General features: G+C 46.6%; 1 protein-coding gene across 15 annotated transcripts; it reads left to right on the top strand.

The window, feature by feature from the left end:
* Positions 1-1233: 1233 nt before the first annotated feature.
* KPNA7 (karyopherin subunit alpha 7) lies at positions 1234-50529 on the top strand. 15 transcript variants are annotated; one of them, XR_013415052.1, is made up of 12 exons: positions 1234-1344; positions 12644-12732; positions 17177-17302; positions 24172-24254; positions 25034-25290; positions 27640-27722; positions 32688-32951; positions 36364-36597; positions 39336-39518; positions 42760-42906; positions 43080-43192; positions 47370-47603. XR_013415052.1 is itself a non-coding variant. In XM_077996231.1 (12 exons), exons 2-12 carry the CDS (start codon positions 12667-12669, stop codon positions 50192-50194), a joined length of 1596 nt encoding a protein of 531 aa, XP_077852357.1. In that variant the 5' UTR covers positions 1234-1344; positions 12644-12666; the 3' UTR covers positions 50195-50529. The 15 variants fall into 15 exon arrangements, 12 of the variants coding, with proteins under 12 accessions (XP_077852357.1, XP_077852356.1, XP_077852359.1 ...); XR_013415051.1 differs by having other exon boundaries at positions 17177-17308; XM_077996231.1 differs by lacking the exons at positions 43080-43192; positions 47370-47603 and adding exons at positions 49457-49575; positions 50173-50529 and having other exon boundaries at positions 25034-25302.
* Positions 50530-60948: the final 10419 nt, after the last annotated feature.

Genomic DNA, 60948 nt, shown 5'->3' with positions numbered 1-60948 from the left:
CTCTAGCAATACTGAATTGCTTCTTCATTCGCAGAGAACCCCTGCCCATTTTTCTTGCCTCAGTAACTCCTCCTGTGCTGTGTCCTCTGCCTGGAGCATCTTTCTCGGTTTTCCACCTGCTAACTCTTTTTCCTGAGGACTTGGCTTGGGCATCCCCTCCTCCAGGAAGCCCGCCCTGACCTCCCTTGCTATGTTGTCCCAATTGCCGTCTTTTAAAAGAAAGTTTATTATTTATCTCAGAGACAGAGTCTTGGTCTGTCACCCAGGCTGGAGTGCAGTGGCACAATCACAGCTCACAGCAGCCTCGACTCCTAGGTTTAAGTGATCCTCCCGCCTTAGCTTTCCAAACAGCTGGGACTGCAGGTGTGCACCACCCCTTGCAGCTAATGTGTGTGTGTGTGTGTGTGTGTGTGTGTGTGTGATGGAGTCTTGCTTTGTCATCCAGGATGGAGTGCAATGGCGTGATCTCGGCTCACTGCAACCTCTGCCTCCCAGGTTCAAGTGATTCTCCTGTATCAGCCTCCTGAGTAGCTGGGATTACAGGTGTGTGCCACCACAGGAATTTTTTTTTTAAGAGATGGGGTCTCGCTATGTTGCCCAGGCTGGTCTCAAACTCCTGGGCTCAAGTAATCTTCCTGCCTTGGTTTCCCAAAGTGTTGGGATTACAGGCGTGAGCCACTGCACCAGACTACAATTGCCATCTGGTTTCCACTTTGCTGGGAGGAAAGGGACCAGGTCGTTCATTCGCTGTTGCTTTGACAGGGTGTGGCACACGAGTAGGCACTCTAAATATTTGCGGAATCAATACCTGAAATGTTGTTCTTATTTTCGTTTCAATATGAAGCAGATCTATTCTCACCTGCAGCAGATCTTATTGCCTGCCTTGGGAGTAAACGCCAATTCATTCAACAGCAGCTTTTAAGCCTGTTATGCATGTTTAGGAAGAGGCCACTCAACCTAGCTAGATCCTAGGAGCCTTAAACGTCCAGAATGCAAACCCTTCCCTAGAAGGAGTCCCCCCAACCCTCACCCCACTTCACCTTGTGATGGTTTACCCAAGGGCCTCAAAAGGCTACAGCTGCAGAGGCTGAAGGTTCTGGACATGAGACTCACCTGGGAGACCTGGGCCTCGCCCCTCAGCCTCCCCAACCAATTCAATCAGCCTCTTGCCCTGGGCGTGCTCAGAACTCCTCAGGTGATTCCAATCTGTGTTCACTCATAAGAACCATCAGTGTGGGGTTAGAATCAGCCCTGTGAGGTGGGGCCAAGGGCTCGGAAACACCTGCCATCAGCTGAGAGCATTTAAGGCTGACCAAGGGGCTGGAGGCCGAGGCTCCTGGCCAGGTGAGTGGTTGGTGGCTCGTCCCTGTGTGAGAGGGTGTGTATGTGTGCGCGTGCCCCAGCTCCAGATGTGGCTGAGTCCTTCTGTCTGGGTATTGGCTGATCACATATCTTGCTCTCGTTCGGGTAATGAGCCAGGCAGCTGTTTGGGGGCCCTGGGGAGGCTGCTGTGCCCTTGCCCTCCACCACGGAGGCGCCTCTCGGGGCCCTTTCTGAAGCCCATCTGCCTGCCCGTGGGGGCAGCTCGGAGAAGGCCTAGGCTGTCTTCTCTGCTGAAATCAGCCTTGGTTTAGAGACACTGTGCTAGATCGATCGTCCTTGGCTTGTTTTCGCAGGTGGATAAGGAGGAAGTGGTAGGTGCAGGGCTCTGTTTGCTCTGCTGAGCCCAGACGCGGGCTTGCAGGGTGCCTGGAGTGAGTCTAACCACATAGTGGGCTGTGGCTCCCCTGTCCTGGGCCTGGCTGTGCGCCCCTCCTTCCTGAAGTACTCCCCGGGATGTTGTCACCTGTGGGAATTGTTCCCCATTCAGCCCCCTCCCAGGAAGCTTGCTTTTCTATCCTTGACAGGTAGAGGGCCTGGTCTCTTGCCTCCTCCTTGTGGCTAGGAGTTTGAGACCAGCCTGGGCAACGCAGACCCTATTTCTACCAAAAAAAAAAAAAAAAAAGAAAAGAAAACTTAGCCAGGTTTGGCGGTGTGCACCTGTACTCTTAGCTACTCGAGAGGCTGAAGGGAGAGGATCACTGGAGACCAGAGTGGGCAACATAGTGAGGCCCAGTCTCTACCAAAAAATACAAAAATTAGCCGGGTGTGATGGCGCATGCCTGTGGTCCCAGCTACTCGAGAGGCTGAAGCAGGAGGATTGCCTGAGCCTGGGAGTTTGAGGCTGCAGTGAGCTGAGATCACTCCAACCTGGGCATGACCTGCAAGCCCCTCTGGTCCGTCTTTCTCAGCATGGAAAGTGAAGTCTGGAATCCCCAGGTGCGTCTCATTCATGTTGGTAAAGCCCCTCAGAGAGCTAAAGAGAGGCGAGGTGGGGCCGGGCCCAGTGACTCATGCCTGTAATCCCAGCACTTTGGGAGGCTGAGGTGGGTGGATTGCTTGAGGCCAGGAGTTCCGGACCAGTCTGGCAAACGTGATGAAACTGTCTCTAGTAAAAATACAAAAATTAGCTGGGTGGAGTGGTGTGACTGTAATCCCAGCTATTCGGGAGGCTGAGGGAGAAGAACAGCTTCAACCCAGGAGGTGGAAGCTGCAGTGAGCCGAGATAGTGCCACTACACTCCAGCCTGGGTGACAGAGCAAGACTCTGTCTCAAAAAAAAAAAAAAAAAAAAGCAAGGTGGAGCCCCCATTCCTGGGCCTTTTCCCCTCCCTGGCTATCCTTTCCTGTCCCTGAACACTTTACCTTCCCTCTCCACCCCCAACCCCAGCTAGCCTCAGCTTGTGGACCAATGCACCTTGGGGCTTTGGGGCAGAGGCCGCTGGGATCCCCAAACCCCTCCTTCCTGGCAGATAAGTCTCATTCGCTTGCTCGCTGAAATCCAACATGTGGTTTTAGACAAAACAAACCCTACTTTGAAGAACTGGCTAGTAGTGATGCAGATCTGAACATACTGACATCAAATGATGTCCAAAGTACAGATGAAGGAAACACATGTCGCAAAATGGCATGTTCAAGATCTCCTCCTCGAATTACCACGTCAGTGCCTGTGCAGCCGGGCTGGCCACACACAGGGTGGTGTGAGTTTTTTAGGGCTGACTTGGAGGAGTGGGGTTATTGGAAGCTAACATTCAATATATTTCTGAAGTATTTATATCCTTTAAGCTCTCACTATGTGTTACTTTGAAATCTGAAAAATGCTATTTTGTAGAAGCCAATGCTTGGATGATGATATGTCTTAATTTAAAACGGTTCTCAGTTCATGAAAGTTGCTCACAGGAAAAGCTCAGCTAGATCTAGAAAAGTATAGGAAGCTCAAAAATGGCCCGAAATGTCCCAACCAGAGGAAGAGACTCAATACCATTAATAAGACTTGGAAGTCCGTAATGGTCCCTTACTAGGAAGGATTGAAAGGGTAAGGGGTGGCCGGGTGTGGTGGCTAATGCCTGTAATTCCAGCACTTTGGGAGGCCGAGGTGAGTGGATCACCTGAGGTCAAGAGTTTGAGACCAGCCTTGCCAACATGGTGAAACCCTGTCTTCACTAAAAATACAAAAATTAGCTAGGCGTGGTAGTGCATGCCTGTAATTCCAGCTACTTGGGAGGCTGAGGCAGGAGAATCGCTTGAACCTGGAAGGTGGAGATTGCAGTGAGCCGAGATCATGCCATTGCGTTCCAGCCTGGGCAACAGAGCCAGACTCCATCTTAAAAAAAAAAAAAAAAAGCTTGGGAGCCTGGGGGACGTCAAGCATGATAGGGTTCCTTGCCAGGTCCTCTGGCACCTGTCACACAGGCCAGGGGTCTTACAGTGTGTGCGAAGCAACCCAGATGGCCTGAGACCCCAGGGATAAATAAAACCCCTAGGTGGATGACATTTACCTTAATCAACAGTTCGGCTTTCTTGGGATCTCAAACTTGAAGAACCGATGAACAAAGGTACAGACTTGGGCCAGGTGCGGTGATTCACGTCTGTAATCCAAGCACTTTGGGAGGCTGAGGCGGGAGGATCGCTTGAGCCCAGGACTTTGAGACAAGCCCAGGCAATGTAACAAGACCCCTGTCTCTATAAAATACAAACAATTTAGCTGGGCATGGTGGTATGTGCCTGTAGTCCCAGCTCCTTGGAAGGCTGAGGTGGGAGATCATCTGAGCCCAGAAAGTCGAGGCTGTAGTGAGCTGTGATTGCGCCACAGCACTCCAGCCTGGATGATGGGACCTATCTCAAAGCTACAAGGGGTGGGGTACTGATTTGGATTGTGTATAACTCAGTGCTTTCATTTTTAATTAGAGAAGGGGTCTCTGTTGCCCAGGCTGGAGTGCAGTGGTACAATTATAACTCAGTGCTGCAGCCTCAACCTACTGGGCTCAAGTGATCCTCCTGCCTCAGCCTCCTGAGTAGCTGGGACTGCAGGTGTACAGCAACACACCTGGCTATATATTTTTTTCTTTTTTTGTGTGGAGATGAGGGTCTCACTATGTTGCCCAGGTGGGTCTTGAACTCCCAGTCTGAAATGATCTCCCAAACTGCTGGGATTACAGGTGTGAGCCCCTGTGCCTGGCTGTCAACACTTTCCTAAGTGAAGAATGACAGGGCAGCCAGCTCGCCTGGTCGCTGCCAACAGCCACATGAGGGGAAAGCAGCGGGATCTGAGCTGTGACTAGAGAAGCAACAGGGATCTGCTCTGCAGCTGGGTTTGCAGAATGTCCCTACACAAAGTGATTTGCTAAATCTGTAACCTTCAACCCTCTCCCTAAAGATACCTCAAGGAGTGGGGAGGACCCTGACTCATATGCTGTTGAGCTTTGTCTGCTCTAAGACATCTCCTGTGATACTTGGTTTGAAGGAAGGTGGCAAACTTTTTTTTTTTTTTTTTTTTTTTGAGACAGTCTCACTCTGTCACCCAGGCTGGAGTGCGGTGGCGCCATCTCAGCCCACTGCAACCTCCGCCTCTCGGGTTCAAGTGATTCTCCTGCCTCAGCCTCCCGAGTAGCTGGGATTACAGGCGCCCGCCACCACACCCGGCTAATTTTTATATTTTTAGTAGAGACAGGGCTTCACCATGTTGACCAGGCTGGTCTCGATCTCCTGACCTTGTGATCCACCCGCCTTGGCCTCCCAAAGTGCTGGAATTACAGGCATGAGCCACCGTGCCCAGCTACACTTTCGAAGTTTCTAATAGCCATGGCTTCCAGGATGTGGCAGAAGGATGAGCGGTTCCTTTGGCAATGGTCCTAGAGCTGAGTGCTGTCTTGGGTCTTCCAAGAGGCAGGATTGCAGCCCCTGGTACCAAACTGGCCTCTTCCTCACACATGCTCAGTCTCACTAACTGAGATAATCGTGCCATTGGCAACACGTGAAGTGTAGCAACAAGGTGGCAGCTAGAGCAGGTATTTCAGAAGTGGCCTCTATTGTTTCTGTTGCATGAAACGGGCTTTCCTCCTTTCTAACATCTCACCCCACGTGTTAAGTGCCAACCATAGTGGTGACTGGCCTGCCTCCTTCCCTTCCCTTTCCCTTCCTTTCTTCCCCCCTTCCCCCTTCTTCCCCCCTTCCCCCTTCTTCCCCCCTTCCCCCTTCTTCCCCCCTTCCCCCTTCTTCCCCCCTTCCCCCTTCTTCCCCCCTTCCCCCTTCTTCCCCCCTTCCCCTTTCCCTCTTCTTCCTTTGAAACAGGGTCCTTTGTTACCCAGGCTGGATTGTAGTGGCATGATCTCTGCTCACTGCAGCCTCTACCTCCTGGGTTCAAGCGGTTCTCCCTCCTCAGCCTCCCAAGTAGCCAGAACTACAGGTGCACACCACCACACCTGGCTAATTTTTTTTTTTTTTTTTTTTTTGAGATAGAGTCTTGCTCTGTCACCCAGACTGGAGTGCACTGGTGTGATCTTGGCTCACTGCAACCTCTGCCTCCCAGGTTCGAGTGATTCTCCTGCCTCAACCTCCCAAATAGATTGGACTACAGGCACGTGCCACTATGCCTGGCTAATTTTTTTTTATTTGTATATTTTTAGTAGAGACGGGGTTTTGCCACATTGGCCAGGATCGTCTCAAACTCCTGATCTCAGAGGATCTACCCACCTTGGCCTCACAACGTGCTGGGATTACAGGTGTGAGCCACAGCGCTGGCCATGGTGGTGATTTCATGCTTTCCTAATTAGACCTTGTTACAGATTATTGGCTGCAAAGCTTGGAAGCAGGAGTCAAATCTGATGTCCTGGTTCTGATACTTCACAGTTATGGGAACTTTGGGAAGTGATGTCTGAAATGGCTCCTTCACCTGCAAAGTGGGGATATTTTTACCATAGTATTAGATGTTGCTTCTTTTAATCCTAAATATCTAAAATTCTGGGCACATAATAAATGTTTTGGGCCAGGTACAGTGGCTTATGCTCATAATTCCAGTGCTTTGAGAGGTGGAGGCAGGAGGATCACTTGAGATCAGGAGTTCAAGACCAGCATGGGCAACAAAGCAGGACCGCATCTCTAAACAATGAAAACATTAGCTGAGTATGGTGGTACACATCTGTAGTCCCAGCTACTTGGGAGGCTGAAGTGAGAAGATTGCTTGAGCCCAGTAGTTTGAGGCTGCAGTGAGCTATGATTGTATCACTGCACCCTAGCCTGGGTGACAGAGTGAGACCCCATCTCTACGAAAAATGTAAAAAATTAGTGAACTGTGGTAGCTTGTTCCTGTGGTCCCAGCTACTCAGGAAGCTGAGGTGGGAGGATCATTTGAGCCCAGGAAATCAAAGCTGCAGTGAGTTACGATTGCGTTGCTGCACTCCAGCCTGGGCAACAGTGAGACTCTGTTTAAAAAAAAAAAAAAAAAAAGCTAGGCGCGGTGGCTCACACCTGTAATCCCAGCACTTTGGGAGGCTGAGGTGGGCGGATCACAAGGTTAAGAGTTTGAAACCATCGTGGCCAACATGGTGAAACCCCCGTCTCTCCTAAAAATACAGAAATTAACTGGGTGTGGTGGTGCATGCCTATAATCCCAGCTACTCAGGAGGCTGAGACAGGAGAATTACTGGAAGCTGGGAGGCAGAGCTTACAGTGAGCCGAGATCGCACCACTGCACTCCAGTCTGGGCAACAGAGTGAGACTCCGTTTCAAAAAAATGAAACAAAAAAACCCTTTTGGCCATTGCTCCCTAAATAGACCCATAATTCTTGTCTATTCCAGGCTTATAAATGCCCTGTGTCTCTATTCTTGGAGACCTAGAGGTAGAATCTCATTTAAACCCAAATTTTGGTTCAACTGATGATCCTCTTGACACTGGTTATTCTAGGGACTAGGAATCTGGTTTTCAAGATGTTTAAAGGATACTGTAATCAATAGCAATGATTTTGTCTTTTTTCTTTTTGAGATAGGGTCTCACTCTGTCACCCATGTGGGAGTGCAGTGGCACAATCACGGCTCACTGCAGCCTTGATTTCTGGGGCTCAGTGATCCTCCCACTGAGTATCTGGGACTACCATGCCCACCACCATGCCAGATCAATTCTTTTTTTTTTTTTTTTTGTAGAGATAGGGTCTCACCATGTTGCTGAGGCTGGTCTCAAACTTCTGGCTCAAGCTTCAGCCTTGGCCTCCCAAAGCGTTGAGATTACAGGCGTGAGCCACTGTGCCTGGCCAATTTAGTCTTAAAAAGCAACTCTTCTCTTCCTTACATGGCAGAATTTGAGATTACTTAAAAGTAGGCTGTCCATGGTGGCTCATGCCTGTAATCCCAGCACTTTGAAAAGCCAAGGTGGGTGGGTCACCTGAGGTCAGTAGTTTGAGACCAGCCCAGCCAATATGATGAAACCCCATCTCTACAAAAAAAAAATATATATATATATATATGTGTATATATATGTATGCATGTGTATATATGTATGCATGTATATGTGTGTGTGTGTATATATATATAAATAACTGGGTGTGGTGGCAGGTGCCTGTAATCCTAGCTACTTGGGAGGCTGAGGCAGAAGAATTGCTTGAACCGAGAGGCGGAGGTTTCAGTGAACTGAGATTGCACCACTGTACTCCAGCCTGGGCTACAAGAATGAAACTCCATCTCAAAAAAAAAAAAAAGTTGACACATCTGGATCAGACATCAGTGTTTCCTAGCCTGAGCTCCCAGTGCTGAGGCTGTCTTGCAGTGCAGTTCTCTTCCCTTCCCGGGTGTGCTGAGTTCTGACGTGTTACTAGGGGTAAAGCTACCTTGAGCTTGAAGTTGTACTGAAGAAATCTAAATCTTGAGATAGTCTTAAGCCAACTTCTGTGAGGGCTCCCTGGACAACAACTGAGGGACTCCGGATTCACTGAGGTCCCTTTGTCCACACTGGTTGCGGACGAGGTCAACATGACTCACAATGATTGAGAGCTTTGTGAATGTTTAAACCAGGTGTCACCCTCCACCTCTCTGGCTTTGAGATCAGAGAGTGGGAGAGATTGGTCAATTCGAGGAACTAATTTGCATTTCCCGTGATCAGATTTGCGGACAAGGTATATAGGCTATTCTTTCCCAGGCTCTGGAGGAAACTAATGCTTTAAAGCAGGCAGAGCCACCAGGATCTGAAACCCAGAGGGATAGTGTAGACTGTTGGTTTCCTCTGCTCTGAGGCTCAGCTGACATGCTCTCCTGTAGCTCCTGTCTTGCTGTGGGTGGCTGGAGCTTCATTTTAGGGACTTGTCCCTGGCATGGTGACTACTGTTACTGGCAGTGCCTCTAACTCTGTTGTTCTATCTCTAATTCCCTTCTTTATCCTGGTTCTTTGCTAATTCTTTATTCTCTCAGGCCCTAATGTGAGTATCCTCAAGACTCAATCCTTGGTCTGATCTTACACAGAGCTTGTCTCTCTTCTTACAACATCAGTCTTGGCTCTAAATTACTTTTTTCAGACAGTGTGTCACTCTGTCACCCAGGCTGGAGTGCAGTGACTTGATCTCGGCTCACTGCAACCTTCTCCTCTCAAGTTCAAGCAATTCTCCTGCCTCAACCTCCCAAGTAGCTGGGATTACAGGTGCCTGCCACCAAGCCCAGCTAATTTTTGTATTTTTAGTAGAGACAGGGTTTCGTCAGGTTGGTCTCGAACTCCTGACCTCAGGTGATCCACCTGTCTCGGCCTCCCAAAGTGCTGGAATTACAGGCATGAGCCACCATGCCCGGCCGGCTATAAATTCCCTGATACAAATCTTCAAGTTGTCTACACTACCCCTTTCAAATTGATATGTCTGAATTAGTCTTTTCTACCAAAACTATTCTTGGCTGCTATTCACTGAAGATGAGAGTCAGTTGACTTTCTTTATCCAGTTTTCTATTTTCTATAATGTAGTCTGGAACATCTCGTATGATCAGAAACAGATGAATATTACATACCTGTAAGAAATATTCCCTGCTGCCTTGTGAACATTCAAACTTGGGGCCAGTTGCAGTGGTTCATGCCTGTAATCCCAATGCTTTGGGATGCTGAGCGGGGAGGATTGCTTGAGCCCAGGAGTTTGAAACCAGCCTGGGCAACATAGTGAGATCCCATCTCTACAAAAAATACAAATTAGCCAGCCATGGTGGCTTGTGCCTTTAGTCCCAGCTGCTTGGGAGCCCGAGGCAGGAGGATCACTTGAGCTCAAGTGGTTGAGGCTGCAGTAAGCCATGATCGCACTATTTATTGTACTCCAGCCTGGGCAACAGAGCAAGACTCTGTCTCAAAAGCAAAACAAAAACACAAAAGGAAACTCCCTCCAATTAAAAAAAAAAAAAAAAAGTTCAAACTTGGCCTGATTTGAAAAACCACCTCTCACTGAGGACCAACACCCTGTCTCGTATCACGCACCACCCTCCCCTGACAAATATTTGAGTACCTACTTTGTCATGTGTTGTGAAAGAGGTGAGAAATCCCCGCCTAAGACACACACAGTACAGTTATCACGGGGAGTGGAGGGAGACGAAGATGGACAAACAAGAAAATATCAGGCAGTGGTTAAAGCTGAGAAGAAAATAAGACTAGGAAGACAGGAAGGGCTTTCAGAAATGTTTAAGCAGAGACTGAATGAAGAGGAGCCAAGTGTGCGGAGATCCTGGGCGGAGCAGCTCCTTCAAAGGCCCAAGTACAATGAACCCGGAATACTTCATAACAAAGCCCAGGGGTCTAGAACGCAATGATCAAGGGAAGAGTTGTTGGAGGTGAAGTGGGCTGGGGCCAGTGTAGAAAGTGAATTTTCTTCTAAACTTAATGGGTAGCCAGGAGAGAGTGTTTTAAGCAGGAGAGTTAGATCAGATTCTTCTTGATTTTGTTTTTGTATTTTTTAAACAATTTGCTTTAGAGACAGGGTCTCGCTGGGCTGTGCAGGCTGGAGTGCAGTGGTGTAATAATGGCTCATTGCAGCCTCCAACTCCAGGGCCCAAGCAATGTGTCCACCTTGGCCTTCCAGTGCTGGAATTACAGTCGTGAGCTACTGCACCTGGCCAGAGAACATCTTTTTTTTTTTTTTTTTTCATTTTATTTTTTGAGACAGGGTCTCACTGTCGCCCAGGATGGAGTTCAGTGGTGCAATCATGGCTCACTGCAGCCTTGACTTCCTGGGCTCCAGAAATCCTCCCACCTCAGCCTGAAGTAACTGGGACTATAGGTACGCACCACCATGCCCAGCTTATTTTTATGTTTTTTGTAGAGATGGGGTCTTGCTTTGTTGCCCAGGCTGGTCTTGAATACCTGGCCTTAAGCAGTTCTCCACCTAAACCTCTCAAGTTGCTGGGATTACAGGCATGAGCCACCGTGCCTGGCTAATCAGATATTTTTCCTTTCTTTTTTTTTTGAGATGGAGTCTTGTTCTGTTGCCCAGGCTGGAGTGCAGTGGTGCGATCTTGGCTCACTGCAACCTCTGCCTCCTGGGTTCAAGCAATTATCCTGTCTCAGCCTCCCGAGTAGCTGGGACTACAGGCGCCCGTGATCACGCCTGGCTAATTGTGTACTTTTAGTAGAGATGGGGTTTCGTCATGTTGGTCAGGCTGGTCTCGAACTCCTGACTTTAGGTGATCCACAATCACATGTACTCTGTGCAAAGAATAGATTGGAATAAGGCAATGGGAGAAGCAGGGAGACCAGCTGGAAGGCAACATAGCGGTAGTGTGGGTAAGAGGTGATGGTGGTCTGGACTGGGGTCGAGGCAGTCTACCACAGGATTCTCAGCAACTTGTACTTGAGACTGTCCTGACCCCATGTGCTGGTGCATGGGGCGTGGGGGTTCCTGTTGCAGCCTTGGTGGGTCTCTCCTCACCCCCCTGTACATATGCCTGATTCATAACTCCTCAGACACACTGTGTAAAAGGCTTCTCTTTTTTTCTTCCTCTTCTTTTTGAGATGGAATCTTACTCTGTTGCCCAGGCTGGAGTGCAATGGTGTGATCTCAGCTCACTACAACTTCCGCCCCCTGGATTCAAGTGATCCTCCTGCCTGAGTCTCCCAAATAGCTAGAATCACAGGTGTCCGCCACCATACCTGGCTAATTTTCGTATTTCTAGTAGAGACGGGGTTTTCCCATGTTGCCCAGGCTGATCTCGAACTCCTGGCCTCAAGTGATACGCCTGCCTCAGCCTCCCAAAGTGCTGGGATTATAGGCGTGAGCCACCGCGCCTGGCATGAAAGGCTTCTACATATGACAACCAGCCCATCTGCCTCATTGAGGACCCAGTTGAAACCAAAGCATCTTTAAAAGGTTTCCTTTACTGCTATGCCCAGTGTTGGTCGTCTTGGTGCTCCCACAGTGCTCACAGCCTACTGAGCTGGCGTGGTGATGCTTATAAAAGCTGACTTCGGGTTCATGCCTGTCATCCCAGCACTTTGGGAGGCTCAGGTGGGAGGATCACTTGAGCTCAGGAGTACAAGACCAGCCTCAGCAACATGGTGAAATGCCGACTCTACAAAAACAAACAAAAAACCAAAAATAAACCAGGTGTGGTGGCTCATGCCTGTAGTCCCAGCTACTCAAGAGGCTGAGGTGGGTGGATCACGTGAGTCCAGGAGGTCGAGGTTGCAGTGAGCTGTGATTGTGCCACTGCACTCCAGCCTGGGTGACAGAGTGACTCTCTGATGCCAACAAGCAGCCTTGCAGAAACAGGACATGGAACTGGAGAAGTCCAGACTGTTCTTGCTGCCAGCTTGAGCCCAAGGGTTGGGGATGGGGAGTCTGTGCTGTGTATATGGGTTCTAACTGTCTGTTTCCCTGGTCTCAAAAAAATAAAAAACGCTGGCTGGGCACGGTGGCTCATGTCCGTAATCCCAGCACTTTGGGAGGCTGTGGCAGGCAGATCATAAGTTCAGGAGTTCAAGACCAGCCTGGCCAACATGGTGAAACCCCATCTCTACTAAAAATACAAAAATTAGCAGGGCATGGTGGCAGGTGCCTGTAATCCCAGCTACCTGGGAGGCTGAGGCAGGAGAACTGCTTGAACCTGGGAGGTGGAGATTGCAGTGAGCTGATACCCTGCCACTGCACTCGAGCCTGGGTGACAGAGCGAGACTCCGTCTCAAAAAAAAAAAAAGGCTAGCTTCCTGGGTCCACTCTCTGTTCCACTGTGAGCCCTTTAAGGGTTAGAGCCTGATGATACTGACATAATAACCCACATAATGGGCGCTGAAAATTTCTTTGTTCCTGTCCAACCTGCAGGTAACTTACTACTTCCAGTCAATATGCCGACCTTAGATGCTCCAGAAGACAGGCGGAGAAAATTTAAGTACTGCGGCAAAGATGCATCTGTGAGTATAAAACACCTACCTGCTTCTATCGGGGGCCAGTGCAATCTGCATAGAAAATGGGGTGAAGAGACCAGGCACGGTGGCTCATGCCTGTAATCCCAACACTTTGAGAGGCTGAGGCAGGTAGATCACGAGGTCAGGAGATTAAGACCATCCTGGCCAATATGGTGTAAGCCTGTCTCTACTAAAAATACAAAAACTACCTGGGCGTGGTGGCATGCACTTGTAATCCCAGCTACTTGGGAGGCTGAGGCAGGAGAATTGCTTGAACCCAGGAGGTGGAGGTTGCAGTGAGCTGAGATCACGCCACTGCACTCCAGCCTGGGCTACAAGAGAGAAACTCCATCTCAAAAAAAAAAAAAAAAAAAAAAAGGGAGGATGGGGAGTGGTGGTGGTGGAGAGATGGGTTGATAAGGCAAATATAGCAAAAGATTCTTTAGATAGATGCCTAGGTATTTCCCTGAATCAACCTTTCAACTTTTCTGTATGTTTGCTATTTTCATCGTAAAATATTAAAGGTGGGGAAGACAAAAAGCATGTGGACTTAGGAGCCAGACAACTGTGGAATCAAATCAAAGTTTCCATGGAATCTTGAAATTATTTAATTTCAGAACCCCGGTTTCTTCATCCATAAAACAGGGCTGCTTAGCTGGGCTGTGGTGGCTCATGCCTGTGTTCCCAGCACTTTGGGAGGCCAAGGTGGGAGGATCGCTTGAGGACAGGAGTTCTAGATGAGCCTGGGTAACATACCAAGACCTCCAACTCTACAAAAACAAAACCAGCCAGGTGTGGTGGCAGGTACCTGCAGTCTCAGCTACTCTGGTGGCTGAGGCAGGAGGATTGCTTGAGCCCAGGAGTTCAAGGCTGCAGTGTACTGTGATTGCGCCACTGCACTCCAGTGTGGGTGACAGAGCCAGACCCTGTCTCTAAAACAAAACCAAACCAAAAAACCAGGCTGGGCTGGGCGTGGTGGCTCACGCCTGTAATCCCAGCACTTTGGGAGGCTGAAGTGGGCAAATCACTTGAGGTCAGGAGTTCGAGACCAGCCTGGCCAATGTGGTGAAACCCCGTCTGTACTAAAAATACAAAAAATTAGATGGGCACGGTGGCGGAGGCCTGTAATCCCAGCTGCTTGCGGGGGCTGAGGCAGAAGAACTGCTTGAACCTGGGAGGCGGAGGTTGCAGTGAGCCGAGATTGTGCCACTGCACTCCACCCTGGGCAACAGTGCAAGACTTCGTCTGAAAAAAACAAAAAAACAGACCGCTATTTATTTCCAAGGGGCTAGATGGCTTCCCCAGGGGCCAGTATACAGGTGTTTACAGCTGCTCATGTCAATGAGGCTTACCAAGGAGCTAAAACGTCAGCATATAGGTATGGCCAACAAGCACGCCTTGTAGACATGGGACTTGGAACTGAGAGGTCCAGGCTGTTCTTGCTGCCAGGTTGAGCCCAGGGGCTGGGGACAGTGGGAGGCGGGGGTCTGTGCTGCATATATGGATTCTAACTCTCACTCAGCTTCTTTGGTAGCGTAGTTTTCTGTTGCTAGCTCTGTCCTCCATCTCTATCTTTTTATTTTTGCGATGAAGACTTGCTTCATAGTCCAGGCTGGAGTGCAATGGCGCAATCTCAGCTCACTGCAACCTCTGCCTCCCAGGTTCAAGTGATTCTCATGCCTCAGCCTCCCAAGTAGCTGGGATTACAGGTGTAAGCCATTACACCTGGCTAATTTTTTGCATTTTTAGTGGAGACAGGGTTTTGCCATGTTGGCCAGGCTGGTCTCAAATTCCCGGCCTCAAGTGATCTGCCTGCCTTGGCCTCCCAAAGTGCTGGGATTACAGGCATGAGCCTCTGCACCCAGTCCCCATCTCTGTATCTTGACTGGCATCATATAAGTTTAGCTCCACCTTGGGAATCCAAAAGCCTGATGAGGAGAATGAGGGAAGCACAGGGTCACAGCAGCCTGGTTAGGCCACCATCAGGAACAAAATCACTTTTTATTTTTATTTTTATTTTTTTGAGATGGAGCCTTGCTCTGTCATCAGGCTGGAGTGCAATGGTGTGATCTCAGCTCACTGCAACCTCCACCTCCTGGATTCAAGCAATTCTCCTGCCTCAGCCTCCCAGGTGGCTGGGACTACAGGTGCCTGCCACCACGCATGGCTAATTTTTTGTGTGTGTTTTGGTAGAGATGGGGTTTCACCATGTCAGCCAGGATGGTCTCAATCTCCTGACCTCATGATCCCCCTGCCTTGGCCTCCCAAAGTGCTAGGATTACAGGCATGAGCCACCGTGCCTGGCCCAGGAACCAAATCACTCTTATAGTAACCTATTCCAACAAAGAAGCTGTCTGGGTTCCAGAACCACTGCAGATAAAAGGAAATCAGTGAGAACAAAGGAATTGAGTCTTCACAGCAACATGTAGGGCCTGCCAAAGAGAAGAGAGAAAGGTACAAAAGTGTTTACAGGGAAGACCTGCCCAGCAAGGGGGCAACAATGTGATGGGCTCAGTGATTCCCAAAGATGTTCCTGCCTTGCCATATAATGCCACCATGACCCTTTTACATTTTTTCCTTTTATTATTTGATACATGGTCTTGCTCTGTCATCCAGGCTGGAGTGCAGTGGCACGATCATAGTTTACCGCAGCCTCTGCCTCCCAGGCTCAAGTGATCCTCCCACCTCAGCCTCCCAAGTAGCACCATGCCTGGCTAATTTTTTATTTTTCTTTGTAGGGACAGGGTCTCACTATGTTGGCCAGGCTGTTCTTGAACTCCTGAGCTCGAGCAGTCCTCCTGCCTTGGCCTCCCAAAGTGCTGAGATTGCAGGCATGAGCCACTGTGCCCAGCTGATGGTCCTTTTTCAAGCAAGAATTAAGTAGCTTAAGGAACCAAAAATATCTAATACATGGTGACTTCTTTATAATTGTTCCTGAAATGTCTTCAGCCTAAGCTCAGCTATCTAGAAAGGTTAAGTCATTTCCTCAGGATTCTTAATACTATAAAGTTTGAGTCATTAACTGGCAGAGAGAGCGAGAGAGAGAGAAAGAGAGCATGAGCGTGAGCATGTGTTTTTTTAGAGGCAGGGTCTCACTCTATTGCCCAGTCTGAAGTGCAGTGCTACAATCATAGCTCACTGCAGCCTAGACCTCCCTGGCTCAAGGGATCCTCCCACCTCAGCCTCCCAAGTAGCTAGGACTACAGGTGCATGCTACCATGCCCAGCTAATTTTTTTTTTGGTAGAAAAAGGGTCTTGCTATGCTGTCCAGGCTGGTCTGGAACTCCTGGCCTCAGTGATCCTCCTGTCTTGACCTCCCAAAGTGCTGGGATTACAGGCATGAGTTACCATGCCCAGCCTCATTTTAGTTTTAATCTCCCTCAGTATGCAGTTTTGGGGATGAAGGCTTTAATGGCTTATAGACAGGTTTCATTAATGGTGGAAATGGGCCATGTACAGTTGCTCAGCCTACAATCTCAGCACTTTGGGAGACTGAGGCAGGTGGATCACTTGAGCTGAGGAATTCTAGAGCAGCCTGGCCAATATGGAGAAACCCCATCTCTACTAAAAATACAAAAATTAGCCAGGTGTGGTGACAAATGCCTGTAATCCCAGCTACTTGGGAGGCTGAGGCACAAGAATGGCTTGAACCCCAGAGGCAGAGGTTGTAGTGGGCTGAGATCATGCCACTGCACTCCAGCCTGGGTGAAAGAGTGAGACTCCATCTCAAAAAGAAAAAATATAAAATATATATAATATATAAAATATATAAAATATGCAATATAGATTTATATTACATATAAATATTTGATATATTTATATATAATATCTATTGATATCTATTATAATTATAATCAAATATATATTTGATATATGTTATAATTATAATCAAATATATATTTGATATATTATATATTATATAATATATAAAATAATATATATATTATATTGTATAATATATAAAATATATATATAGTGAAAATGATCAGGGTGTCTAGGACATGGGCAGTCCCCCAGTTGTCCCCAGCACCACCTATCGTAGCCACCACTGAACAGTCCTGAGCACATTCAGGAAGCAGCCATACACTTCAGGAAATCATCAGCGTCATTGAAGATGTGTTCAGACTTAGGGCAATGGGATGCTTTGCTGAAGTGTTTTTACAGCTGAGAATCCCGGCCTGTCAAGGTTGTGCATGGTCTTGCTTTATTTTGGAAGGAAGATCAAATTATTTTCCAGACGTGGTGTAAGAGAAAAGAGGAGGTAAACAGAGCTGAGATGATTTACTAACTGTGTGATCTGAACTCTTCCAGCCTATTGTATCTGTGAAAATGAAATTGGATGATTTGAAACATGTTTGACAGACTAAATGTGGCATCCTCACTCCTGGTTCTACATGTGGTGACATCCCCACTCCCGGTTCTAAATGCTCCAATTTCTTTTCCTCACTAGCTGAGGCGACAGCAGAGGATGGCGGTCAGCCTGGAGCTCCGAAAGGCCAAGAAAGATGAACAAACCTTAAAGAGAAGGAATATCACGAGCTTCTGCCTTGACACACCTGAAAAACCAGCCAAAGGGGTGGCGGTCAGTACGTAGTGTTTAGAGTAGTCTTGGGCAAAATATGTTCTTAGCAAGTGTCTCTGGCTGGATAATGTTTAATAAATTCAGAACTTGCAAACTCTTTTTGACCTTTTAAAGAAAGGAGTGAAGAGATTATGGTTTGAGCTAAACTGCCTTTGTCAAAAGGCTAATGGCCATTACTCCTATGGCTCTGAGTCTGTGGAATCAAAGTTCTAGTGTGGGATGGAGAAGGTGCTATTTCTTTTATTTTACTTTTTAATTTTTTTTAATTTTTATTTTTTGAGACAGGGTCTCACTCTGTCACCCAGGATAGAGTGCAGTGTCACAATTAGAGCTCATTGCAGCCCTAACCTTCCTGGGTTCAAGTGAGCCTCCTGCCTCAGCGTCCAGAGTATATGGGACTACAGGCACTCACCACCATGCCTCGTGAATTTTTGTATTTTTTATAGAGACAGGATTTTGCCATGTTGCCCAGGATGGTCTTGAACCCCTGGACTCAAGTGACCTGCCTGCCTCAGACTCCCAAAGTGCTGGGATTACAGGTGTGAGCCACTGCACCTGGCCAAAAGTGATATTTCTAATTGAAAATTTACTTGCTACCCCTTAGCCTGAAAACCGAGGAAATGAGGGTGGGTGAAGGTTATTTCTCAGCCCCAACCTCATTAAATGCAGATCTTGGGTTGACTTCAAGATTAGTCTGGTTTCTGTGGATACCAAATACCTTGACCAGGAAGTTTTCCTTCTTAGCACCTCAATAATGGTGTCTCTATATTCTTTTGGGGTACACCACTGTCTGTCCTACCTTAACCACCCACATGCACCCTTTTTACCCTGCTCGGCTTAGGGCTTGTAGAGGGCAGAGACTGGTTCCATTTTTGTCAAGTGGGTGGGTCCTATGACACATTCCCATTCATCAATGAAATGTGTAGTCATTCTCTGAATTGCCACAGGAGTCTGAATTATATCTCTAATTAGCTTCGTTTGTTTGGAGCAGTCCCTAGAATCCCCCCATCCAAGGAAGGTATGAAACAAAAGGCAAAAAAGGCCAGGCACAGTGGTTCACGCCTATAATCCTAGCACTTTGGGAGGACAAGGCGAGTGGATTACCTGAGGTCAGGAGTTTAAGACCAGCCTGGTCAACATGGTGAAACCCCATCTCTACTAAGAATACAAAAAATTAGCTGGGCGTGGTGGCGTGCACCTGTAATCCCAGCTGCTCAGGAGGCTGAGGTAGGAGAGTCACTTGAACCTGGGAGACGGAGGTTGCAGTGAGCCAAGATCATGCCACTGTACTCCAACCTGGGTGACAAAGTGAGACTCCATCTCAAAAAACAACAAAAAGGTTTTTTTGTTTTGTTTTGTTTTTTTTGTTTTTTTGTTTTTTTTAAGACAGAATCTCACTCTGTTGCCCAGGCTGGAGTGCAGTGGTACGATCTTGGCTCACCGCAACCTCCACCTCCTGGGTTCATGCCATTCTCTTGCCTCAGCCTCCCGAGTAGCTGGGACTACAGGTGCCTGCCACCACACCCGAATAATTTTTTGTATTTTTAGTAGAGATGGTGTTTCACCGTGTTAGCCAGAATGGTCTTGATCCCCTGACCTCACGAACCGTCTGCCTCAGCCTCCCTAAGTGCTGGGATTACAGGTGTGAGCGACCGCACCCGGTGTATTAGCATATTTTAAAGAAATGAAGGTATAATTCACATCAAAATTCACTCTTTACCTAACCAGTGGCTTCTAGTATAGTCACAAAGTTGTGCAACCATTGCCACTAGCTAATTCCAGAACCTATTCATCAACTCAAACAGAAACTCCACACTCATTCAGGAGTCACTCCCCATTCCTCATCCCCCACCATCTCTGCAAACACTAGTCTACTTTCTGTGTCTCTGGAACGACCTCTTCTAGACATTCCCTATAAATGCAATCATACAACATGTGAGCTTTTGTGTTGAGCTTTTATGTTTTCAAAGTTCATCCATGTTCTAGCATGTATCAATACTTCCTTTTGGGCAGAATAATATTCTGTTTTATGGAGAGACCACATTTTGTTTATCCATTTATTTGTGAGGTGGAGTCTCTGTCACCCAGGCTGGAATGCAATGGCACAATCTCAGCTCAATGCAACTTGATTGCTTCCCGGGATCAAGCCGTTCTCCTGCTTCAGCCTCCTGAGTAGCTAGGATTACAGGCATGTGTCACGCGCTAATTTTATATTTTAGTAGAGACGGGGTTTCACCATGTTGGCCAGGCTGGTCTCGAACTCCTGACCTCAAGCAATCCGCCTGTCTTGGCCTCCCAAAGTGCTGGGATTACAGGCATGAGCCACTGCGCCTGGCCTGTTTATCCATTTATTAGTTGGGGGACTTTTGAGTTGTTTCTACTTTTTGGTTATTATGATGAGTGCTGTTATTAACATCCTGTGTACAAGTTTTTGTGTGGATGGGTGTTTTCAGTTCCACTGAAAATAACTGGGTTGTGTACTAAGCCTGTTTCACTCTTTGTGGTAGGCTGTATCATGGCACCCCAAGTGTCTGCATCTTCTAATACCCAAACCTGTGAATGTTACCCTATGACAAAAGGGATGTAGCAGATGTGATTAAGTTAAGGATTTTTGAGATAGAGAGGTGATCCTGAATTATCTGGGTGGGTCTGGCATTCAACGATTCTTATAAGAAGAGCAATGTGATGACAAAAGCAGATGCCGGGCATGGTGGCTCATGCTTGTAATCCCAGCACATTGGGAGGCTGAGGCAGGAGGATCACTTGAGCTCAGGAGTTCGAGACCAGCCTGGCCAACGTGGTGAAACTGCATCTCTATGAAAAATACAAAAATTAGCCAGGCCTGGTGGCTCACGCCTATAATCCCAGCATATTGGGAGGCTGAGGTGGGTGGATCACTTGAAGTCAGGAGTTGGAGACCATCCTGGCCAACATGGTGAAACGCCGTCTCTACTAAAAATATAAAAATTGGCTGGGTGTGGTGGCATGCACCTGTATTCCCAGCTACTTGGGAGGCTGAAGCAGGAGAATAGCTTGAGCAGTGACTTGAGATTGTGCCACTGCATTCCAGCCTAAGTAACAGAGCGAGACTGTCCCTGCCACCAAAAAAAAAATTCAAGTCCTTTGTCCATTTTTAAGTCAAATTATTTTTTATTGATTATATATTCTAGATATTAAATCTTAAAATTTCTAGATATTTATATATTCTAGATATTAAACCTTAGCAGATATGACTTGCAAATATATTCTGTTCTGTGGGTTGTCTTTTCATTTTCTTGATAGTATCCTTTGAAGCATAAAGGTTTTTAATTTTGAAGAAGTCTAGTTTATTTTCTTGGTTGTGTTTTAGGCATCATATCTAAGAATTCATTGCCTAATCCAAGGTCACAAAGATTTACGTCTATAATTTCTTTCTAAGAGTTTATAATTTTAGCTCTTACTTTTAGGCCTTTGAGCCATTTGGAGTTAATTTTTGTAAATGGTGAGAATAGGAGTCCAACTTTGTGCTTTTGCACGTGATATATAGTTGTACCAGTACAATTATTTGGTGAGACTATTTTCTACCCATTGAATTGTCTTGGTACCTTTGTCAAAAAATCAATTGACCATGAATGTGAGGATTCATTTGTGGACTCTCAGTTCTCTTCCATTGATCTATATGTTTATCTTTATGTCATGAAAGGTTTGATTACTGTAGTTTTGTGGTAAGTTTCAAAATTGGCAAGGATGTGTCTTTCAGATTTGTTCTTTTTTCAATATAATTTTGGCTCTTCTGGATTCCTTGTTTTCCATATGAATCTTAAAATCAGTTTGTCAATTTCTACAATAAAGGCAGCTCTGATTTTGATGGAGATTGCACTGAACCTATAGAAAGGAGTCATTGAACTTACAAGGTTGGAGTATTGCCATCTTAACAATGTTAAGTCTTCCAGTCCATGAACATGGGATACCTTTTCATTTCTGTTCTCCTTATTTTTTTATTTTTTATTTTTACAGTTTGCAGCATATAACTCTTGGATTTCTTTTGATAAATTTATTACTAAGCATTTTATTCTTTTTATGTTGTAAATTAAATTGCTTTATTTTGATTTTTGATCACTACTAGTGTTTAAAGATACAATTAATTTTCGTATATCAATTCTGCAACCTAGCTGAATTTATTAGCTCTAGGCTTTTTGTGTAAATTCCTTAGGATTTTCTACATATAAGATGATGTCACTTGCAAATAGTTTTATTTCTTCCTTTCCAATCTGTATGCACTTTATTTGTTGCCTAATTAATGCATCTAGAACTTCCAATGCCATGTTGGATAAAAGTGAAAAGAGCAGCATCTTTGTCTTATTCCTGATCTTGGGGGAAACCTTTTAGACTTTCACCATTAAGTGTGAGGCTACCTCTGAGTTCTTTGTAGATGCCTTTATCAGAAGTTTCCTTTTATTCCAGTTTGTTGAGTGTTTTTTTTTTTTTAATTATGGAAGTATGTTGAATTTTGTTAAATGTTTCTTCTGCATTGAGATTATCATGTGGTTCCCCCCTTTATTAATACACGGGGTACTATGTTGATTTTTTTCACATGTTAAATTCACTTCTGAATTCCTGAGTTCAAATCCTAATTCATCATGATGACCAATATGTTGACCATATGTTTCAAAAGTTTATGCATTCGGTTTCCTCCTATTTTGTTGAATTTCTGCATCAGTAGTTATGAGGGATATTAGTGTATACTTGTCTTGTAATATCCTTGGTTTGGTGTCAGAGTAATACTAGCCTCGAAGAATGAGCGAGAAATTTTTGTAAAGATGGTAAAGTTTTTTTTTTTTTTTCTTTGAGATGGAATTTCACTCTTGTCACCCAGGCTGGAGTGCAAAGGTGCGACCTTGGCTCACTGCGCCTCAGCTTTTTGGCGTTGATGCTTTCTGATAAGAAATCAGCTGTTAATCTTATTGACGCTTTGTACATGAATTGCTTCTCTTTTGCTGGTTTCAATGTTTTTGATTCTATAGTTTTGGCTTTCAACAGTTAGATTATAAATGTTTGGATCTTGGAATTTATTCTATTTGGAGTTCATTGAGCTTTTTGGATGTGTAGATTAATCTATTGGATTTGGGAATTTCTTTGGCCATTATTTCTTTAAATATACTTTCTGCCTCTTTCCCTCTTCTCCTTCCTATTCTGCATTTGTTGGTATCCTTGATGATGTCCCACAGATCTCTAAAGATCTGTCAGTTTTCATCTTCAGTCTCTTGTGTGTGTTATCTTCCTCAGACTGGATAATTGCAATTAGCCTATCTTCAGCTTCACTGCTGCTTTATTATGTCTGCTTAAATCTGCTGTTAAGCCCCTTTAGTGAATTTTTTGTTTCAGTTATTCTCCAATTCCAGAATTTGTATCTGGCTCCTTCCAGTAACTGTTATCTTTCACTGATAGTCTCTATTTAGTGAGACACCATTCTTGCACTTTAGTTCTTTAGTCATGGTTTAGTTCTTTGACTATATTTAAAATATTTGTCTAGTTCAACATCTGGTCTCCTCAGGGACTATTTCTATTGATTGCTTTTTTCACATATATATGTATATGTGTGTGTCACACTTTCTTTGCTTGTCTCATAATCTTTGTTGAAAACTAGTCATTTAAAGTAGTGTAAAACTCTAGAAACCAGGTTTTCCATTGCCCCAGGGTTTGTTGTTGTTGCTGGGTGTGATTAGTAATTTCTGAATTAATTATCTAAAATCTGTATTTTTTGTGATGTGTGGCTGCTGAAGTATCTGCTCAGTTTGCTTAGTGGTCAACTAATAATTAGAGATTCATTTTAACACTCGGAACCACAAGGAAAAGAACACTCAAATTTTGCCAAGAAGCTCTGTGTTGGGGGCATGCTTTCACCACTCAGCCAAGTAGTTGACAATTCTGCCATAAGCCTCTACGTCCTGTTTGCACAGAGCCTCAAGGTCAGCGAGAGGTAAGAGCTGAGGGTCTTAGGGGTGTGTGTGTGTGTGTGTGTGTGTGCGTGTGTGTGTTTAAAGCATATGCATAGCCCTACACATAATATTCCTTTCAAGTTTTTTTTGTTAGCCTGTTTATCTCAACTCTTATTCAACCTCTCAGGTAGCTGTGAAGTTAAACAACTTCCTCTTTTCAACATATATTCTTAGGGAAAAGCCTTTTCATACTGAGTAAGCTCTGAGTCAAAGCAGTCTGTAAGTAGGATCTTTCAGGGTATGACCAGACAGATCAAATAATTTTCTGGGAATGAGGCTCCAAAGGAGCACCTACCTATTTTACCTCTTCTGGTGGCTGTGAGGCTGTTGTTTTTCACAATGATTGTGGACTGTTGGTTTTCAAGGCTACCATGGAGCTGAGGGTGGGTGGGAATAGGGCAAGTCAAAATGCCACAAAGCTCTCATGATTCTTACAGCGATTCAGTTGCCTTTCTTGGATAAACACTTCCTGGCTTGAATAAAACAATCGGCCGCCAGCCTTTGGTCAATTTCTACCGTGCTGAAAAAGTTGATTCTATTTTTGTCAGTTTTCTCATTGCCCCTGTGGAGGAGATAATTTTTTGGACGTCCTTAGTCTGCCATTTTGTTTTGTGTTCACTAGCATGTTCTTACTGCATGGGATAATAATGTTCTGGGGATCCAAGTAATGATAGGAATTACTTCTCCCCTAAGAGTGGGAAGGGTCACACAGATCTGTGAGATCTATGGACTATATTCTTCCCTCCCCAAATATAGAACAGCATGCAAGATGGGACATCCTGTTCAAGCCAGGCTGTTTTAATCAGATGGATGATGGCTAGAGTAAGTGATGTTTACAGTTCATTTTGGCAGAGAATCTGACCTGAAATGTGTCTCTCCTTGCAGGTCAGCCTCAATCTGGGTGAAATAATCAAAGGTGTGAATAGCTCAGATCCAGTCCTATGTTTCCAGGCCACCCAGACAGCCAGGTATCTCCAAACAGACTTCTGCTGTTGCAGGTTCATAGTTAGCAATGAGCTCCAGTGGTGGTTACAGCTCCAGTGGCCTATTTGGTTCCTTGGCATTAGCAACATGCCCGTAAAACACAAGAAAAGGCTAGCCCGTCTAAAAGACAAAATTGCTATTCTACACTGTCCTTGAGGGCAATTTAAAAGGTACGATGTGTTGTCAGAGATGAATTGCTTAATTTACATTGGCCTCTACAGAAATTTCATCTTGTAGATAACACCTTAAAGGGGAAAATGTTGATTTACCACTGAAAAATGCTATCGGCTGAATGCTAGGATGTTAAGTAGCTCCGGCCCAGCTATGTGGCTCATCTGATAGTTAGGAATGCCAAGAACACGTATAAAATGAGGTTTTCTTTTTTTCTCTTTTGAGACGGAGTCTCACTGTCACCCAGGCTGGAGTGCAGTGGTATGATCTTGGCTCGCTGCAACCTCCGCCTACTGGGTTCAAGTGATTCTCCTGCCTCAGCCTCCAGAGAAGCTGAGATTACAGGCGTGCACCACCACACCCAGCTAATTTTTGTATTTTTAGTAGAGACGGGATTTCACCATGTTGGATTTCACCATGTTGGCCGGGCTGGTCTCCATCTCCTGACCTCCTGACCTCAAGTGATGTGCCCACCTTGGCCTTCCAAAGTACTGGGATTACAGGTGTGAGCCATTGCACCTGGCCTAAAAGGAGGTCCTCAATACCTCCCTCACATGACCTCCCCCTCCCCACCCTCTCTTTGATTGAACAGGAAAATGCTATCCCAGGAAAAGAACCCCCCTCTGAAATTGGTCATTGAAGCGGGCCTCATTCCCAGGATGGTGGAGTTCCTGAAGTCATCACTTTACCCCTGCTTACAGTTTGAGGCTGCCTGGGCCCTGACCAACATTGCTTCGGGGACTTCGGAGCAGACTCGAGCCGTGGTAGAAGGGGGAGCCATCCAGCCCTTGATCGAGCTCCTGTCTTCCTCCAACGTGGCTGTGTGTGAACAGGCAGTGTGGGCTCTTGGTAATATAGCCGGTGAGACTCTCCCCTTAGTGGGCTAAGAAGACGGGGGGCCGGGTGTGTAGGATACCGTAAGGGTTCTTTGGGTGGTGGGGTATACTCGATGTCCCAGAACCCCTTGCCATGTAAATACCCAGAAGTGCTGGCAAGGGTACAATGAGCTGTTTCAAAACTCAAAGCCAGGCCAGGCACGGTGGTTCATGTCTGTAATCCCAGCATGTTGGGAGGCCAAGGCAGACGGATAACTTGAGGTCAGGAGTTCAAGACCAGCCTGGCCAACGTGGTGGAACCCCATCTCTACTGAATATACAAAAATTAGCCAGGCGTGGTGGCGCGTGCCCTGTAGTCCCAGCTACTCGGGAGGCTGAGGCAGGAGAATCACTTGAACCTGGGAGGAGGAGGTTGCAGTGAGCAGAGATCATGCCACTGCACTCCAGTGTGGGCAACAGAGGGAGATACTGTTTCAAAACACCAAGAACCCTCAAATCCAAGTTTAGAGGGCAAATATTGAAGCTGGAACAGGATGATACAGTGTATACTGAAGCCACAGGCTAACTAGAGACATCTGCCAACACCAGGGTCCTACAGCCTCAGGGCTTAGTGGCTTCAAGAAACAAGTCTTTGGCTTATGCAGTGTGGGAGTTTATGACAGACCCTTACATAACTCGGGACCCCAGAAGGACTCTGCCTTCCGTGGAGGCTGCTAAGGGAACATGCCAAAAACAAACAAACAAAACAAAACAAAACAAAAAAAACTCCTTGGTTTGGGCTAACAAGCCTTCCCTGAAAGTAGAATCCTAAGACTACCTTTCTGAATGTGGTACTCGATGCTGTTTCCTGCATGGTGTAGTGAATTAGTGCTGCAGGGTTGGAAGCCCCCAGATTGTTTTTTTTTTTTTTTTTTTTTTTTTTTTTTTCGGAGACGGAGTCTCGCTCTGTCACCCAGGCTGGAGTGCAGTGGCCGGATCTCAGCTCACTGCAAGCTCCGCCTCCTGGGTTTACGCCATTCTCCTGCCTCAGCCTCCCGAATAGCTGGGACTACAGGTGCCAGCCACCTCACCTGGCTAGTTTTTTGTATTTTTTTAGTAGAGATGGGAGTTCACTGTGTTGGCCAGGATGGTCTCGATCTCCTGACCTCGTGATCCGCCCGTCTCGGCCTCCCAAAGTGCTGGGATTACAGGCTTGAGCCACCGCGCCCGGCCCCAGATTCTTGACTGACATTAATCCAGTGACTTTCTAGGGAAAACTCAATTAGGTCCCTCAGGATTTTGACAAATTAAGATCAGCCAACTATTAGCATTTTCAAGTTCACAGAAGCAACAACCCCCTGTGACTGAGTCATCAGAAACAGTATGATTAGACCTCCAAGGACTCCACATATTGGAATTAGCAAACAGAATATAAAATAACCGCTAAAAGAAAACAAAAAAATGTTTGCAGAGGCTTTGGCATAGTGGCTCATGCCCTTAATCTCAGCACTTTAGGAGGTAGAGGTGGGAGGATGACTTGAGCCCAGGAGTTTAAGACCAGCCTGGGCAATGTAGTGAGACCTCATCTGTACAAAAAATAAAAATATTCGCCAGGCATAGTGGTGCGTGCCTGTACTCCCAGCTACTCAGGAGGCTGAAGTAGGAGGATTGCTTGAGTCCTGGAGGTCGAGGCTGCAGTCAGCTATGATCACACCACTGTACTCCAACCTGGGCAACAGAGTGAGATCTTATTTCCCCCTCCCCTGCACCACCCCCCCCACCAAAAAAATAACAACAAAAGTTGCACAAGGAAAAAGTACCTATTAGAGAAATTGTCTCTCATTTCGCTTGGTGCAGTAAAGTGGGCAAGACTGGATGGTACAATGTGACTCCTTGCCTTGATGGATGACAAATACAAATAGAGACTTCTAGGGTCTAAAATTGTTATCCTAGCTAAGGTAGCCGGTGGCTGGTCACCAGCACCAACAGATCCCCAGACTTTGTTCTGAGTTGCATTGGAAGTTACTGCCCTGTGCCAAGGTCTTCTGGGAAGACAACTTGGCCTGCACCAGCCTTCGTCTTCCTGAGAACCATGCTGTGAGATGCCACCAGCCCACCTCGGCTGAGTTGGCTGGCTCTACTATGCCCACAGCCTCTGCTTCTAGCAGTTGCTGCTGTGTGATGCCTGCCTGTTACATCAGGACTGTCCACCCACCAGCCACGCCAGAGATACAGAATTTAGTACGTGGCTATACTACCTACTTGCTAAACCCGGGAATGAGGTTTTATCTCTTGCCCTTTGCACGCTCTTAAAAAAATTAGTCGCCCACTTCAGGATTGTCTTTGTTCTCTCTCTGAATGTCACATTCTGATCTATTTGTAGGTGACGGCCCAGAGTTCAGAGATAGCGTCATCTCAAACAATGCCATCCCACATCTGCTAGCCTTGATTTCACCCACCCTACCGGTGAGTGTCTTTTTCTCTTTTTTTTTTTTTTTTGAATTAAAATTTTAATTTTAATAGAGATGGGGCCTCACTGTTCTGCCCAGGCTGGTCTTGAACTCCTGGCCTCAAGCAATCCTCCTACCTCGGCCTCTCAAAGTTGTGGGATTATGCACGTGAGCCACAGTACCGAGCCAAGGGAATGTCTTTAAATGAGAGAGAACCTCGTTAGGTAACAAATTCTAATGTTGAGAAATTGGGAAGTACTTCCAAATCAATGCTAGATCATGTCGCTGCTGCCTGGCCTTTTAGGACCCTACAAACAAGGTTCAGGGCTGGGCACGGTGGCTTGTGTCTGATTCCAGTGCTTTCTAGGCCAAGACAGAAGGATCACTTGACACCAAGAGTTCAAAACCAACCTGGCAACATAGTGAGACCTTGCTTCTAAAAATAAAAAAAAACAGCTGAGCATGGTGGCGCATACCTGTAGTCTCAGCTACGCAGGAGGCTGAGGTGGGAGGATTGCTTGAGCCCAGGAGATGGAGGCTGCAGAGAGCTAAGATCACACCACTGCACTCCAGTCTGGGTGACAGATTGAGACTCTGTCTCTTAAAAAAAAAACAAAAAAACCAATAATAATGAGGCTTAGGACTGAGTATCATTTTAGGTAAAGATTGACTCAGCTCTGTCTTTTGAGGCCCGTAGCACTGATCTTTCTCTTTGAGGCATTGGAAGAGGCCTACAAGCTTACCATCTTGCAAAATAGATGACTGAAATCTCCATTCTAGGGTCACAGTTTAGCATATGTGCCTAGTGTTCCATTATTGGAATGCTAAGCTTGTGAGAGTTATTTATATCCTACTGCTCATGGTCATCGCCAAGGTCTACATTTTCACACAAAAAAAATGTGCAACCTCCGGCTTAAATGGGTTGTCTCCCCGGTTCTGTTCATGGGGTACAGGATCTTCTTTTGAGGCTTGGAGTCAAGGTTGGTTGATTGTGGTTATTGATTGAAGAGGACTTCTAGTTTAGGAACTGGATTCTAGGTTTGCCTCAAACAAAAATGAAGAGAAGCCAGAGGACTATGTTCAAAACCTTCAGCTGGGCACAGTGGCTCACGCCTGTAATCCCAGCACTTTGGGAGGCTGAGGTGGGTGGATCACCTGAGGTCAGGAGTTCGAGACCAGGCTGACCAATATGGCGAAATCCTATGTCTACTAAAAATACAAAAACTAGCCAGCCATGATGGCACATGCCTGTAGTCCCAGCTGCTCGGGAGGCTGAGGTAGGAGAGTTGCTTGAACCCGGGAGGTGATGGTTACAGTGAGCCAAGATCGCGCCACCGTGCTCCAGCCTGGGCAACGGAGCAAGACTCCGTCTCAGAAACCTTCAAGATGGGAGAAAAATCTGACATAGTTGAACCGAAAAAAGACTAGCCATGACTTGAGAGAGTTTAAGTAGAGAACACTTAAGATGGCAAGCAGGAGCCGGGCGCGGTGGCTCAAGCCTGTAATCCCAGCACTTTGGGAGGCCGAGACGGGTGGATCACGAGGTCAGGAGATCGAGACCATCCTGGCTAACATGGTGAGACCCCGTCTCTACTAAAAATACAAAAAACTAGCCGGGAGAGGTGGTGGGCACCTGTAGTCCCAGCTACTCGGGAGGCTGAGGCAGGAGAATGGCGTAAACCCGGGAGGCGGAGCTTGTAGTGAGCTGAGATCCGGCCACTGCACTCCAGCCTGGGCGACAGAGCGAGACTCCGTCTCAAAAAAAAAAAAAAAAAAAAAAAAAAAAAAAGATGGCAAGCAGGAAAAGGGCTTAGACACCTTCCTGCAGGCAACGAGGAGGCTTTGGAGGATTTTGAGGCAAGGGAGTCAAGTGGTCTGATGTTTCAGAAAGGTCCTTCTGGCTGCCGGCTCTAGAATTATATAGCAGAGGGAGGCCGGGTGCGGTAGCTCACGCCTGTAATCCCAGCACTTTGGGAGGCCGAGGTGGGTGGGTCAAGAGATCAAGACCATCCTGGCCAACATGGTGAAACCCCGTCTCTACTAAAAATACAAAAATTAGCCTGACGTAGTGGCACACATCTATAGTCCCAGCTACTCGGGAGGCCGAGGCAGGAGAATCGCTTGAACCTGGGAGGTGGAGGTTGCAGTGAGCTGAGATTGTGCCACTGCACTCCAGCCTGGTGACAGAGCAAGACTCCGTCTCAAAAAAAAAAAAAAAAAAAAAAATTACATAGCAGAGTGGATCTGAAGCAGGTGGGTCTGGGACGTAGCCATCCTAGACATGAAAGGGAGACACCTAGAAGCCAGAATGCCCCTAGGTTTCAGGTTAGATTGTTCAGATGATTGTCTTCCTAGAGAAAGGGGAAAAGTGCAGGGAAAAAAAAATTGGAGCTTTCGTTGCAGGCGTGAAGTTGAGGCGAGTTAGAGACACCATTGCAGTAGAGTGGGATTGATGTGTCCTGCTAGATGACATATGTGTATATGTCACCCAGCCAGGCAAGGTCAGTTGGGGCCAGGGGTCACAGACCTGACCTGGCTGGCTGCTTGTTTTATAAATAAAGTTTTATCAAGCTGGGAGTGGTGTGGCGCACGTCTGTAGTCCCAGCTACTTGGGAAGCCAAGGTGAGAGGATTGCTTGAGTTTGAGGCTGCAGTGAGCTGTGATTGTACCACTGCACTCCAGCCTGGGTGACAGTGTGAGACCCTGTCTCTTTAAAAAAAAAAAAAAAAAAAAAAAAATTTTACTGACACGCATTTTCATTTCGTACTGTCTGGGCTACAAGGACCATGGTTGTTGCCACAGAAGCCACAGGCTACAAATGTTTGCGATCTGGCCCTTTACAGAAAAAGCTTGCCAACCCCTGACCTAGAATGTGGGGAGAGCCTGGGACCCAGTCCTGTGGGCTCTAAGATTCTAAAGTCAGGCAGAGCCTGCCAAAAAGACTGAGTAAAAACAGCTCATCTTTTGGCCATAGAAAACCAGGCTTGGTGTCACAGTTGCCAAGAGGAGCTCTTTCTTTTCTTTTTAGTTTTTTTTTTTAGTGTGTTTTTTTTTTTTTTTTTTGAGACTGAGTCTCGCTCTGTCACCAGGCTGGAGTGCAGTGGCACAATCTCGGCTCACTGCAACCACTGCCTCCTGGGTTCAAGTGATTCTCCTGCCTCAGCCTCCTGAGTAGCTGGGACTACAGGCACGTGCCACCATGCCTGGTTAAGTTTTGTATTTTTAGTAGAGACGGGGTTTTACCATCTTGGCCGGGATGGTCTTGAACTCCTGACCTCATGATCCACCCGCCTCGGCCTCCCAAAGTGCTGGGATTACAGGTGTAAGCCACTGCGCCTGGCCAAGAGCTCCCTCGAAAGGGAAGGGCTGACTACTAACCACAGCTGAGAGGGACAGGAACTTTAGGACCAAGAAGCAGCTGCTTGAACCCGGGAGGCAGAGCTTGCAGTGAGCTGAGATTGTGCCACTGCACTCCAGCCTGGTGACAGAGCGAGACTCCATCTAAAAAAAAAAAAAAAAATTATATAGCAGAGATGGTGAAGCAGGTGGGTCTGGGACGTAGCCATTCTAAACATCCTAAAGTGCCTTTAGGACCAAGAAGCATGCTTAACCCCAAAGAAGGGTTAGAAACACGACTAGAATGGCCTGAAGAACAACTGGAGGCCAGGCGCTCATGTCTGGAACCCCAGCACTTTGGGAGGCCGAGGTGGGAGGATCCCTTGAGCCCAGGAATTTGAGACCAGCCTGAGCAACATAGCAAGACTTTTCTCTACAAAAAGCATGCCTGCAGCCACAGCTACTCAGGAGGCAGAAGTAGGAAGATCACTTAGGCCTGGGAGGTTGAGGCTATAGCGAGCTATGATCATGGCACTGCGCTGCAGCCTGGGCAACACAGTGAGACCCTGTCTCAACAAATAACCCTAACAGTTGAGAATTTGGGAGGTAGACAGTGAATACAGATGCCTCTTTGAGGGTGGACTCCGAAAGACAGAAGTAGAGTGACGGCTGAAAGGGCCAGAAAGGGAGGGGCTGACAGTCCCAGAATGTTTCCTTACTGGTGGGAGTGATTTGGGGGCAGGGATGATTCTGGGCAGAATCTTTAAAGGCAAAAAGTAAGGGCCAGGTGTGGTGACTCAGGCCTGTCATCTCAGCACTTTGGGAGGCCGAGGTAGGCAGATCACTTGAGCCCAGGAGTTGAAGTCCAGACTGGGCAACATAGCAAGACCCCTGTCTCTACTGAAACTAAAACTAATAATTATAAAAGGCCGAAAGGGATGGGATCCAGAGGCAGAGTAGGAAGACCGATCCTCAAATAGAAGATTAGAAATCTGGGGATGACATGCTGGTAGTGTTTTAGACCAGTGGGAAGACCAAGTAACTCCTGCTTGATCTTGTTGTCAATGAAAAATAGAATTAGGTCATCAAGTAGAGTGGGAAAGAACATTTTGAAAGACACGAGGAAACTTCCATCTAACGCTGAAATGTGAAATACAAAGCTCGTTCTGTATCCCTAATACTCATCACTGCCTAGAACACATTTCTATTTGTAGTTCAAAAGCTCTGGTTCAGCTCGGTACAGTGGCTCAACCCTGTAATCCCAGCACGTTGGGAGGCCGAGGCCAGCAGATCTCGTGAGATCAGGAGTTTGAGACCAGCCTGGGCAACATGGTGAAACCCCATCTCTACTAAAAATACAAACATTAGCTGGGCATGCGTGGTGGCGGGTGCCTGTAATCCCAGCTACTCAGGAGGCTGAGGCAGGAGAATCACTTGAACCTGGGAGGCGGAGGTTGCAGTGAGCCAAGATTGCATCACTGCACTCCAGCCTGGGTGACAGAGCAAGGCTGTCTGAAAATAGTTAAATTGTAAAAAGCTCTGGTTCATGCTGATCCACAATATTGATTGGAAATTGCAAGAACACACTGCTGTCTACATTTTCTCTCCTTTGCACCCAATGCTGGAGGCAGTCTCCTTGTTACAGATCACATTTCTGCGGAACATCACGTGGACCTTGTCGAATCTGTGCCGAAACAAGAACCCATATCCTTGTGACTCTGCAGTGAAGCAGTTACTGCCGGCCCTCCTTCACCTCCTGCAGCACCAGGACAGTGAGATTCTCTCAGATGCCTGCTGGGCACTGTCCTACCTCACCGATGGCTGCAACAAACGCATCGGCCAAGTGGTTGACACAGGGGTCTTGCCCAGGCTGGTAGTGCTCATGACCAGTTCAGAACTCAATGTCTTGGTAAATGTAATCCTGGGCCCTGAGGATTCGAGTCCTTGAGTCATAGTCATTTTAGCAGGTTTTGGAGCAAGGCTTGTCATCTGCATTTCCCTGGTCTTTGCTATTCTTTTTTTTTTTTTTTTTTTGAGACAGTCTTGCTATGTCAACCAGGCTAGAATGCAGTGGCACGATCTCAGCTCATTGCAACTTCTGCCTCCAGGGTTCAAGTGATTCTCCTGTCTCAGCCTCCCGGGTAGCAGGGATTATAGGCGGCCGCCACCACACCTGGCTCATTTTGTATTTTTAGTAGAGACAGGGTTTCACCATGTAGGCCAGGCTAGTCTCGAACTCCTGGCCTCAGGGGATCCTCCTGCCTCAGCCTCCCAAACTGCTGGGATTAGAGGTGCGAGCCACCATGCCTGCCCGTCTTTGCTACTCTCTAGCCAAAAGCTTGAATCTATTTTGATGTCAAATCCTAGTGGGTGTTAAGTAACTGACTTTTTCTTAACTGAATAACTAGAAAAAGAAAAGTACCAAGTGAAATTACTTATAATCCCACCACCCAGTGAACTATTCACACACCGTCTCCTTCTAGCGGTTTACATGTGTAGACTTTAGCAAATTGGCTTATACTGAATGGGTGTATAAGCTCATCATAACATTTGAATTTTTTACACAAGTATAAAAGAAAATTCCACTGGGTATACTGGCTCACGCCTGTCCAACATTTAGGGAGGCTGAGGCAGGCAGTTTGCTCGAGGCCAAGAGTTTGAGACCAGCCTGGGAAACATAGTGAGACCCCATCTCCTTTTAAAAAAAAAAAAAAAAAAAAAAAAAAAAAAAAAAAAAGGCCAGGCATGGTGGCTCACAGCTGTAAAAATACAAAAATACAAAAATTTCTTTTTAAAAACACAAAAAAATTAGCTGAGTGTGGAGCTGCACAGCTGTAATTCCAGCTACTTGGGAGGCTGAGGCAGGAGAATTCCTTGAACCCAGGAGGTGGAGGTTGCAGTGAGCTGAGATCATGCCACTGCACTCCAGCCTGGGTGACCGTGAGATTCCATCTCAAAAAAAAAAAAAAAAATTTGGCTGAGACCTGTAGTCTCAGTTACTGGGGAGGCAGAGTTGGGAGAATTTATTGAATAACCCAGAAGTTTGAGGATGCAATGAGCTATGATGGCGCACTGTACTCTAGCCAGAGTGACACGGTGAGATGCTGGGGATTAAGAAACAAACAAAAAAAAACATTATCCTCTCCCCAGTTTGTTCTCTTAGACTAGCTCAGATATAGGCAGAAAGCTAGTGAAACCATTACTAATTGCTTTTCTAGGTTATTATCTTTTGTGAGACAGAGTCTGTCTCCCAGGCTGGAGTGCAGCGGCGCAGTCTTGGCTCACTGCAACCTCCACTTCCCGAGTTCAAGCGATTCTCCTGCCTCGGCCTCCTGAGTAGCTGGGATCACAGGCACCCACTACCACCATGCCCAGCTAATTTTTGTATTTTTAGTAGAGACAGGGTTTCACCAGGTTGGCCAGGCTGGTCCTGAACTTTTGACCTCAGGTGATCTGCCCACCTCAGCCTCCCAAAGTGCTGGGGTTACAGGCATGAGCCACTGTACCCTGCCGCCTTGCTATATTATTAAACATGCCACCTACATCAGATACTGCTTTGAAACGTGGGTGCATTTTATTATATTGAAGATGTCTTTACACTGCCTGCTCTTTATTTTCTTAATCTTTTGCCTAATGTTGCATATTCTGCAGCTTTAGTGATCATCTATTTAGAGATTAGCATAGGATTTCTCAGATGTCGAGTTGGTTGGGGATAGTGCTAGGGGCATGGAGAGTATGAGATAAAAATTTTTTTTTTTTTTTTTTTTGAGACGAAGTCTCACTCTGTCGCCCCTGTTGCCCAGGCCGGAGTGCGGTGATGCGATCTTGGCTTCCTGTAACCTCCGTCTCCTGGGTTCAAGCAATTTTCCTGCCTCAGCCTCCCAAGTAGCTGGGACTGCAGGTGTGCACCACCACACCCAGCTAATTTTTATATTTTTAGTAGAGACGGGGTTTTACCATGTTGGCCAGGCTGGTCTCGAACTCCTGGACTGAAGTAATCCACCCGCCTCGGCCTCCCAAAGTGGAGAAGCAAATTCTCTAAGAAGTTGCTTACCCCCAGGTTTCTGGGGCCCATTTGGAGCTGCCCTGGTAAGGCCATGACTGGCCTGAAGTACCACTTCTACCTCTCACTTCAGTATCAGGTAAGTAGCCTAATAGGCTAGGAAAATTCTAGAACTGTTGCTGGGCGCTTTATTGGGGCTGCCACTACAGCGCAGAGAAATCTGAATAAAGCCATAGTCAGCTATTGTAGGAGAGTTGTTTTAAGTTCAATCAGAGACCTGTCCTGGGGATCCTCTGAGTTATTATGAAGCGTTTTCTGATCATACCATAATGGCATTGAGATCTCATGATCTCCAATTAAATATGCAACAAGCTTGACACTGGTGATAAATACGAATTCAGTCATTGTTACATGATAAAGAGTATAGTCACTGGGCACAGTAGCTCACGCCTGTAATCCCAGCCCTTTGGGAGGCCAAGGTGGGTAGATCACTTGAGGTCAGGAGTTTGAGACAAGCCTGGGCAACATGGTGAAAACTCGTCTCTACTAAAAATACAAACATTAGCCGGGCGTGGTGGTGCACACCTGTAATCCCAGCTACTCGGGAGGCTGAGGCAGGAGAATTGCTTGAACCCAGGAGGCAGAGGTTGCAGTGACAGTGAGCCAAAATCGTACCACTGCACTCCAGCCTGGGCAACAGCAAGACCTTGCCTCAAAAAAAAAAAAAAAAAAAAAAAAGCAAAACTAGAGTCAGCTTAACATTTGATGATGAAATTGAAAGCATATGAAAAGTATAACAGTGTTTCTTGGGGATTTCTATCCCACTTGAGCCAAACAAGTGGGAAGCCAGAAAGTTCCTTTAAATCACATTTAAACATCCAAGGGCCAGGCACAGTGGCTCATGATTGTAATTCCAGCACTTTGGGAAGTCAAGGCAGGATCACTTGAGACCAGCCTGGACAACATAGCAAGACCCCTGTCTCCACAAAAAAAACTTAAAAATTAGCCGGGCATGGTGGCACATACGTATAGTCCCAGATAGTTGGGAGGCTGAGGGAGGAGGATCACTTGAGCCCAAGAGTTGAAGGCTGCAGTGAGCTGCATTCCAGCCTGGATAACAGTAAGACCCTCTCCCTTAAAGTAAAAAGGCCATAGGTGAATTGAATAAATAATGATCACAGATACAATTCCTGTTCAGTCTTCTAGACAACCATCAGCTATAGCATGACAGTGTTTGGGAGGGAACAGAACTTGGTGTGAGTGTTGCCTTTCCTGGGATAGACTTGAAATACTTAGACTTCTAGCCTTACTCTTCCAGACTCCTTCTCTCCGCACCGTGGGGAACATTGTCACGGGCACAGATGAGCAGACGCAGGTGGCCATTGACGCGGGCGTGCTGAACGTGCTCCCCCAGCTCCTGCAACACAACAAGCCCTCCATCCAGAAGGAGGCAGCCTGGGCCCTGAGCAACGTAGCGGCGGGGCCCTGTCACCACATCCAGCAGCTGCTTGCCTACGATGTCTTGCCTCCCTTGGTGGCCGTGCTAAAAAACGTAAGTGGCGCACACAGCAACCATGGCAAAGGACTACTTTTCAATAGCACTGGGTTGAACTCCTTCAGGAATCCAGACACAGGCGCAGAAGCAGACTGAGATCACAGCAGAGCTATGAAACCTCAGTCCTAGCTCTGCCTGAAAAAAAGGAAGGGGGCGTTCCATTCTGAAGAACTCATTAAAAGATTTGGAAGATGGAACAAGCATTGTTCAATGACAAGGTGACCCCATGGCTCAAGCATCCAGAAAGCTCAAGAGCTAGTAAATATTGGCTTATGTCTAAGTGGTGTTCAAAGAATATGCCATCTATTCTCTCCCTACCAAAAGAGGGTGGAGCTTTTATTTTTAGCAGGACAAACATATCATGCTATGGTGATATCATACACGGAAGGAAAAAGCCAAGTTAAATTGACGAAAGTGGTAATGTCAAAATTCAAATCTAAATGTAGAAATACACTAAAGCAGGCTGAGTGCAGTGGCTCACGGCTGTAATTCCAACATTTTGGGAGGCCCAGTCAGGTGGATAGATTGAGCTCAGGAGTATGAGACCAGCCTGGGCAATGTGGTGAAACTTTCTCTATGAAAAGTATATGTATACAAAAATTAGCCAGGCATGGTGGCATATGCCTGTGGTCCCAGCTACTTCAGAGGCTAAGGTAGGAGGATCAATTGAGCCCGGGAGGTCAAGGCTACCGTGAGCTAGGATCGTACCACTGCACTGTAGCCTGTGTGACACAGTGAGACCCTGTCTCAAAACAAAAACAAAAACAAAAAACACTGGGGACAGGCACAGTAGCTTATGCCTGTAATCCCAGCACTTTGGGAGGCCAAGGCAAGTGGATCACCTGAGATCAGGAGTTCGATACCAGCCTAGCCAACATGGTGAAACCCCATCCTTACTCAAAATACAAAAAATTAGCCAGGTTGTGATAGTGGGTGCCTGTAATCCCAGCTACTTGGGAGGCTAAGACAGGAGAATCACTTGAACCTGGGGGGTGGAGGTTGCAGTGAGCCAATATCGTGCCACTGCACTCCAGCCTGGGCAGCAAGAGTAAAACTCTGTCTCAAAAACAAACAAACAAAAAAAACTTCATTATTTCTCCTGATTTGCATTCCCCTTTTGCAGGAGCGCGACTATCCTTGGCATTTTTCTTTTTGCTACCTTTAAAGGAATGAGCTATGTTTAAACCATTTATAGTCAGGAGTGGTTACCTTGGGCTGGGGGTGGGGAGGCAGATGGAGTCTCATGGCATTGAGGAGAAGCTACTGGCGGTGTTCTTGTTCTCAGGCTGGGTGGTGAGTTCCCAGGGTGCACCACGTATGACAAGCTAGGCAAGAAAGGCTAGGTGTGTTACCCAAATTATAGCATCTTCCGACCTATTCAGTAATTCTGGTCCTGCACACCCCTGTGAATCTGTACATATTCTAGTGAGAAATATCTAGTTATGAATCAAAGAGCACTTATATTTCAAGTGGTATCTTTTGAACTAGAACTTGCTTGGAGCCGTAAGTTATTTGTTTTGTTTTTGTTTTGTTTTTACACTAAGGTCAGTTTTCCCCAGCCATAAATTGGGAATAAATCCTGCCCAGGAATAGAAGAGTAGAAGATAAATTCCTCCTGTATCTCTGGCCGAGTGCACTTTATAAATGCAAAGATTTACTGAGCAATTTTTTTTTTTTTTGGGAGACAGAGTCTCGCTCTGTCACCCAGACTGGAGTGCAGCGGGACAATTTCGGCTCACTGCAACCTCCTCTTCCTGGGTTTGAGCGATTCTCCTTCCTCAGCCTGCTGAGTAACTGGGATTACAGGTGCATGCCTCCATGCTTGGCTAATTTTTTTTAATTTTAGTAGAGACAGGGTTTCACCATGTTGCCCATGCTGGTCTCTAACACCTGAGCTCAGGCAATCCACCTGCCTCGGCCTCCCAAAATGCTGGGATTGTAGGTGTGAGTCACCGCGCCCGACGTGAGTGATATTTTTTCTGTCACCTCTGGGCTGGCTTGGTCCCTTAGGTTGTATCTGTGTGCCCAGCCTTATAGCTTCTTGGCCAAACTTCATTAGATCAGAAAGACTAAAAATGCAGACATAGGCTACTGTCATCTAAACCCAAAGTATAACTCCTAGTCTATGTAGATTACCTGAATCGGTTAATGTCAGTTTCAATTTTTCCCCGTAGCCTGATGTGGGCAAATGAGCCTATTTGATCTTAGGGCTTCCCTCTAAGATCCCACCTGAGTCTGCCTGCCTGCTTCTTGGCTTTCCAAAGATGCCATCTTCTGATCAAGAACTAGAGGCAGGGGCTGGGCATGGCGGCTCATGCCTGTAATCGCAACACTGTGAGAGGCCGAGATGGGAGAATCACTTGAGGTCAGGAATTTGAGACCAGCCTGGCCAACATGGTGAAACCCTGTCTCTACTAAAAATACAAAAACTAGCCAGGTATGGTGGTGAGTGCCTGTAATCCCAGCTACTCGGGAGGCTGAGGCAGGAGAATCGCTTGAGCCTGGGAGGTGGAGGTTGCAGTGAGCTGAGACTGTACCACTGCACTCCAGCGTGGGTGACAGAGTGAGGGGGGGAATAAAAGAAAAAGAACTAGAGGCAGGTAGCCAAGGCATTCTATGTAAATCATACATGCAGTTCTGGCTGTCACCAGCCTCCCAAGAATGTGAACCAAGTTGGTGTCCTATATTTAGGTTCTTCAGGATCTGTAGAGAATGTAAACGTCCTTGTTCTGCAGGGAGAATTTAAAGTCCAGAAAGAGGCTGTCTGGATGGTGGCGAACTTTGCAACAGGGGCCACCATGGATCAGCTGATCCAGCTCGTCCACTCTGGGGTCCTGGAGCCACTGGTGAATCTGCTCACAGCCCCAGATGTTAAAATTGTTCTCATCATCCTCGATGTCATCTCTTGCATCCTCCAGGTGAGCCGTTCTGAACAGGTTGGTTTGTAAATAGCTGTCTCCAACTGGATATAGGCATTTAATGTGGCTCTTAAAACTCAAGTTGTACTTTGGGAGGCTGAGGCGGGTGGATCACCTGAAGTCAGGAGTTTGAGGCCAGCCTGGCCAACATGGTGAAACCCTGTCTCTACTAAAATTACAAAAATTAGCCAGAATGGTAGTGCACGCCTGTATCCTAGCTACTCTGGAGGCTGAGGTGGGAGAATCACTTGAACCCGGGAGGCAGAGGTTGCAGTGAGCCGAGATAGTGCCACTGCACTCCAGCCCAGGTGACAGAGCCAGACTCCGTCTCAAAACAAAACCCAAGTTGGATTATTTCTCTTCCCCCAATCCCTCCACCCTCCTCTGTCCGTGTGTCCTGTGGATAAACACAAAAGGAGCCATCTCGAAGGACCATGGTCTTCGTTTTCTCGAACAAATGTCTGTGCCAGATATTTTTTCAGATGCTCAGACTATGACAGTCCTTGCTGTAATGGGCATTAGGTATGAGTGGGGAGACGGAGGACAGACACATCAGGTAGGGAGTTACGGATAAAGTAAATCAGATAAAGGGGCAGTCACTAATAGTTCAGGGTGGGGAGTGGCTATAGCTGTCTTTTTATAGAGACAGAGACAGAGGGGCAGACAGACAGAGACACAGAGAGACAGACACATACAGAGACACACAGACAGAGACAGATACACACAGAGACAGACACACACAGACAGAGACAGACGGAGACAGAGACAGACGGAGACAGAGACGGACAGACGGAGACAGACAGACGGAGAGACGGAGACACGGAGACGGACAGGCAGAGACAGACAGGATCTCTGCTCTGTCATCTAGGTTGGAGTGCTGTGATTCTAGCTCACTGCAGCCTTGATCTCCCGGGTTCAAGCAATCCTCCCACCTCAGCCACCTGAATCGCTGGCACTATAACCAGATGCCACCACGCCTGGCCAATGTTTGTATTTTTAGTAGAGACGGGGTCTCTCTGTGTTACCCAGACTGTTCTCTAACTCCTGGGCTCAAGTCATCCTCCCACCTCAGCCTCCCAAAGTGCTAGGATTACAGGTGTGAGCCACCATGCCTGGCCAAGAGGATTGGCTTCTGAGGAGGCTCACACGACGGCTGGGAAGTCACTTGGACACGTGGACCTTCTCCATTGGGCTGCCTGAGTGTCCTCACATCACGCAGCTGGCTTCCTATGGAGTACGGGGTCTAAAAGCAAGGTGAAGGCCTCAATGTCCTTCATGACCTGACCTTGGAGGTCACATTCTGTCACTTCCACAACATCCTATTGGTTATACAGGTCACCCCCATTCAATGTGAGTGGGGAACTACATGGGGTTTGGGCACCAGGGGTCAGGGATCATCAGGGCAATCTCAGAGGCTAGCTAGATTCATTTGGTTAGGGTCCTTTTAAAAAATTAGTATTTTTGGCCTGGGCATGGTGGTTCACACCTGTAATCCCAGCACTTTGGGAGGCCAAGGTGTGCAGACCACCTGAGGTCAGGATTTCAAGACAAGCCTGGCCAGCATTGTGAAACCCCATGTCTACAAAAAAATTAGCCAGGCACAGTGGCTCACGCCTGTAATCCCAGCTACTCAGGAAGTTGAGGCATGAGAATCACTTGAACCCAGGAGGTGGAGGTTGCAGTGAGCCGAGATCAAGCCATTGCACTCCAGCTTGGGCGACAGAGCAAGAGTCTGTCTCTATAAATAAATTATAAATATAAATATAACAGGATCTCACTCTGTCACCCAGGCTAGAATGCAGTGGTGTGATCTCAGCTCACTACAGCCTCAACTTCCTAGGTTCAGGTGATCCTCCCACCTCAGCCTTCCAAGTAGCTGGGATTACAGGCTTGTGCTACCACATCCATCTAATTTTTGTATTTTTAGCAGAGGCGGGGTCTTGCTATGTTGCCCATGCTGGTCTCAAACTCCTGGGCTCAGGTGATCCTCTCACCTCAACCTCCCAAAATGCTGGGATTACAGGAATGGGCCACCGTGTCCAGCTTAGTTAAGGTTCTATTATAGGCGACAAAACCATCTGAAAAGCTTCAAAGTAACACTAGGGAGCTCCTTTTAGAAGCCCACTTTAAGCATCTTTTTAATGTAATTTTCTTGAAAAGAACGATCTGAGTCAAGACTAGATTTGAAACTCAACCCAATGACATCCTAAAACTTGGATCAAACGACACAGATAAAGAATAGATATTTGGGTGAAGTGCATTGGCTCATGCTTGTAATCCCAGCACTTTAGGAGGCAGAGGCAGGTGGATCACCTGAGGTTAGGAGTTCGAGACCAGCCTGGCCAACATGGCGAAAACCCATCTCTACAAAAATACAAAAAAGTTAGACTGGCATGGCACGTGCCTGTAGTCCCAGCAACTTAGGAGGCGGAGGCAAGAGAATTTCTTGAACCTGGGAGGTAGAGAGTATAGTGAGCCAAGATTACTGCACTCCAGCCTGGGCTATAGAGCAAGACTCTGTCTCAAAAAAAAAAAAAAAAAAGATATTTGGGCCAAATTCAGTGGCTCATGCCTGTAATCCCAGCACTTTGGGAGACCAAGGCAGGAGGATCGCTTGAGGCCAGGAGTTGGAGACTAATCTGGGTAATGCAGTGAGATCTTGTCTCTACACAAAATGTTAACAAAATTGTGATACCTTCTGAGTCTTCCCTGTGTATCTTCTTTATTAATTTTTTTTTTGAGACTGAGTCTCATGCTGTCATACAGGCTGGAGTGTAATGGTGCAATCTCAGCTCACTGCAACCTCTGCCTCCTGGTTCGAGCAATTCTTGTGCCTCAGCTTCCTGAGTAGCTGGGATTACAGGCACCTGCCACCACACCCAGCTAATTTTTGTATTTTTAGTAGAGATGAGGTTTCACCGTGTTGGCCAGGCTGGTCTCAAGCTCCTGACCTCAAGTGATCCGCCTGCCTCGGCCTCCCAAAGTGCTGGGATTACAGGCATGAGCCACTGCGCCCGGCCCTGTATTTATGATATATGTCTGTATAACGTGGATACCTGAAATGGGAGGAAGATCATGTAATTTTCAACCAATTTGGGAAGAGTGAAATTGCAACTATCCATTCAGGAGTGGTAGGCTTTGGTCTGCTTCCACTGGGGGCAGCTCCCTAGAGGACTGGCAGAGGTCCCACCCCACAAGGGCTCCTGCTGGGGGTCTCATGTCCCCTTATACTTGGCCACAGGCGGCAGAGAAACTGTCTGAGAAGGAAAGCCTGTGTCTTCTGATAGAAGAACTTGGTGGGATCGATAGAATTGAGGCTTTACAACTGCATGAGAACCGTCAAATTGGCCGGGCGGCTTTGAACATCATCGAGAAGCACTTTGGTGAGGTAAGTGACTTAGGAGTGCGAAGGAGTGTCCAGGGGTCCTGGTGGGGCAGCTCTGCAGCGGGTGACCCTGCCGGGGCCTGGGCTGTTGCGTGTGGCAGGTGACTGGGCAGGTGGGCTTCTCTCCCGCCACATCCTCTGAAGTTAATGTGTCTCCTCTACCCGTGCTGTATCAGGTCATCTTTGAGTAGTGGCTTCTTGGTGCCTGGAAGCTGTTCGAATTCCTTAGGAGCTTATCCCGCTGCCTCTGGCTTAAAACTTCACTTTACTGGTCTCCTTTTTGGGAGAGGTATGGCAGGGGAGAGGATTTGATGCTAAAGTGACTTTTTATTTATTTATTTATGTATTTATGTATGTATGTATGTATGTATGTATGTATGTATGTATTTATTATTTATTTATTGAGATGGTTTCACTCTGTTGCCCAGGCGGGAGGGCAGAGGCGCCATCTCGGCTCACTGCAACTTCTGCCTCCCAGATTCAGTTGATTCTTGAGCCTCCGTGACCTGAGTGGCTGGGATTAGAGAGATGTACCACCACGCCCAGCTAATCTTTAGTAGAGACAGGGTTTCCCTATGTTAGTCAGGCTGGTCTCAAACTCCTGGCTTCAAGTGATCCACCCGCCTCGGTGTAATCCCAAAGTGCTGGGATCACAGGCATGAGCCACCACGCCCGGCCCGTCTCCACAACAGTTTTTATCTTCTCAAACTGAAACTCCCTACCCGTTAACTACAAAGTCCCCAACACACCTTTCCCCCAGCCCTTTCAGTAACCATCATTTTGCTTTCTGTCTCTATGAATTTGACTATTCTAGGGACCTCATGAGTGGAATTGGTACAGCATTTGTCCTTTCGTGACTGATGTATTTCCACTTGGCATACGGTCTTCAAGGTTCATCCGTGTTGTAGCATGTCAGGATTGCTTTCTTTTTTAAGGCTGAATAATACTCCATTGAATATATATGCCGCATTGTATTTATTCATTTCCCTGTCAATGGACATGTGAGTTTCTTCTACTATTTGGCTATGGTGAAGACGCTGCTATGAACGTGGGTGTGTAAGCCTGTTAGAGTCCCTGCTTCCAATTTTTTTTTTTTTTTTTTTTTTTTAAAGACAGGGCCCTGCTCTGTCACCCAGGCTGGAAGGCAGTGGCAGCAATGATTGCTCACTGTAGCCTTGACTTCCCTAAACTCAAGCAGTCCTCCTACCTAAGCCTCCCAAGGAGCTGGGACTACAGGCATGCACCACCATGACAGCAGTTAACTTTTGTATTTTTTTTAATAGAGATGGGGTTTCTTCATGTTGTCCAGGTTGGTCTAAAACTCCTGAGCTCAAGCAAGCCACCTGTCTTGACCTCCCAAAGTGCTGGGATTACAGGTGTGTGCCACCACGCCTGGCCCAGTTCTTTGGAGTATATATACCCAGAGTGGAATTGCTAGATTATATGGTAATTCCATTTTGAAGTTTTGAAGAACTACCATGCTCTTTTCCATAGTAGATGTACCATTTCACATCCCTACCAACAATGCATGAGGATTCCAATTTCTCCACACCCTTGCCAACACTTGTTATTTTCTGGGTGTTTTGGTAATAGCTATCCTCATGGGTATAAAGTGGAATCTCATTGTGGTTTGATTTGCACTTATACCAGAAATTTTTCATATGAGGAAGGCAACCTCACATTTATTTCATGACCAGATCAACATGGGGCTAGGAGTTTACAGAGTGACACTTCTCTTAAGTGTCAAAGGTAACTTATCAGCAAAATAAAGGACCATACAGTCAATATGACCAGGTAGATGGTGTGGTTAGCTGGGGCAGTTAATCTTGATTTGGGACCAAGAAGATGCTCTCTGCTGGGAGCAGTGGCTCACGTCTGTAATCCCAGCACTTTGGGAGGCCGAGGCAGGCCTCCCTCGAGGTTAGGGGTTCGAGACCAGCCTGGCCAACATGGCGAAACCCCGTATCTACTAAAAATACAAAATTAGCTGGGTGTGGTGGTTTGTGCCTGTAATCCCAGCTACTCAGGAGGCTGAGGCATGAGAATCACTTGAACCCCAGAACAGAGATTGCAGTGAGCCAGGATGGTGCCACTGTATTCCGGCCTGGGCAACAGAGCAAAACTCCATCTCCGAGGAGAAGAAAAAAAAAGCTCTCAAGCCAGGTGTGGTAGCTCAGGCCTGTAATTGCAGCACTTTGGGAGGCTAAGGCGGGTGGATTGCTCGAGCCCAGGAGCTCTGAGACCAGCCTGGGCAAAATAGCAAGACCCCATATCTACAAGAAATACAAAAATTAGCCAGGCGTAATGGCATGTGCCTGTAATCCCAGTTACTTGGGAGGCTGCAGTGGGAGGATTGCTTGAGCTGAGATTGTGCCACTGCACTCCAACCTGAGCAACAGCGTGAGACTTTTTTTTTTTTTTTTTGAGGCGGAGTCTTGCTCTGTCACCCAGGCTGGAGTGCGGTGGCGCAATGTCAGCTCACTGCAAGCTCCACCTCCCGGGTTCATGCCATTCTCCTGCCTCAGCCTCCCAAGTAGCTGGGACCACAGGCACCCACCGCCACCATGCCAGGCTAATTTTTTGTATTTTTGGTAGAGATGAAGTTTCACTATGTTAGCCAGGATAGTCTCGATCTCCTGACCTCGTGATCTGCCCGCCTTGGCCTCCCAAAGTGCTGGGATTACAGGCGTGAGCCACTGTGCCTGGCCGAGACTGTCTTAAAAAATAAAAAAAAAAGTTCTCAAAGGAGACCAGACCCAGAATGGTGATAATGGTGATAAGCATTTTCCAGGTTAATGGTTCCTATGAAAACCTCATAAATAAGCTCAGCTGGGTGCAGTGGCTCACACCTGTAATCCCAGCACTTTGGGAGGCCGAGGTAGGTGGATTACCCGAGATTAGGAGTTCGAGACCAGCCTGGCCAACATGGCGAAACCCCGTGTCTACTAAAAATACAAAAATTAGCTGGGTGTGGTGACAGGCGCCCGTAATCCCAGCTACTCAGGAGGCTGAGGCAGGAGAATCACTTGAACCTGGAAAGCAGAAGTTGCAGTGAGCTGCGATCATGCCACTGCACTCCAGCCTGGGCGACAGAGCGAAATGCCATCCCAAATAAATAAATAAAAAGAGACTCATCTGTTAAAGGGGGTTTGATCCCTGGGGCTTATCCAAGAATTCCGGGGTAAAGATTTCTGGACTAGAAGTAGTAGCTATACCCATCATTTGCTTACTCATTGTCAGGACGGTGTTCTATGTCTATCAAAACTGCATTTAAAAACAACCTACTCACAAAAGGACAAATATTACGTGATTCCACTTAGATGTGGTACCTAGAGTCATCAAATTCATAGAAACAAAGTAGAATGGTGTTTGCCAGGTGCTGGATGAAGGAGGGAATGAGGAGTGATTTAATCAGTGATCCCAACCTTTTTGACAGCAGGGACCAGTTTTGTTTGTTTGTTTGTTTTGAGATGGAGTCTCGCTCAGTCACCCAGGCTGGAGTACAGTGGCATGATCTTGGCTCACTACAAGCTCCGCCTCCCAGGTTCACGCCATTCTCCTGCCTCAGCCTCCCGAGTAGCTGGGACCACAGGCACCCGCCACCACCACACCAGGCTAATTTTTTGTATTTTCAGTACAGACAGGGTTTCACCATGTTGGCCAGGATGATCTCGATCTCCTGACCTCGTGATCTACCCACCTTGGCCTCCCAAAGTGCTGGGATTACAGGCGTGAGCCACCGCACCTGGCAGGGACCAGTTTTTATAAAAGACAAATTTTCCACAGATGGGGAGTTAGGGGATAGTTTCGGGATGATTCAAGAGCATTACATTTATTGTGTACTTTATATTATTATTACATGGTAATGTATAATGAAATAATTATACAGCTCATCATCATGCAGAATCAGTGGGAGCCCTGAGCTTTTTTCCTGCAGCTAGACAGTCCCATCTGGGGGTGACAGGAGACAGTGACAGATCATCAGGCACTAGATTCTCATAAGGAGCGTGTAACCTGGTTCCCTGGCAGGTGCAGTTCACAACAGGGTTTGTGCTGCTATGAGAATCTAATGCTGCCACTGATTTGACAGGAGGCAGAACTCAGGTGGTAATGTGAGTGATGGGGAGTGGCTGTAAATACAGATGAAGCTTCACTTGCTGCTTTGCTGCTCACCTTCTGCTGTGTGGCCCAGTTCCTAATAGGCCATGGACCGGGGACAGGGCGGTGGTTGGGGACTCCTGATGTGTAATAGGTACAAAGCTTCAGTTGTGTAAGATGAAAAAGTTCCAGAGGTGGGTGGTGGTGATGATTGCACAACAGTGTAAATGTACTTAATTGCTACTGAGCTACCTGCTTAAACATGGTGAAAGAGGGTCGATTTGGTTACAAGGTGCATTTTGCCAAATGTGCAGTGATAATGTGCTGAGAATCCTGGAGGTTATAACAGTGTCTGTTCTCTCCTGAAGGAAGAAGATGAGAGCCTAACTTTACTGAGCCAAGTCCTAGACCAAGATTATGAATTTATAGATTATGAATGCTTAGCAAAAAAATAGCCAAGCTCCATAACTCCTAAGCCAACAACCCAGTGCTAAAGGATAACTTCTTTAAGAAGCTGCAGTCCACTATCTTAGTGTAACCCAAGTATAACCCCAATGTGAAGCTTTTAAAACTTGACATTAATAAAATGTTTAACACTTTCACCTTTCTCTATCTGAACTTCAGATAAACCCCTTGCTTCTTAAAACCATGTGGAATTCATCTCCTAAGAATGTTTGTTTGTTTAGGCCAAGCGTGGTGGCTCACACCTGTAATCCCAGCACTTTGGGAGGCCAAGGCGGGTAGATCACCTGAGGTCAGGAGTTCGAGACCAGCCTGGCCAATATGGTGAAACTCTCTCTGCTAAAAATACAAAAAACTAGCCAGGTGTGGTGACGCATGCCTGTAATCCCAGCTATTTGGGAGGCTGAGGCAGGAGAATTGCTTGAACCCAGGAGGGCGGAGGTTGCAGTGAACTGAGATCGAGCCATTGTACTCAAGCCTAGGCAACAAGAGTGAAACTCTATCTCAAAAAAATAAAAAATAAAGAACATTTGTTTAGTAATGGCCTTTTAAAAGATCTTAAAGTAAAACCTTCAAGACAGAGTAGAATGGTCTTATAGCTATCTGGACAGACTGTTTTTCTTTCTTTTTCTCTTTTTTTTTTTTGAGATGGAGTTTCACTCTTATCACCCAGGCTGGAGTGCAATGGTGTGATCTAGGCTCACTGCAACCTCCGTCTCCCAGGTTCCAGTGATTTTCCTGCCTCTGCTGCCAAATAGCTGGGACTATAGGTGCCTGCCACCATGCCAGGCTAACTTTTGTATTTTTGGTAGAGACGGCATTTTACCACGTTGACCAGGCTGGTCTCAAACTCATGACCTCAGGTGGTCCACCCATCTCAGTCTCCCAGAGTGCTGGGACTACAGGCATGAGCCACCATGCCCGGCCGCTACACAGACTTTGACTTGCAGATACAATATCATTGGTTCTTGGTGCTGCAGGGACAGTGTTACTGGCCTTCTTTCCTCTGGCAATTAATATCCTGACACTGACAAGATCTAAGATAATTTTCTCTAGAAACTCAATCTCTCTTATTCTTCCTAGAAAGAGAGAGAGAGAGAGAGAGAGAGAAAGAGAGAGAGAGAGAGAGTGAGTGTGTGTGTGTGTTTCTATATTTCAGGGCAACACCACCATATGCAGGTAACCTTCTAAATAATTTTGTAGAGATGGGGTCTTACTATGTTGTCCAGGTTAGTCTCAAATTGCTGGCCTTAAGCCATCGTCTCTCTCTGGCTTCCCAAAGTGCTGAGATTACAGGCATGAGCCACTGTACCTGGCCTACATTTTATATTTGAGCCATGACTTTCTTGTATACTTAGTTTTCATAACTTAAATGAACTTTGATACAATGTACATTTTACAGAGCTATAGATATTTAAAATAAGGGAGGACCCATGCCAGCTCCACCCTATCCCCAGAGACCAGAACTTTCTACCCTTTGATCTGTTTAGTCTATGCTTTCGTAATTCTAAACATCATGCTTCTGCTACATTTGAAGATGATGATCAAATTTACAGAAGAGGTAGCCATTTTTTATACCCTCCCTGTCTTCCCATCATAGATACCTAATTTTTGTTAGCTTGATGTCCAGGTTTTATCATAATGATGTGAATTATATTCAGAAGTATGTTTTCCTTAGCATTAATCCATACCTTCGCTCGTATGCTTTGTTTTACCTTGGGCTTACCTCCTATCAAATTCTTCGCTACAAGTGTCAACCTCCTGCTGAATGTAATACATCAGTAATCTACCAACATGCTTGTCATCCACACCCACTGGAGAGCTCTCTGTCATGCTCCAGCCTGAAATAGTTGCCCCCATCTTCTGGTACACATCTGTTGTCCCGAGATCGGCTTTTACCATCATCCTGGGGGCTCCATTCACTTTTCCTGGGTCAATTTACCTGTTTCCAGGATCTCATGCCTGCCTGCTCTTGTTTTCCCCTTTATTTTAGGGACAAGGTCTCACTCTGTTGCCCAGACTGGAGTGCAGCGGCACCATTACAGCTCAGCTCAGGGCAGCCTTGCTAAAGCAGTCCTCCTGCCTCAGTCTCCTGAGCAGCTGGGTCTACAGGTGTGTGCCACTATGCTCAGCTAATTGTTTAATTAATTTGGCTTTTAAAATTTTAATTAATTTGGCTTCGGGAAGCCTAAGGCAAAAGGATTGCTTGAGCCAGGAAGTTCAAGGCTGCAGTGAGCTATGATGGCGACACTGCACACCAGCCTGGGCTACGAAGTGAGACCCTGTCTCCAAAATAAATGATGGCATGAGGTAGGCATGGGATCTAGGAAACAGGGAAGCTGACCTTGAATTCCTGGGATCAAGCGATCGTCCTGCCTTGGCTTCTCAATAGCGCTGGGATTACAGGCGTGAGCCACTGAGACCCACTGGCTTTTAATATGCATGTCTCTTTGGAGAGGGTGCATGGGAGGTTAAATTTCAGACACTGCTCATCCAAAAACATGTACTTGATTTTTTATTTTTATTTTTGAGACGTAGTCTTGCTCTGTTATCCAGACTGGAGCGCAGTGGCACGATCTCGGCTCACTGCAACCTCCACCTCCTGGGTTCAAGTGATTTTTGCTGCCTCAGCCTCCTGAGTAGCTGGAATTACAGGCACCCGCCAACATGCCCAGCTAATTTTTGTTTTGTTTTGTTTTGTTAAAGTAGAGATGGGTTTTCACCATGTTGAACAGGCTGGTCTCAAACTCCTGACCTCCGTGGGATTACAGGGTGTGAGCCACTGCACCCAACCTTGAAAACACGTACTTCGTTTTGACTCCTGGTTGATAATCCAGCTGCAGAGAGTGTTCTAGACTGGAAACTATGACCTTCAGAATGTTGCAAGCATCGATCATTATATTCTAGTTTTCAGTGTTGGGTTCAAAGTCTTCTACTCTGATTGCCAATTATTTTGTGCATGACTCTCTTCCCCTGTCTCACCTCCACTGACTGAAGTTTGTAGGTTGTGTCTCCAGTATTCTTAAATGTGCTGTCCTGAATAGAAACTTATTTTCTGTACAACCAAATATGAGCCTTGCAGTCTAGAATTATATCCTTTAATTTTTTAAAATCAAGAGCTTGGAACAGTGGCTCACGCCTATCATTCCAGCACTTTGGGAGGCTGAGGTGGGAGGATCCCTTGAGTCCAGGAGTTTGAGACCAGCCTGGGCAACATAGCGAGACCCCATCTCTAAAAAAGAGAAAAAATAGAATTATCTCCCCTGCCACCACCATTTTTTTTTCCCACTGAAACTGATTCTCTCATTTTCTTGTCCCATTCTCTATTTTCCATCTTTATTTTTTACTTTCTGGGGCTTTCTTCCAGGCCTTTCATTTCTGCAGTCACTTAATTGGAGACACTGTTTACATAGGTTTCTCTTTTCAAGCCCCCTTCTTCATTAATGCAAGATCCTATCTCTGTGCTATTGACCTAGCTTTGTTGTGCATTGATTCTTGGGGAGTGTCTGTTGGTCTGGTGTGCCCACGGCAAAGGCTTCCATCAGATGTCTGGTGTCCTTGGATCTCTGCTTATAATAGAAAGGTCCTCGGGCTGATTGGAGCCGTGAGCGGGGCCTGTCATTGGTGGACATTTGCTGGGTGACCGCACAGGAACCCGGTCATTCCAAGTAATCCCAAGTTTTTTTTTGTTTTTTTTTTGTTTTTTTGTTTTTTTTTCTTTGAGACAGTCTTGTTCTTTCACCCAGGCTGGAGTGCAGTGGTGTGATCTCAGCTCACTGCAACCTCCGCCTCCTGGGTAGCTGGGATTATAGGCTCGTGGCACCATGGCCAGGTAATTTTTATATTTTTGGTAGAGATGAGGTTTCACCATGTTGGCCAGGATGGTCTCAATCTCTTAACCTTGTGATCTGCCCACCTTGGCCTCCAAAAGTGCTGGGATTACAGGTGTGAGCCACCGCGGTTTCATTAATGGAGAGTTCAGGATGGGAAGCAAACTAAATGTCAAGGGTTAGATGTGCATTAAAGTTCTTTGAAGTAGGTGGCAGTGCATCCATGTCAAAGATAAGGAAACACAGCCGGGACTGGTGGTGTGCGCCTGTGGTCCCAGCTACTCAGGAGGCCAAAGTGGAGGAATCGCTTGAGACCAGGGGTTTGAAACCAGCCTAGGCATCATAGCAAGATCCCATCTCTACAAAAAATTTTAAAAATTAGCTGGATGGGGTGGTGCACACCTGTGGTTCTAGCTACTTGGGAGCCTGAGGCGGGAGGATCACTTGAGCCCAGGAGGTTGAGGCGGCTGTGAGCCACAATCCTGCCACTGTACCCCAGCCTGGGTGACAGAACCAGACCCTACCTCTTTAAAAAAAATAGTCCCAGAGTGGTAAAGATGAACGAAGTAAGAGCAGGGCCAAGATTTACCCTGCTGTTCTGAAAGCACATGTTTTGTGTGGGTGGGTGGAGGAGGGAGGGTTTTGCTCTGTTAGGGATACTAACCCCCTATTCCCATATCCCTCAGAGTGCTGGCTATGGCCACTTGTCTGAGAACCATCCAAGAACATGGCAAAAATGCAGAATTCTTGCCCCTCAAACAGACTCTGGGGGGTAGGACCTAAGTATCAATGTGTTTAACCAGCTTCTCAGGGGCATTTGAGAGGCAAATGCTAAAGCAGATGAAGTTCCTGCCCTCAAGAGGTTTAGATTCTAGTTAGGGAGACAGACAATAAACCAATGTAAGGTAAGTCAAGTTCCAGGAAGAAAAAGCAGAATAAGAGAACATGACGACAGTGTTTTAGACTTGGGGAAGATAGCATCTGAGGGAGCAAAACTGAGAAAAATGAGTATTTTGCTTACTGAACAACCTCACCTTGGCTGGGTGCTGTGGCTCACTCCTAAACACTTAGGGAGGCTGAGGTGGGCAGATCACTTGAGGTCAGGAGTTCGAGACCAGCCTGGCCAACATGGTGAAACCCCATCTCTACTAAAAATACAAAAAGTAGCCAGGCATGTTGGTGCATGCCTGTAATTCCAGCTACTCAGGTGGCTGAGATTTCGGACACCACAGACTGGTTTTGTGGAAGGCAATTTTTCCACGGATAGTGGGGTGCTGGGGAGGGGAATGGTTTGGGGATAATTCAAGACATTCCATTTATTGTGTACTTTATTATTACATTGTAATAGATAATGAAACAATTCTGTTACTCACCATCATGTAGGATCAGTGGGAGCTCGAGCTTGTTTTCCTGCAACTAGACGGTCCTGTCTGGGGGTGATGGGAAAGAGCGACGGATCATCAGGCATTAGATTCTCATAAAGAGGCTGGGCACAGTGGCTCATAACTGTAATCCTAACACTTTGGGAGGCCAAGGGGGGCGGATCACCTGAGGTCAGGAATTCAAGACCAGCCTGGCCAACATGGTGAAACCCTGTCTCTACTAAAAATGCAAAAAGAAAAAAAAAATTAGCTGGGCATGATGGCATGAGCTTGTAGTCCTAGCTACTTAGGAGGCTGAGGCAGGAGAATTGCTTGAACCCGGGAGGTGGAGGTTGCAATGAGCCAAGGTTGCACCAGTACACTCCAGCCTTTTTTTTTTTTTTTTTTTTTTTTTTACCTTATCTGAAAAATTCTGAGGAACATGCAACCTAGATCCCTTGCACATACAGTTCACAATAGGGTTCTCTCTCCTATGGGAATTTTATGCTGCAACTGATCTGACAGGCAGAGCTCAGCTTCGCTCACCTGCTACTCACCCCCTGCTGGGTGGCCCGGTTGCTATCGGGCTACGGGCTAGTCTAGGGGTTGAGGACCACTGTGCTAAGGCAAGGCTGGCCCTGAAGGAGGTGAAGGTAGTTCTGCAAATTCCTGGGAAAGGCATCCCAGGCAGAGGAGACAGCGGGGCCAGGGCACAGAGGTGGGAGCTGGCTCCAGGTGTGTGAGCAGCAGCCTCTGTGGCTGGAGCAAGGTGGAGTTGGGGTATGAGAGGCTGAGGTTTGAGAGCATCACATCAGGGGGCCTTGTAAGCTAAGATGCAGACTTTGAATTTTATTTTAAATATTGTGAGAGGCCAGGCATGGTGGCTCATACCTGAAATCCCAGCACTTTGGGAGGCCGAGGCAGGTGGATCTCTTGAGTCCAGGAGTTTGAGACCAATTTGGCCAACATGGTGAAACCCTGTCTCTACTCAAAATGCAAAACTTAGCTGGGAGTCATGGTGTGTACCTGTAATCCCAGCTATTTGGAAGGCTGAGGCATGAGAATTGCTTGAACCTGGGAGGTAGAGGTTGCAGTGAGCTGAGATATCATTGCTTTCCAGCCTGGGTGATAGAGCAAGACTCCATCTCAAAAACAAACACCAAAACCAATAAAAACAATACTGTGGGAAAACACAGGAGCATTTGCAGTAGGGGGTGACGGATCCTAACAGTTTAGAAGGGTCTCGTTTGACTGCTGTGGGCAACTGAAGTGGAAGCTGAAGAAGCAGTTACTGTTGGAACCATCATAGGCTGAGTGAGAAAAGGAGGATCAGATGAGATGGAAGTGTGTTGGCGCCACAGCCTGCAGAGTTCCTGGTTTGTTCCCGCTTCAAAGGACAAGCTGCTATGACACTCACTGTTCATGCCTTCCTATTCTTTTAGAGATGGGGTCTCGCTCTGCTGCCCAGGCTGGAGTACAGTGGTGCAATCACAACTCACCGCATCCTTAACCTCCTGGGCTGGAGCGATCCTTCTGCCTCAGACTCCAGAGTAGCTGGGACCACAGGTGCATGCCACCATACCAGGCTAATTTTGTTTTACTTTTTGTAGAGATGGGGTCTTGCTATGCTACCCAGGCTGGTCTTGAACTCCTGATCTCAAGCAATCTTCCGGCCTCAGCCTCCCAAAGTGCTGGGATTACAGGCATGAGCCACCATGCCCAGACTCGTATTTCTTTCTCTCAATTCCATGTCTAACAAAACTCTAAAGCTAGACGTTTTCCTATGTGTCACTGGGCAGAAAGCAAATACTGGGAACACATGTCTTACAGGAGAGGGGTTGTCTGCCATGGCATTCCTGCAGCCTTGGTCAGACAAAGAGCTTCGTCCCACTGGATTTAACTAGAATCTCCCAAACACAAGTGACTTTTGGTCCCCTTCACTTTTCATATAACACCTGTGAATACAGAACATTCTTCAGAAAAAGCTGTGTGGGCAATGGTCAGAAGGGGAGTAACTAGACTGGGCATGGTGGCTCACGCCTGTAATCCCAGCACTTTGGGAGGCTGAGGTGGGCAGATCATGAGGTCAGGAGTTTAAGACCAGCCTGGCTGACATGGTGAAACCCTGTCTACTAAAGATACAAAAAATTAACGGCATGGTGGCACATGCCTGTAATCCCACCTACTTGGGAGGCTGAGGTAGGAGAATCACTTGAACCTGGGAAGTAGAGGTTGCAGCGAGCCGAGATTGTGCCACTGCATTCCAACCTGGGCAACAGGGCGAAACTGTCTCAAAAAAATAAAAATAGGCCAGGCACGGTGGCTCACGCCTGTAATCCCAGCACTTTGGAAGCCCGAGGCGGGTGGATCACCTAAGGTCAGGAGCTCGAGACCAGCCTGACCAACATGGTGACACCCAGTTTCTACTAAAAATACAAAAATTAGCCGAGCATGGTGGTGTACACCTGTAATCCCAGCTACTCAGGAGACTGATGCAGGAGAATTTCTTGAACATGGGGGCAGAGGCTGCAGTGAGCCGAGATTGCGCCACTGCACTGCAGCCTGGGTGATACCCTCTCAAAAGTAACTGGGATGGAAAGGATCTAGAAACATAGTAGGTGCTAGGCAGTGTGGGCATGGATATGAGATGTTGAAAGGGATTAAACTGGGCGTGCTGATGTGTACCTGTAACCCCAGTGTATTAGTCTGTTTTGGCATTGCTATAAATACCTGAGTCTGGGTGGTTTAGAAAGAAAAGATGTTTAATTGGCTCATGATTCTGCAGACTGCACAGGAAGCACAGCTGGGGAGGCCTTAGGAAATTTTCAATCATGGCAGAAGGTGAAGGGGAGGCAGGCATGTCTTACATGCCTGAAGAAGGAAGAGAGAGAAGAGGGAGGTGCTACATACTTTTAAACAACCAGATCTCATGAGAACCCACTATGACAAGAAAAGCAAGGGGGATATCTGCCTCCGTGATCCAATCAGCACCTACCAGGCCCCACCTCCAACACTGGGGATTACTATTTGACATGAGATTTGGTTGGAGACACAAATCCAAACCCTATCACCCAGTTACCGGGGAAGCTGAAGCTGGAGGATCCCTTGAGCCCAGGAGTTCAAGTCCAGCCTGGACAACATAGCAAGACCCTGTCTCAAAGGGATTGGGCTTGATTTGCACAAGTTGAGAGTAGAGATTAAGCTAAATTATGGCTCAAAAGTGTCACACCAAAACATGCCCAAAGCAGGTCTTTGGTGGCCTTTGATAAATGAAGAGAAAAGATGTTTGGGTGTTCGTCTAAAATACTGCTGGAAGGAAGTTCACCTACACCAACTTCTCATTTAGTGAGGAGAGCAAGTCTATGATTGAATGGACATTGGGACCTGCAATTAGTATCTTCATCTCCTCCTACAGTAATTATCTGTCCACGGCTGAGGGCTATGCTAGGGGTGGGGGCACTCCTCGAGGGGCTGTGCCATCCCACATGGAGATGGGGGCACCTGGGAGACTCCACTTTGTACCCTCTTTCCTCATCAACTCAGGATACCCTAGGTGGCAAATCTTTGCCAAACACGCTCTTTCTCTGAGACTTTCTTTTTAGACAAGGCCTCGCTCTGTTGCCAGGCTGGAGTACAGTGGCTGTGAGTGGGGCCTGTCATTGGTGGACATCTACTGGGTGACCACACAGGAACCTGGACATTCCAACAAGTGATCCCAATAATCAGAGCTGCAGATCTTATTTTTATTTTTTGAGGCAAAGTCTCATTCTGTCGCCTAGGCTGGAGTTCAGTGGCATGATCTCGGCTCACTGCAACCTCTGCCTCCCAGGCTCAAGTGATCCTCCTGCCTCATCCTCTTGAGTAGCTGGGATTACAGGCACACGCCACTACGCTCAGCTTCCCTAGTAGCTGGGACAACAGGCATGTACTACCATACCCGGCTAATTTTTGTATTTTTAGCAGACGGGGTTATGCCATGTTGACCAGGCTGGTCTCGAGACTCCTGACCTCAGGTGATCCTCCTGCCTTGGCCTCCCAAAGTACTAGGATTACAGGCGTGAGCCACTGCGCCTGGTCTGAGACTTTGAATCTTAAACCCAGCAGCTGGGGACAGAAGAAATAGCTCGTGTGTCTTTGATGACTCCAGCGGCAAGCCCTGCCATGGACATTTCCAGTGGCGCCTGCATCCTGCCTCTCCAGGCCTCCTTTCTGGTCTTAGGCGCTGTCCCATACTCTTTCAAGAAATTCTTTTTAAGTAGCCAGAGTGGGTTCCTGTTGCTTGAAACAGAAGGATCTTAAGTGATGTCCATGAGGAGTAGAAAATGATACCATAACTCAAGACAATATTTAAATCCAAAAGATCTGTTCCATTCTGTCAAAATAGAGACAGTGTATAACAATGGAATTTTTACATTAAATAATGTTAAGTAGGTAATATTAGTTATATATAAAATACACATTCGGCCAGGCATGGTGGCTTATACCTATAATCTCAGCACTTTGGGAGGCTGAGGTGGGAGAATCACTTGAGGCCATGAGTTCAAGACCAGCCTGGGCAACATAGCATTACCCCATCTTTATAAAAATAAAACATTAGCTGGGCGTGGTGGTGAGGATCTGTAGCCTTAGCTACTCAGGAGGCTGAGGTGGAAGGATCACTTGAACCAAGGAGTTCAAAGTTACAGTGAGCTACAATTGTACCACTGCACTCCAGCCTGGGCAACAAAGTGGGACCCTGTCTCAAAAAATATGTATATATACACACTCATATATTTATAGTGCATATACAAAATATATATATAAATATATTACACATTTAACAACAGAAAAAATGGTCCTATGACCTCAACACAATAATTTTTGTTTCCATTGCTTTTCTAGTTTGAATTTACATACACTTTTCTTTCTGAGGCGGAGTTTTGCTCTTGTTGCTCAGGCTGGAATGCAATGGCGTGATCTCAGCTGTCGCAACCTCCGCCTCCCAGGTTCAAGTGATCCTCCTGCCTCAGCTTCCTGAGTGGCGGGGATTACAGGAGTGCGCCACCACACCCGGCTAAGTTTTGTATTTTTAGTAGAGGTAGGGTTTCTCCATGTTGATCAGGTTGGTCTTGAACTCTCGACCTCAGGTGATCTGCCTGCCTTGGCTTCCCAAAGTGTTGGGATTACAGACGTGAGCCACCTCGCCCAGCCTTACATATACTGTTTTAAAGAATCTGATTGGAATATAGATTCTTTTTCAATATCTTAAAGCATTTTTCCCTCTATTCATAGAGTGTAGTTGAAGGTAGTCAGAAAGGTGAGATGGTTTACAAAGATTCATCTTTGAGAAAAAAATTTTTTAATTAAAAAAGCTGGAAGCCCTGTTGAGCTTAGTCACTGTTGTCCAAGTGATCTAACCTTGTTGACTCAAAATACTGTCAACCTCTTTTTTTCCTTCTCTCTCGGTTAACTCTTCTTTGCTAAAATTGCATGACAAAGGAGCCTTTGTAGTTTGAAGATACTAATACTGACTTGCCTAGCAAGGTTTAAAAAAAGGAGCAATTTGCCTTTTGTACATGGTCTGGGTGCAAAGAGATGGTGTTAGTCACCTTCTGGCTGGGTGCCCATGTGCTTAGACTCGGGGAGTTGGGATGACTGGCGAGGCAACAGAGAGGAAGGAAGGCGTGAATGGCTGTAGGTTGGCTTACGGTGTGAACACTGAACCGTAACAACTCTGACCTTTTGCATTTGCCCAGAAATTGTCATGTACCTCGAATAACGCAATTCTCAGCTGGGCATGGTGGCTCATGCCTGTAATCCCAGCACTTTGGGAGGTCAAGGCAGGTGGATCACCTGAGGTCGGGAGTTCAAGACCAGCCTGGCCAACATAATAAGACCCTGTCTCTGCTAAAAGTACCAAATTAGCTGGGCATGGTGGTACATGCCTGTAATCCCTATTACTCAGAAGGCAAGGCTGGAGAATCACTTGAATCCGGGAAGCGGAAGTTGCAGTGAGCTGAGATTGCACCACTTCACTCCAGCCTGGGCGACAAGAGCAAAACTCTGTCTCAAAAAAAAAAAAAAAAAAAAAATTGCAATTCTCTTGGTTAGCCACGCACACTGCGTAACTTATCTGCTGTTTTTTCCTGAAACATGGACTGTGTTCATGATAATGGCACATATTATAAGGCAGCACAGTTTGCTTTAAGGCATAAAAGAATAACTTGACTTGGAGCCATGAGCCCTGGGGTCAGTCCTACTCTTTTTCTAAATAGCCGAAGCCTGGACATGTCATGTAATTTCACTGTTAAGTGCCTCATCTGTGGATTCTTTTCCGTCAATTCCTTTGGGCTTCAGTTTTTTTTCATCTGTAAAAGAAGGGGTTCAAATGTCAAACAAGGCGATGCAAAAATGGTTATCCTGAATTTCCGAGTAAACTGGAGCTCATAAGGTTAGCCAACTTGCCCTTCATCTTTCAGTAAGTGGCAGACAGGGAATCACTAATAACTAATTCAAAGCCTCATGAATTAGTTATTTGCTATAAAATAATTTCCCAGAAACTTAACAGCTAAAAAAAATATTACACACAGTTTCTGTAAGGCAAGAATCTGGGGACAGTTTAGGTGGTTCTGGCTCAAGGTCTTTTACGAGGTTGGACTTAAGCTGTCAGCCAGAATTGTGGTCTCATCTGAAGGCTCAATTGGGAGAGGACCTACTTACAATGGTAGTATGTGGTAATTAGAGGATTTCAGTTCCTCAGTGGCTGATGGCTGGAGATTTCAGTTCCACACTACATAGGCTTTCCCTTGGGCTTCCTGAATCTCCCATGACAGGGAAGTTTGCTTCTCCCAGAGCTAGTGATCAGAGAGAAAGAATCCCCAAGACAGAAGCCATGGTCCTTTATAACCTAATCTTAGAAGGTGTGGTGGCTCATGCCTGAAATCCCAGCACTTTGAGAAGCTAAGGTGGGCACATCACTTGAGGTTAGGAGCTCAAGATCAGCCTGGTAAACATGGTGAAACCCTGTCTTTACTAAAAAAAAAAAAGAAAATAAGCCAGGTGTGGTGGCGCATGCCTGTAGTCCCAGCTACTTGGGAAGCTGAGGCAGGAGGACTGCTTGAACCCAGGAGGTTGCAGTGAGCTGAGATCATGCCACTGCACTACATCCTGGAGTGGGTCATTTGTTCTAATTTGAAACGACATCATTTAAATGATAGCCTAGGGTCACTGAAGTCTCAGCAAAGAAATAGAATCAAATGTAAATGTTAAAGCTGAAAAATACAATAACTGGAATTTAAAATTTACTGGATGATGGCTGGGTACAGTGACTCAAACCTGAATCCCAGCACTTTGGGAGGCCAAGGCAGGAGGATTGCTTGAGCCCAGGAGTTCAAAACCCACCTGGGCAACATAGCGAGACCCTGTCTCATAAATAAATACAATTTACTGAATGGGCTTAACAGCAGAACGGAGGAAACAGGAAAGAATCCATGAACTTGAAGATAAAACAATATGAAGCTGCAATTAAACCTCTAGATGCAACTACCAATTTATAAGTAATACAAAAGATAGAGGAGAAACACTAAGCTACACTTCAGAAAAGCGAGCAGCAGACTCCAGACTGTGAGAAACCCTTCTCTCCTCCTCTTAATAAATTCCAACTAAAAAATTGCTTGGGGGTGGGGGAACCTATACATTTAGACTTAAATGACATATTGACTAACCAGAATGGGCCTCATTTGTATTCTGATACCACCAAACAATTGAGAAAATAAAACACATATGACATTTATGAGACAATTGGAAACTTGAGCATTGGATGGAGGTTTGATGATGATGAATTATTGGGTATTTTGGTTTAATCATCATATTGGGGCTATGTTAATTAGAAAGAAAGTCCTTTTAGAGAAATCAGAATGATCATAGATGAAATGATGTGATGTTCGGGATTTGTTTCAAAGTAATGTGGGAAGATGGAAGTGAAAGAGATACACGCATGGGGTAGAACTGGCAATGTGGTCATGGTTACCAGGGCTGGTGATGGGTCTATAAGGAGTTATATACTATTCTGTTTCTTTCTGTGGGTGGTTGAAGTTATCCATAATGTAAGGTTGAAAAGACAAAAAGCTGTTATATCCCCCTATTCCAGGAGGCTGACCAACTGCCCCCGCCCCACCTGGCAGTAAACTGGAAGTTTATTCTTTTTTTTTTTTTTTTTTTGACAGCGGGTCTCCCTGTGTCGCCCAGGTTGGAGTGAAGTGGCACTATCATAGCCCAGTACAGCCTTGAACTCCTGGGCTCAAGGAAACTTCCTA

The sequence above is a fragment of the Macaca mulatta genome, chromosome 3 (genome assembly GCF_049350105.2).
Source record: "Macaca mulatta isolate MMU2019108-1 chromosome 3, T2T-MMU8v2.0, whole genome shotgun sequence".
NCBI classification, from domain to species: Eukaryota; Metazoa; Chordata; class Mammalia; order Primates; family Cercopithecidae; genus Macaca; species Macaca mulatta.
This window is presented reverse-complemented; position numbering and strand designations above follow the sequence as displayed.

What these genes read in the sequence shown, in the direction of transcription:
- KPNA7 (XM_077996228.1), top strand. Translation starts at nt 10,027, where the DNA reads ATGAAGAGGAGCCAAGTGTGCGGAGATCCTGGGCGGAGCAGCTCCTTC. An exon ending in AACCAGCCAAAGGGGTGGCG is followed by an intron (nt 17,309 to 24,171) that starts GTCAGTACGTAG and finishes CTCTCCTTGCAG; the next exon opens with GTCAGCCTCAATCTGGGTGA. An exon ending in TGATTTCACCCACCCTACCG is followed by an intron (nt 27,723 to 32,687) that starts GTGAGTGTCTTT and finishes TCCTTGTTACAG; the next exon opens with ATCACATTTCTGCGGAACAT.